Source organism: Corylus avellana, chromosome 1 (genome assembly GCF_965113065.1).
Source record: "Corylus avellana chromosome 1, dhCorAvel1.hap1.2, whole genome shotgun sequence".
NCBI lineage: Eukaryota > Viridiplantae > Streptophyta > Magnoliopsida > Fagales > Betulaceae > Corylus > Corylus avellana.
The window spans coordinates 9,527,784-9,599,216 of record NC_142490.1 but is presented as its reverse complement, the minus strand read 5'-3'; the positions used below and the strand labels follow the sequence as shown (position 1 = coordinate 9,599,216).

The 71,433-nt window shown below is 36.1% G+C and overlaps 6 protein-coding genes across 7 annotated transcripts in view; 3 read left to right on the top strand and 3 right to left on the bottom strand.

Moving 5' to 3' along the window:
• The window catches only part of HCF109 (high chlorophyll fluorescent 109), a 9,103-nt gene extending 5,842 nt beyond the window's left edge, over positions 1-3,261 (top strand). The window contains exons 5-7 of the mRNA XM_088512140.1: positions 977-1,192; positions 2,518-2,704; positions 2,882-3,261. Of these exons, the coding sequence (XP_088368266.1) occupies positions 977-1,192; positions 2,518-2,704; positions 2,882-3,183 (705 nt within the window). The 3' untranslated portion in view covers positions 3,184-3,261. The remainder of the gene's footprint in view (positions 1-976; positions 1,193-2,517; positions 2,705-2,881) is intronic.
• A 1,754-nt stretch (positions 3,262-5,015) lies between these two features.
• Positions 5,016-21,315, bottom strand: LOC132172660 (NAD(P)-binding Rossmann-fold superfamily protein). The gene is made up of 12 exons (XM_059584197.2): positions 21,153-21,315; positions 20,964-21,019; positions 20,819-20,852; positions 16,871-16,969; positions 16,609-16,757; positions 11,968-12,006; positions 11,654-11,746; positions 11,216-11,314; positions 9,032-9,133; positions 8,087-8,170; positions 6,109-6,174; positions 5,016-5,880 (listed from the first exon to the last, which is right to left on the bottom strand). Exons 1-12 carry the CDS (start codon positions 21,223-21,225, stop codon positions 5,794-5,796), a joined length of 981 nt encoding a protein of 326 aa, XP_059440180.2. The 5' UTR covers positions 21,226-21,315; the 3' UTR covers positions 5,016-5,793.
• Positions 21,316-37,602: 16,287 nt separating this feature from the next.
• MTACP2 (mitochondrial acyl carrier protein 2) lies at positions 37,603-43,361 on the top strand. Its single transcript, XM_059581166.2, has 2 exons — positions 37,603-37,896; positions 42,903-43,361. Exons 1-2 carry the CDS (start codon positions 37,687-37,689, stop codon positions 43,077-43,079), a joined length of 387 nt encoding a protein of 128 aa, XP_059437149.1. The 5' UTR covers positions 37,603-37,686; the 3' UTR covers positions 43,080-43,361.
• Positions 43,362-46,030: 2,669 nt separating this feature from the next.
• On the top strand, positions 46,031-53,744 carry LOC132170255 (calreticulin-3). Its single transcript, XM_059581165.2, has 14 exons — positions 46,031-46,169; positions 47,400-47,507; positions 49,240-49,432; positions 50,593-50,851; positions 51,081-51,137; positions 51,230-51,277; positions 51,461-51,547; positions 51,636-51,693; positions 51,803-51,870; positions 51,965-52,057; positions 52,154-52,210; positions 52,312-52,407; positions 52,960-52,992; positions 53,370-53,744. The coding sequence occupies exons 1-14, from the start codon at positions 46,031-46,033 to the stop codon at positions 53,379-53,381; spliced, it is 1,308 nt and encodes a 435-aa protein (XP_059437148.2). The 3' UTR covers positions 53,382-53,744.
• Positions 53,745-54,361: 617 nt separating this feature from the next.
• LOC132172697 (uncharacterized) lies at positions 54,362-58,581 on the bottom strand. The gene is made up of 2 exons (XM_059584249.2): positions 57,955-58,581; positions 54,362-54,952 (listed from the first exon to the last, which is right to left on the bottom strand). Exons 1-2 carry the CDS (start codon positions 58,465-58,467, stop codon positions 54,887-54,889), a joined length of 579 nt encoding a protein of 192 aa, XP_059440232.1. The 5' UTR covers positions 58,468-58,581; the 3' UTR covers positions 54,362-54,886.
• A 2,555-nt stretch (positions 58,582-61,136) lies between these two features.
• CAC1 (chloroplastic acetylcoenzyme A carboxylase 1) lies at positions 61,137-70,428 on the bottom strand. 2 transcript variants are annotated; one of them, XM_059581411.2, is made up of 7 exons: positions 70,103-70,425; positions 65,172-65,225; positions 64,912-65,078; positions 64,502-64,829; positions 64,295-64,366; positions 61,619-61,684; positions 61,137-61,511 (listed from the first exon to the last, which is right to left on the bottom strand). In XM_059581411.2, the coding sequence occupies exons 1-7, from the start codon at positions 70,247-70,249 to the stop codon at positions 61,488-61,490; spliced, it is 858 nt and encodes a 285-aa protein (XP_059437394.1). In that variant the 5' UTR covers positions 70,250-70,425; the 3' UTR covers positions 61,137-61,487. The 2 variants fall into 2 exon arrangements, with proteins under 2 accessions (XP_059437394.1, XP_059437393.1); XM_059581410.2 differs by having other exon boundaries at positions 64,912-65,225; positions 70,103-70,428.
• Between the last annotated feature and the right edge of the window lie 1,005 nt (positions 70,429-71,433).

Genomic DNA, 71,433 nt, shown 5'->3' with positions numbered 1-71,433 from the left:
TCCCGTCATAAAAAATAAATAAATAAAGATCTATATTTCTGGCCCTCACAATTCATTGATCTCTACAGGAACAAATATAATATTCTGGAATATGGATGCCATACCATAGGAGAACTCATAGGGACACTTCACCACCTTCTAGAATAGGGACACTTGTATATCCTTAGTGTCTGAAAGGACATTCAGGATTTAGATTTTTTAAAACCCATAGAAAGAAGAAACACCACAAAATTTTAATCTAAGTAAATTCAGGGTTCCCTTAGAAAGGATCACACTAACACCATTAATATTGAAATGTACTTAAAAGCCAAAATCATTTGACAATCTCACCATTTAATGTCTCATTTAAGTTTTAACCATCCAGTTTCTCTTATTGTAGTTCTTAATAGTTGACCTGATCTGAAATCACTGCTGCAACACTAAAAGCCGATCGCATACTTGATCGTAACCATATGCGCTGTAGAAGTGACATCTAGTCTACTTACCTTCATTGTTCTCCTTCTAAATTTCTAATGCCAATGTCTATAGCATCAAGAGGAAAATCTTATCGAAGTAGTCCATAGATTGGTTACGGTCCACAATATTATTGAAAGTAGGCAAGCCCTTTATGCCCATAGTCAGATGGCCAGAATAGCCAGGATTTTCAAATCTGTTAGTCCTCTAAAGTGATAAAGGCGTAGACTTCTAAAATAATGGGTTTGCCACTTGTATATTCCATGGAAGGTTGTTCCCATGAGAATGGGATCGAAGGTGAGCTCGTGGGTTCAAGATCCTCTTGGTGCGTCTTTAATTAATAGAAAAATGCTATTCATTCTAAATAATTTAGACAATGGATTTAATTATAAGGAAATTTCTTTCATGTAAAATATATTCTTTAGTTTGCATTTCTATCGCAATTACCTACGCATGCAATTTGAATCCTTGAAGCTGAACTGAAAAATTTTTGTGTAAAAGTTTTTGATCATTTTCAGTGCAGGATTGGGCTGACATGCTTCTTAGGATGTATGTGAGATGGGCAGAAAAACAGAAATACAAAACAAGAGTGGTTGAGAAATCCTTAGGAGAGGAAGCTGGGATTAAGTCAGCCACTATTGAAGTTGAAGGTCGTTATGCTTATGGTTATTTGTCTGGGGAGAAAGGAACACACCGCATTGTGCGACAATCTCCTTTTAATTCCAAAGGTCTTCGCCAGGTAATTATAATCCTTCTAGGTAAATGTAAGTATTGGAAATTATCGTTAAATGATTTGCATGGCTGTTGCCATGATTACTGTCAATGTTTTTGGACATATATTATTGGAAGATGTACATGACCACAATGTTTATAATTATATCTGTCTAATCTGTATTTTGTTCCAGTCTGTAATTAAGTATAAAAATTTATGCTTGTTCTTTTTTTTTTTTGTGTGTTTGGGGGGGTCACTCTCAAAAATGATTTCTTTGCTTATCAGAAAAAAACAATTGAATTGCAATTAGATACAGATACAATTATTGCTACTTTCAATTGGAGAAAAATTAAATAATTACACTGTTTTTTTTGGCCCACAAAAAAGTAAAGACGTGTACTTTATGTCCTACCCTGCCATGATTTGTCTTGGTAGATGTTACCTAGTCAGATCTATGGAGTGAATTATAATTGGTTAGTCCTGCTTTATGACCAAGATAAAGGGGGTGAGAAAAAGCTTAAAAAAGAAGAGGAAATTGCCCCTGAAAAGATCCCAGGGAAGCCTAATAACATTTTTGGAGACCCTTTCGGAAAGAATGATGCTATACACCACACCTTTATTCTACTATTCTGACATGGCAAGGTTTAGTTGGCATTGATTTTTTTATTGTACAAGGGCTACTACACCCTGCCACATCAACATATTGGGATAAAAGTGGGATAAAGGTGTTGTGTATAACACTTCTCTTTTATAAATGCTCTCCTAAAAGCCCGGGAAAGAAAATTTTCCGTCAGTGCTGTTAGTTTTGGTTCAGTCCAAGTCATTCTGCTGTGCATAATGTTCGGGAACTGGAATGCTTTTGTTGATACAAAGCTGATATTGAATACCTAGGTTGTTACTAGGGTTTAGACTGCTCCAGTCTTATTCAGAGTTGTGCAATGTAATTACCGAGCAACCTAATCTAACCTCCAATCTTGTCTATATATTTATTGTTACATATCTTTAGAACTTTCGTCTTTCTTTCTTTCTTTTTTTTGGGGGGTGGGGGGGTGGGGAAGTGTAGCAAATGATGTGGATTGTTGATATTAAAAAGCCTTATCAGTTTGGTCTGGAAATGTTATCTAAACTAAACTTGAATTAGTTTTAATATATAATTTGAATTCCTTGAAATTGGAAAAAGATCTGCGGAACATCTTATTATTAATAATGGGAATATGGTAATTTCCCTAAGATGAAATGTTGACAGACTAATAACCACAGATTCTGGGTGAAATGAGAATGTTATCTCTCTATCTTAAGGGAGATTACCATATATTTCCTACTGTATGGTTTTAATCCGAAATTATATGCAGACAAGCTTCTCTGGCATTGAAGTAATGCCTTTTCTTCGTGAAGACTCGATGAATGTTGAAATACCTGAGGAGGACCTGGAGATCAGTTTTTCTAGGGCAGGTGGAAAAGGAGGCCAGAATGTAAACAAGGTCGAAACTGCTGTCCGGATTACTCACATCCCCACCGGTGTCACCATTCGCTGCACAGGTTTTCTTGACAACCTTGATTTTATATTTCGTTTGTATGATTTCTTTGTTCTTTATTATGCTCCTAGTTAGGCTAGGTGTTTTCTCTTGTATTTTATCGTGCACTTAAGTAATGTGCTCGGGGCTGCCTCGAGTGTTTTTGTCAAATATTTGAATGGACTGTCAACTACAAATGCAGAAGAGAGGTCCCAACTAGCAAACAAGATAAAGGGTCTTAGCAGGTTGAAGGCCAAGTTGCTGGTCATAGCTGAGGAGCAAAGGGCATCTGAAATCAAGCAAATACGAGGAGATGCAGTGAAGGCTGAGTGGGGCCAGCAAATACGAAACTATGTATTTCATCCGTACAAACTTGTCAAAGATGTACGGACAGGATTTGAGACATCGGATATTGCTTCTGTAATGGACGGTGAATTGGAGCCCTTCATCAAGGCTTACCTCAAACACAAATACACCCTCTCACTCTCTGCAACTGTGGGATAATTAACATCTTACAAAATTATCCATTAAATTAACTCGTGTAATATATAATTTTATTTATGGATCCCCCAACTTCTTTTCCCTCCTGTGCTGCATATTACTGTACAAGCTAACAACCCACAAAGAAATTAAGGACCTCTGAGCTCAATCCTATGGCCACAATAGAGCTGCATAGAGTGAGAACTTCTCTAATCAATCAACAATGGCCAAACACCAGACTGTTACCATGGACCATGGGTGCACACTCGATAAAAGACCATTTCGGTGTTGGCCCATATGGTCAGTGTGAGCCTGAATAGTTTTTTTTTATTATTTTATTATTTATTTTTTTTATGATAACCGGGTATCCAGTGCTTTACCCCGACTAGATTCCAAAGACATCATGCAAAATGCTCCCTCCACACGTTAAGTAAAGTTCAAGCTTTTGCCCACGAGTGTGGCCCGAAGAAATTGTTTACACTTAAAGGGGGTCGAACATTATACCTAATGTTTCATAAGGAGGCATTAGAATCAAGTGACTACCACTCGAGTCAATCCATTGGACCGAGTTGCAAGTCCATTATCATTAGTTGTAATTGTAGGTCTATTTTCCTTGTTTTGTTTAGACCCAATTTACTTGTTTCGACAAAAGGAATTGTCGATTGTATATAAACCTACAAATTTGTTGTACGAGCCATTATGAGAACTATCACAAGTTTTTCTTCTTTCTTTGGAAATTGACTATCTCCAAATAAGTCATTTCTATCCTACCCATAATCATTCCATCATCAATTTCACTAGCCACTATATGGCCACAGTCTCTTACAATAGACGGGTGGCTGCATTCCCACAACAGGTGGGGGGTGACTGCTCAGCCACTCCTCACCCTTTTTTCTCTCTTTTTTTTTTTATCGAGGCATGTAATTGATGTGGTAAATCTAATTGTGCACTATATACATATGTGGACTATTGGGTATGATGTGGCATTCCATTAAAAAAGCAAATAGAAATGGGACAGAATGAGTGATTTGATAACAAATTAAACCTTAAGGATTGATTCGATCAATTTTAAACCCTAACGAGTGATTTGATAAAATGTTAAACCTCAATGTCTGATACTATATTGTTCCCGGCCCCAATCACTTGCAACTTGCATTTATATTTAGACCAATAATGATTTGATAACAAATTAAACTTTAATGATTGATTTGATTGATTTTGAACCCTAATGAGTGATTTGATAAAATGTTAAACCTCAAGGATTCAAGGATTGTTCCCAAATGCTCTTCCACATGGAAAATCTACCATAAATTACAAATTCATCATGATTAAACTAATGAGGCTTACGAGCCACTTGATTTCCTCTCGACAAAGCGATTTCTTTCCTACAGCCTACCAAGCCAACTCCACGTACTCCAGCACTGCCTCTCAAGCCTCATTCGTGTGGAAGTAGGAGAACATCTAGCCTCCCTCTCCTTACAAAGGGGTCGTCAGCCACCCCTCACAACTATTACACCTCTTTTTCTTTTCTTTTCTTTTTTAAATAAAAAAATAAAATAATTTTATGTTTTATGTTTTATTTTGCTTTAAAAAAAAAAAAAAATTACTTGAAGTTTTAATTTAGGGCAGATTTACCACGAAAACATAATGCTGGCACATGACATGTTCGAGCCAAGTGTAATCAACTTAGTAGTATGATGTGCCACATTGTTAATTAATTGAAAAAAGGTTGATGGAATAACCTAATTAAAACTGAGGTAAAAACCTAATGACCTAATTATCGAAATCGAAATTGCACAAAAATTTAGGAACTGAATTTGATTTTTCCAAAAAAATAAAAAATAAATATCTCTCAATATATCTTTTTCTTTTTGGGTATGTAAGAATTCATTGAAAGAGAAGAAAGAGTTCCACAAAGAATTAGGGTCAAGTCAACCTCGTGACCTCTATAGGTACAAAGAGCAAATTAACTAAAACCGGACTATCTATTTTACTCATCCTTGTGAAAACATGAATACTTTCAGCAACAAGTGGAAGGCAACCTTGAAGCAACATTAATTCACTACATGGGCTGTCCTTTCGATCATCGCGGTAGTTCTACTTCTCATACGTACTTCCATTCAAGCCATGTTTCCTGTTATTTCTCTTTAGGTTCCCTCGACCTTGAATCATTCTAATGATGATGATTTTAATGGTGCATTCTTTGTGTAGAATAAGAGAACTTGATGTTTTCAAATGCCCTTTTCATGTACAAGATACTAATGGGTCAGTTAGTGTTCACAAATGACATCCAAATCTGTTTCACTCAAAACCTGTAAACACAGGTTCACGACTCCTAAAAACTTGCAGAGATCCACTTGATTGCAATATTGAGTTATCCACTCATTTGAAAATTATAAAATGAAGTGGCCGCACCTACAAGTTGGCCTGGCCTAGACTACATTGTTGCACAATATCATGACACCATGGTCTCCACCAACATAACTATCACCTTCCAAACCATCTTTGACTCGTTTCTGGTATTTCGTCAGAATTCGACCTGTCTGTATAAAATTTTTTGTTGATTCATGAATTACACAGATTCTATAGAAGAAGTTGCATTTATTGGCTATCTAGTACATTGTAGACAGCTTTCTATGCTGCCTTCTTTTTCCCAAACAGTAAGCTCAATGAATAAGTGTTTCCCTTCTGTGCAGCAGCTTCTACTCGATTCCCACCGATCTACAAATTTTTATCAAGTATTTGATTAAATCAAGGTAAACAGTATAGGAAAATAACCCAGTAATTCAAAGACAGTTCATAGTAATTGTTAGCTGTATTGGATTTATAAGAATGAACTTTTCGTCCAACGTCTATTTGATCCACAACGCTGTAATAGGAGTATAAGATGGTTCCTTTTTATGTCATACATATCTTATGGACAGTATTGAATGAAGGTATAGAAAATACCTTGTCCATGAGCCAATAGCCAAAGGTTGGCATGTACTGCACCGCATACATAACAGCAAGCACAGGCTGCACGAGATAACCAAAACCGTTGGGTTTTTACATAAAAAAAATATGCCAGTGATAATGACAATGTACAATCATTTGGTTGAATATTCTAACAAAGAAGAAGAGTATGTTTCCTATACTTGTTATAAAAAGCACTAAAATAAGGAAATTTGGAGTACTGTGCACAGCCAGTCTTGTGGTTGCAATCAAAAGACTTTTCTTATATGTCTTGATTAATGATTTCATATTTTTGAAGTATACTTTATTTTTATCTAAATGCTCATATTCACCAAAGTAGAGGATATTGAAGCCTAAGAATATTTCATGTCTTCAGACCAGATGGCTAAAATATCTTCTGCCTTACATGATTATCATAATAAGAAAATGGTAGTCACCTCAAAAGGAAACGAGAACAAATTAACAAAATAATTAATGAAAAAAGAAGTCCTAAAGGAGGAGGGGAAAAGAGCCAAGAGAAGAAAGAAATTATCCAGGTGGAATCCTAACAGCACTCTTAGTTGCAGGCCATTCCGCGTAAAGGTGGGCCTTCGCCATTTAGGAGTCCAAGAGAAGGTCCAAGGGATAAAAGCATAGATGTCTGGAGATCACCAGTCTGTCAGTGGATCCTTTACCACCTCATATAACAATGATTTACATTATACTCGATGCCTGAACATGCGTCCCTCCTGAACCTATCAATCCCAAAGTAGTTCAGGTGCTTCTACTGGAATTTTGTTGGCAATACTTATTCAGACGTATTTTTAAGACCTCCCAGCCATGTCTACAATACTAAGAATATTTGTTCTTTTCAATTTAAAATAACTCTCCCCAAGATTTCTCAAAGAAATCTTTGACAATTTGTGGCCATCCAATAGAAGCATTTGCATAGGGCTGTCAATGAGCCTTTTCCGCTGTTATCAGCTCAGTCAAAACTTAGTCCACAGCTCGGCTCGGCTCGGCTCATGTTTATCAAGCAAAATGAGCTGAGCTCCAAGCCCACTTTAAGCTCATTTGAATTAATGTGTGAAGCTTGAGCACTAAGATACTCAGCTCGTAAGCTCACAAGCTGCTGTTATATTTTGAAGGACACAAATTTCCTCCAAATTGGTTTGGAGGAAATTTCCTTCAACCTATTCCAATAAGTGCCAAATGCCATCTCTCACATGTTTTCTTTAATATTTTTAACTGTCATTTATTGCCTCTCAACCTCAGAAAGCGGATGCCTCGAAAGCGTCAAGGTCCAAAACCAACAGGGATGTAGTCCCTGCTAATAATAGTGAACCTGATTGAATCCAAATTTGGAAATTCTATTATTTCTTTCAATCTAGATACTTATATATTATAGCCGCAAAGAAACCATCCATTTGGGCTTACTAAACCCAGTAAATCTATGTTGCAGCAAGTCTACACTATGTTAGGGACCACTCAACTACTCAAAGCTACAAATAAAGAAGTTGAGATCTAAAAAGCTAGATAACCAAAGAAATGATCTAACACCTACGACTAATTTGCACATGATAAGCACTGTATAGACATTAGCATTATGTGTGTTCATCATGATGCCAAAAATCATAATTCATAAATATCTCAAAAATTTAAGAAAACAGATAATTAGGCACAACATATTTTCACAGTTATTTAAGTCTTTGTTCTTATCTAGACCGACTGCAATCCAACTGTATGTCTTCTCTCAGGTAAAAAATGCATAAACATTTAAATAGCGCATATATAGTCTTGCAACAAGGTTTTCTCTGTTTTTTTTTCCTCTAGTATTGCTTTTGCTTTAAGTGTAACAAGCAGTTCCAGATCTTATAGCGGTCTTATAAACCTAAATCATCCGATTATCATAGTTAATAGAGTAGGGGCACGATGCAATATAAACTTATGTACACATGTTACAGAGGTGAATTATTGCTAATACCAATGCATATACCTGATATGCTATCCAAACTTCCTTTAAACCATGGGTGAAAGCAATAATAGTGAGCTCAGCACATCGTTCCGATGACACACGCTTCTGTGTAATGAAGAAAATAATATATAAATTAAGCTTTTGGAATAATTGGTGATCTAACAAAGTCTAACCATGAATAAGGATTAGATTAGGTGTGTTTTGGCATGTCTAAGTTTGGCAGAAGAAAGCTCTACATAAGGGCTCAAACTAGGTATATAATGAAGCTCATGAGTTCCTTTTCATGTTAAATAAATAAAATAAAAATGTAACTGAACTGTCTGCTATTTTTTTCATCCTCCTTCTAGAGAAACCATAGTTATGTCAAGTTACATCAGTTTTTACATCCATAGCCCTGAAATATTGCAAGCATCTACACGAAAACATATTACAGAGCACAAAAAGAAGGGAGTCCAACCCTCTTAATTAGGAAGCATATAAGTAAAACAAGGCAAAAGATTCTAGATGTATTATAAATGGGGCCCATCAGATGGTGGTCCCAAATCCCAATCCTTTCTTTTCTGGCAGGTATCAAAGCATAACAATGGGTACAACCAAAAGCATACAATGGATAAATTATGTATGGTCTTGTAAATCCTTTTCCTTTTCGACTTGAGTGATTTAGACTTTAGAGATTCAATTTTCTTCTACCCTAACATAACCAAACTTTGAGACTAATCTAGTGACGTCAAACTTTACATAAAACATATACAACCGAGCAAGAGTCTTCAATCTTCTCTATTATGATGTGTAAAGCCTAGCTTGCGTTCAATATTTAATTTATTCAATAAAGGATAGGATCCATCCTCTTACCAATTCCAATTTGGATGAAATTGTACAGTCGGTAGGGAGAGGGAGAGAACCAACAATAGCAAGAAAAAGTATTATACTATTAATATAATAAATAACATTATGACAATAACTGACCTCAGAAGAACCCTTCTTTTCTGAGGTTTTTATCCCGGAATCATTGGACGTTTCTATTGGCCCAGGACAGACAACAGTCACCTTAATTCCTTTCTGGAAGAGCTGCAATCATGAAAATTGTAACAAGCATGTGAGAAGCACAGAAAATGAAGAAATTTAACGACAACAGTAACATTAATAAGCTGACACTGTTGTTGTATAAATTTAATTCAAAAGACATAAAATACAATAACGAATAAATAACTTGGACAGTTTTTCATTTTTCATTTCCAATTTTCTTTCCTGCTAAGAAATATGAAACCTTAGGGTGCTGATACAGCACACAGTATAAATGCAGCCTACAAAAGTACAAATGCAGAAAAGAGCATATTCCTTACAGAGCAGTTTTTAACTTTATCATTATGAACTCTAATTTTGGGATAAATGCTGTCCATGTGTTTTGAGATTTTGACAAATAACTCCCTGAGTTTTAAAAAGTGATTAATCACTCCCTAGGTTAAGCGAAAAATAAAAATAAAAATAAAAATAAAAATGCGGTCCCTACTGTTAAAAAAGTTGACAAAATCTGTTAATGTGCCAGATCAGCACCAATTATAGTGTCACACATCACTTGCAATACAAAATAAAAAGAATTATTAAAAAACTATATATATATATATGAATAACAAAACATAGGGGGCGGTCATGTGTGTGTCAAAAAATTTTATGGTGACCCGTGTCACACTATGATTGGAATTTGGAATTGATGTGGCACATTAACGGATTCTGTCAACTTTTCTAACAGTAAGGACCCTTTTTTTTACCTTGCCCTAGGGAGTGATTAATCACATTTTAAAACTCATTAAGCTATTTGTCAAAACCCCAAACCACACGGACCAAAAATAAACATCAACATTTTAATATCAGGGAAAACCACCCAACCCTAAGCATGATGCACTGTGTGATTGCTATTAGGCCTGGATATCCACTATTATCACCTACAAGGTAAAGATTATTTTCTGTCTAGCATTACCCTAGATAAGTCTGGAGGAAAGACTGGCCCAAAACCTCAATAATTGATCTTTACAGTTCTTAAGATAATACTATAGCATTTCTTAGCAGAAGTTTTCAAACAAAATCCCAAACGGTAAGGGGAATGAAGTCCCAAACAATAACGCTTTCTAAAAATACTTCATCACATACAGCACTAACTAGCTCAACTAGACCTTGTACAAAATTTATGGCTGATCAAAATAGTGGAAAATCATTCTAGTCCACTTACATTGAAGTATGAAATAAATGGTAAATCATTAGATTTATGGTAAAGGGCTAAGATCATCTCCAATAGGTCCAGTGGGAAAATGTATTGACATCAAAGTCAACCTGTACACTAGTGGAATAATATAGTCTACATACAAACATTTTTTATGGGAGAATACAGTTCACACACTTTATACACAATTGAACCCCATGAATCGGATACTACTATGTTATTTCCTATGCTTGTTATTAGGCATATTTACTTTGTTCATTGGGGCACAGGAATTCCTTTCAATCAACAAGAAATGGATTTGGACATATTATCTTCTTCTTTTTTTACATCGGAAAACCTCTACAAGGCAGGGCCCTTCGGACCCACCCCTGCAAAGTAAACCTTGGTCCCGTGCACCGCACCCTATGAAGTTTCCATACATGGAACTAGGTAAATCGCTGGCTTTTCACCAGGGGGTGTGGCCCCAAGGGATTGTTTGCACCCAAGAGGGGTTGAACCTTGGACCTTGATTTGGACATATTATCTAAATTGTTAACTCCAGTTATAATACATCAAAATTCAAATAATTCTGTTGATTGGTATGAATTTGTGACAAATGCAAGTTTTTCATCAAGTATAGCTTATCTCGGAATATTTATAGCGATGAGCCTTTTTATTCATCTGTACCCATGATCTCACCCTCCACCCCTTGTTTTATAGGGGAAGGAGATGCTATTTGGTCCAAAGACCATTGACATAGTCCCATTTGGCTCACAGTTAAGACATTCCAACTGGTACAGGTATCTCACAATCTCAAGCCTTGGCTATTTATCCAATCATTGACAACTGCTTCAATTCAACGAGTTACCTTGTAAAACAAAGATCGCAAATATATAGTTGAAGAACTGTGTAATTTGCATTCTTATCCCTCAAGAAAGAAGTTACAAGCATACCTCAGAGCGCAAGGTGTGAAAGTATCCATTTAGAGCATATTTAGAAGCTGAGTATACTGCCTGACCTGGTGCAGGTGTCTTTCCTGCAGCACTGCTCATCTGCATGTATAAGTGCATATCAAGAAAATAAATTGGATTCAGCTCTGTGTAGTCAGGCAACTTGCCTATCAACCAGCACAACTCGACAGAAAAATCCTGGGTCACGCTTAGTAAACATAAACGACCAATTACTAACTAATCTTAGATGAGTAACATGTCTGCAATAGTTTTCTTTCTTCAGAGGATGTCAATCCATAAGGTGTCCTGGTTAATTGATAAATTCAGCTAATCAAAGCCATGGGGCAAGTCTCACAACATTAAGTAAATATCATCCAATATATTCTTATATAGAAATTGGTGCCAAAAATAGACATTGATAGAACATTAATTTCCACATACCACAACAAAATGACCCCTCCCCTGCTTTAGCATGAAAGGCACCAGGAGCCGTGTCAGCGACATTGTCCCCAGAACATTTACATTGAATGTTTGCTACTTTCACGAGAGAGTAATATGATACTTCAGAAAGGTAGTATAAACAAAAAAGGACCAAACATAATTTAGAAACCCTGGGTAAATTTGTCCTGATGGTTAGACTCAATTTCTGTCTTCTATATAGGGAACAGATGGCCCAATAATTAGTAGCAACAGCAATGTCCAAAGACCAGACCAGGTCTAACCATCAGTACTGCCCAAGGACACCCTTGTGATACCTTAAGGCTTTCCTCGGTAACATCCAAAGCTGAAGTTTTCTGGGAAAACATAAAATGTGTAAATGTATTACAAATATATAGCGAAAAAGGTAATAAATCACATCTACAACATAGAAGTAAATATATTAAGAAATTTAGTGAATTAAGAAATATATATGCATGCTTTAAAGACATAGAATGTTCTCAGAAGCATTTTGCCTTTTTAAAATACCGCATCTTCAACTTACATCTTATTATTCTTTTTTTTTTTTTTTTTTAAAGTAACAGAGATATCATTAAAAGCGTAAGGCGGCCCCAGATACACAGGAAGTATATATAAGAAAGCACCTAATTAGAGGAAAAAAAGAAAACAAGAAAATCATGAGAACTAATCACTGAAGAAAAAAATAAAAGTTATTGTCCAAAGATACAAAGTATAGGGAAAAAAAAAAAAGAGTTAAGCTACTCCAAAGTCCTCTCACGGTCCTCAAAACTTCTATCATCCATTTCCCTCCATAGACACCACAAGAGGCATGAAGGTAGGTACCATCTTCCACATATCAACACTCCAAACGCTCCCAACAATCCACCAACACGCATATAAGTTGACTATTCATCTAGAAGGCAACCCAAATCGACTGAAGAAAGCATCCCATAAGGCACCGGCAACCTCACAATGGAGGAGAAAATGGTCCACGAACTCCCCATTCCTTCTACACATACAATACTTATCAACCATGATGACACGCCGTCTTCTTAGATTATCCATAGTATAAATCTTTCCTAGAGCTGCCGACCAAGCAAAAAAGGCTGCCCTCGAAGGAACCTTAGTCCGCCAAACACTCTTCCAATAGAAACGTAAGCTATCAGTGTGAGCAAATTCATTGTAGAAGGATCTAACAATGAACACACCTCTTTTGGAAGGGATCCACAAAAGTTTGTCTTCACTTTTCCATCTCACTATAGCTGAATGCCACACATTGAACAAAGAGGCAATGACATCCACATCACAATCATGAGCCGATCTAACAAGGCTTACACTCCATTGAGTGGAGGCACTCGAAAACTTCAAGTGAGCCGCAACAAAAACATCCTTCGCACACACAATGCCAAATAAATCTGGAAAAGCGCCCCTTAGAGCCATATTCCCACAACAAAGATCATGCCAGAAACTGGCCTTGAAGCCATCTCCCATCTCAAATTTGGTATGGCTAGAGAACTTCTCCCAACCCCTCCTAATATACTTCCATAAACCCACTCCATACGTCATAAGAGGCTCATTAAAACACCACTCACCCCCACAAACTGCCGAATTTAGAGTCTACCACCAATCTCCACCAAGCCTCTCTCTCATGCACATAGCACCATAGTCATTTCCCTAAGAGAGCTCGATTGAATATCAACAAGTTTTGAACCCCCAACCCTCCTTCAGAGATCGGAAAACAAACCTTGGACCAACTTACTAGGTGATACTTGAACTCGCCCCCTAGCCCACCCCAAAGGAAATCACATTAAAGCTTCTTAATAGGGTTTGCAACACCCGCAAGAAGAGGAAAGAGGAACATGAAGAACATAGGAAAATTGAAAAGTGTACTCTTTATAAAGGTAACCCTACCATCATTAGACAAATACAACATTTTCCAACTACTCAAGCAACTCTATCTTTTCAATAATGCCGTTCCAAATAGACTTGGTTTTATAGGAGGCCCCCAATGGAAGACCAAGATACTTCATAGGCATTGGGGAAACCCCATAACCCATAATAATACCTACCAACCCATCCACATCAACAACATCATCCACAGGAACCAAAACTAACTTATCCAAGTTAACCTTCAAGCCCGAGACAGCTTTAAAACATAAAAACAAGCACGGTAGATGTCTTAGAGGATTTAGGTCAGCCCTATTGAAAATCAAAGTATCATTCGCAAATAGAAGATGAGAAATATCAATCCCTGTCCCCACAGAGAAGCTAGATAGTAGTCCCTCAAAAAATGCTGCAGAAAATCATCCTACCCAACGCATCCATCACAATGATGAACAACCTAGGGGACAAAAGGTCCCCTTGTCTCAAACCGCAGGAACTACCAAAAAAACCAATGGGAGTGCCATCCACTAAAACCGAGTCCCCCCAAAACCACACCTCCTCAGCATGTACATTAGAAAATCCCAGTTAAAATGATCATAGGCTTTTTCTAAGTCCAACTTGTAGAGGATACCTGGCTCCCCACATCTTATTCTACTATCAAGGCATTCATTGGCAATAAGAATAGGATCTAAGATCTGCCTACCCCATATGAAGGCATTTTGGGACTTACAAATAGCAATAAGAACAGGATCTAGGGTCTTCTTCAACACCTCTTAGCAATAATTTTGTAAATGCGACTCACAAGGCTAATCGGGCGAAAGTATTTGGGATCAACAGCCTCTGGAATCTTCTGAATAAGAGAAATGAATGTAGCATTAGGGCTCCTTTCGAACTTACCACTAGCATGTTAGTCACGAAAGACCTTCATAATGTCTTCATTTAACACATCCCAGCAAGCTTGGAAGAACACCATAGAGAAACCATCATGGCCATACGCATTGTCACCATTCATTACTTTCACTACCTCCCAACACCTTCCTTTCCTCAAATCTTCTCTCCAACCAAATAGACTCAACCTCCCCAATAGAATCAAATAAAAGACCATCCAACAAAGGCCGCTAGCTGAATTGCTCAGCATACAACTATTTATAAAACTGGACAATGTGCTCGCTTATCTCCCACCCGGCTAGAAGAAAGTGTGCCATCAATCAACAAGGAATCAATGGAGTTCTTCCTCCTATTGGAGTTGGCCACTTGGTGAAAAAAAAAATTGTGCTTATCACCCTCCCTTAACCACAACACCCTCGATTTCTCCCTCCAACTCACCTCCTCGATTTGTCCCACTATTGTTTCACCCTATCCACAAAACCCTCGGACGTCAGCCACATGTTTTCAAATTTGAAGCACCTACTTCCCCTATGAAAGTCACCACAATCAAGGAGAATTGGGAAATGATCCGAGCATAGCCTAGGAAGCCTTCTCTAGGACAAACCCATAAATTGTGCTTCCAAAGTCGGGAAAACAAGAAATCTGTCAATTCTAGACAAAGAGGGAGACTCCCGATTATTCAACCAAGTAAAAGTACCACCAACAAAAGAGGGGTCCATCAGGCCCTGATAAAAAATGAAATGAGAGAATTCCATCATAGTTGGGCACAAGCGTGCTACACCAGATCTCTCACTACGAAACTGGGTGACATTAAAATCACCTTCAATACACCAAGGTAAGTTCCACCAACTAAACAAGCCGACCAACTCATCCCAGATTAGCCTTCTATCCCTATCAGCATTAGGGCCAAAGATACCTGCAAAAGCCCAAGTACTATGATCTTCAACATTTCTAAAGGTAACACCCAGCGTGAACTCCCTCACACACTTGTCGATCTCTTCCACTATCCTCCTATTCCACATAAAGAAAACACCACCCGAAGCCCCTCTGGAATCCAAACAACATCAATCCACATGATGGAAACCCCACAAACTACACACTACACTATGAGACGTAACCTCCAACTTGGTTTCTTGAAAGCAAACAACGTCAACTTTCCAATCTCTAAGTAAATCTCTCACCCTTAGGCATTTATCCCCCTCATTCAGCCCTTTCACAATCCAAGATAAGATCTTAGGCTTCATTAAAAATTGAATAACCCCTCTCCTTTCCACTTGCACAGCTAGAAGTCTCAAATTTAGAATCATAATTTATAGAGCATTCCAATCTTTTTCACTCCCTATTGCCTTTAGAAGTGGAACCCAACACCGTATGAGAACGATTGGCTTCAATAACTATCAAAATCACCATAAATTGCTCCTCATAGCCCACACACGGACCCCACTACACGATGAATTTCTTTGCTGTTTGCAAAACCCAATTCGAATGCTTCGACCTGAGACGACCATATTTCCCCACTGCAGTCAAGGAATAGGAGCTTAGGGGAGTACACATCAAGGCTCCCTTCCTATTGAAAAGATCCAAAACCCAGCAAGGATCTGGGTCAATCTCAAATTGACTCCACGCAAACAAAAAAAGGCAGAGGAGGATCTACCCCCTTTATACCAGTGTGACTTATCTCCCACAACAAACCTGAAGAAGAGCAAGCAGCTGGACCATCAACTGGGCCAACGGGGGACAGCCAGCAGCTGGGTTTGTTTAGGTAACACCAGAAACTGACCCACAGGGAAAGGGGAACATCAGATTGGGATCAATCAGGGTTGTACCCATAGCTGGCAAGCAGGGAGGAGAAATCTGGACAGGACTACCACTAAGAATAATTCAATTACCACTACCAAATCTCCAAGAGCACTAACATACCAATAAGAAAGCTTCACTCCTTCTGTATGATACATGCTACATTCACCATTCACAAATCAAATTACTTTGACTGCTCCCTTTGCTAGTTGATAAATTTCGATTTAAGGAGATAATCTAGACATTTCATGTCATCATGTTTGCAGCATAGGAAGATTGTTGAGTGATACTTCAGTGTAAATATTCCAAATCTTTTAACATGAAAAAGCAGCTTCCAATTAGCTTCAGAATGCAACTTTGAATGAAAATAGAAGCAATATCTCACATACAGGACGCTCAAAAGCTGCATTATGGATCATATAATCAACACCAGCACCCGGAAAAAACGATTCTGCTTTCTCCACAGCCTCTTTGAGAGAATCTTCACCAGATGTCAAATCCAACGGTAAAATCTTCACTTCATCAGGTGCATGTTTACCTACAGGCATGCCACCCACATAATAAGAAGAGTACAATATTTGAAAATATTTGAAAGCTCTTATCAAAACAAATATTTGAAAGCTTATGTCAAGATTCAGTGAAAGGGTATACCAACGAGCTGCTTCTTGACTCGCTCCAATTCAGCTTCATTCCGTGCAGAAAGAATAAGCTTGGCACCTAATCTTGCAAGTTGTTTAGCAAGAATCTCCCCTTCACACCCAACAATAGAACAGGAAAATGAGATGATACATTGATTGTTAAATTATCAATTGCCCCAAAAACTTAAGTTGATAGGAATGCATGAAATTATATAATTAAAATTTAGCATTCCTCCTTACACGTGGATCAACTCCTCAGTAAATAGAATCTCATACATGCAATATTTATCTTAAATGGAAAGTACAATATGGAGCTAGAGTTCGAACTCAAGACCTCTACTCTAATACCATGTTAAATCATCAGTTGTCTTAAGAGCTTAAGCTAATAAGAAATTGTGAATTTAATTATTTAACCAATATTCTAACACTTATTATGTAAAAACAATAGTTGGCAAGAAGAAAAAATAAATATGGGGATTATTAAAAAAAATAACAAGGATTCCACAACAAAGTCCTCAACATGTTGACTGCACAAAAAGAAACAGAAGATGAGGCTTGAATAAACTCTTAGTACTGATTTATTCTCGATTTTTAGTTTTTACTATTTTGATAAGTAATTTAGATTTTATTAAAGAAAACAGAAATGTCGAGAAACAATATGTATGCAGACTTCTCCTTCTACAATCCATCATTTACAAGAATAAAAGAAGAAACTCAATGAGAACAACTCAAGGAAAAGAAAAAGATGCGAGAAAGAAATGAGGAAACAAGAACTCCCCTAAAAAGTAAAATCCAATGGAACAAATATAGGACCTTGCTTTCTGTAATCTGGCCAGTATTCACCAGGTTAGATAAATCACCACCAGTGGTCATGGATACCATCAAGCCTTTAGTGCTATGAACACCAAAGCCACAACCATTATAGTTAGAACAATTTAAAATGCTGTGTGTACAGAAAATTTTCCACCAGAAGGCAAAGTCTGTTTCTGCACAGATACCATTTATTAGGTGATGGTTCACCGAAAGAGAAAAGAAAAATGAAATTTTCATATAGGTTCTTTTCTACCAAGAAACCATACATGTAAATAGCACTCAGATTCAACCACTTTCTGGGAGTTTCATAACCCCCAGTAAGGCTATCATGGTTCAGATCTAATTGTGCTAATCCGCCTACCTAGATAGGCGAACCCACTCTACATCCTCAGATTAATGGTTTCAAAAATTAAATAACACGTAAGGTTCAAACCTGGGAACAAAAGATGGTAACAACCCTGGTAACCACCAAGCTATTACTTAACCCTTTTTAGCATAATGGTTAGAACCTAAATATCATCCTTCCCCTGGATGCTAAACATTTCAAAAAATATAACTATCAAGATAGATGCAATAGATGAGTATGTAAGTAGGCATGTATATATGCATTTATTATGCCGCTTTGAAGCTGCTCGTCTTCTATTGATTTAGCATGGTATCAAAGCTTGCTTTGTTGGTTCTTGAACTTCATGTGCTAGACCCCTGTTTGTTTTGTTTTGATTTCAGTTGATTCATTCAACCCGTTGTGGAAATAAGCTTCATCTCAGATCTCAAATTCTTGTTCATGGTTATCTAAAGGGTCTTAAAATAGCTATTGTTAAGGAATTCCACAACAGTTGGTACTTTATATGGGCATATGAACAGGTTGGTTTCACCATCAACTAACTTAAGTTTAGCTCATACTTTCAGCTGGTTGATTTAGCATGGTATCAAAGCTTGCTTTGTTGGATCTTGGACTTCATGTGCTAGGCCCCTGTTTGTTTTGTTTTAATTTAAGTTGATTCATTCAACCCGTTGTGTCTCAAATAAGGCAGTAAAACAAGCCGAGTATTGGTTGCTCAAGCTCTGCTCATCTAAATAAAACTCGAGCTCAAGTTTGCGCTTTCAAAGTTTCAAACCTTGGCTTGGCTCCAGTAATTTTTTCTGATTTTGAGAAGCAAGAATACTAAAATAAAATTTAAATAAACAAAAATATCTTGCTTGTAGAAGTGTAGAGACCTCGTAGAAGTGTTCGTTGAAGAGGAAGAGGAGGACCCAACAGCTAAATTGTTGGGACTAATCAAATCATCTGCATTTTTGAAGCTCAAACAAAGCTGAACTAGCAGAAGAAAAATGGTTTGGGTCCTTGGGATGCTTACCCAGCCCTTGTGGATATTACTAGCCCTCGTCTCCGCCGTGCGAAGATCCACCTCCACTGCAACAATCCCCAACAACTTCCCACTGCTCAATCCACACAGCGTCCCTCTCTACCCCGTGTAGACCACAATCTGCAAGACTGGGTTCTTGCGATTCTCAACAAGTTTGTCAACGTGGGTCTTGTTCAAAGTGAAGCAAGTGGCCAGGGAGCGACCTCGGGAGGAGTGGGTTTGGCTTTCTTGAACAATCAAAGGGACCGTAGTGTACTGGTAGGGAAGTTCTAGAGTTTTGATCTTGCAAAAGCATGGGGACGTGGAGGGGTGTATGCCAGAAAAGGAGGCCTTGGAGGCTATGGGATACTTCAGGGCAAGGTTTCCAACAAGGATTTGCAGAAAAGGGCACGGATCTGTAACGGATAATAACTGACGAATAAAAGAAAAAATGGGTGTGTGTGTTGTAGATGGTGAAGTGTAGAGACATGATGCTGAAGAGATGAGGCAGCTACAGGCTTAAGTTAAGCTTTTGTGTTCAGGTTGGATACTTTAACAGCCATCACTTAACTCAACTCACCATCTTTAGGCATGAAAGCAGATGTGAATAGATATAAGCAGAAACCAGCAACAATCCCAAATTTTTCTGTTTTTGTCAACTCCCAATCTGAACACGTCACATCTTAACCATAAATAGACCACCAATTAAAAAGCCCTAATAAAACTGTAATCATAGAATGGCTATAAGCTCTACCAACAGTAAATGTGGATAGCAGCAGTCTTATGTCCTCAGTCAATGGTTATAGTCTGCCACTCTGCCACAAGAAAACTTCAACTCATTGGCTCAAAGAAGAGTTTTCTAAAGCTACCTCAAGGTAAATGATTAAGGGGACCAATAGTGGTATTTTCCAGACATAAAGGACACATGGCACACCAATTGTATCACTTTTACATCTTAACTTAAAACTTGGGATGTGTTTCATTGGCTCACAGGCGAAATTATCCATCAAATATTGAACACTCTGCCCGTATTTTGCATTTGCGTAAAAACAAAAAGCCACAAAACAGTACCCTTACTTTCAACAAAACTTTATTTTGCATTTTCAGGAGTGGAAACTACATCATCAATTGGGCCAGAAGGCAGTTAACAATAATTTTCTCCCACCGTAGCAAGCCAAATTAGTAATTTCCTAACACATCAAAGTTCAAAATCAGACAAAATACTGTTTCTTCATTAAAATCAATGAAACCGCTTTAGCAAAACTTGTGAATTTTGACAGCAACAAATATCATCATAATCACCAATATTAGTAACGAATTCACACAACCAAAGTAATTGTCATCACCATGATAGTAGCGATAAAAACAATGGTTATAGTAACAATGACAACAAATGCCGCTGATGAACATTTCAAAGCAACCATGAATGAATATCCATAAACCGACTTCACTTATCATAAAAAATATATCCATAAACCGACTTCAGATTAGTTCAAAAAAACATCAGCTTCTGAAAAGCAAACGCAGATAGAAATTCAATAAAGTTGTACATAACTTATACATTGACAAGTTACAAGTTCGACCCAATATAACTTATCAAAAAAAAAAAAAAACAAGTTCGACCCAATATATATATATAACTTGAACTGAACATAAAAATAAAAAATAAATAAATTAAAACCATCAACATGAACATCCAATCATCACCATAAAACATCTATTGCTCTCTGTATAAGCATAAATTCAAAAGGACCAACCGTATTCGACATTGATACAAAATATATAACATAAAAATTGCATACCGATTCCTCGGCTAGCTCCAGTAATCCAAACAACCTGGAAGAACATTATAATAGAATGCCTAAAAGTATTAATTAAGGTCTAAAACAATAATACAGTGTAAGAAATGAAAATTTTAATTACCTATATCAAAATTATATTTATTACCTTGTCTTCAATTTCTTCACGCTTTACATGCCTTTTCGACGTCAAAGTGAAATCCCCTACAGAAGAAAAGAAAAAGAAAAAAAAAAAAAACCGAATTAAACCACGCGAGCTAGGAAATTCCATCTTCACCAGCCAAATTAAACTACAGAGAGAGACAGAGAGAGAGAGAGAGGTCCTGTGTGTAATTACCATCAGCGGTGATGAATTTGAATGAGAGGAAGAGAAAGAGAGAAATGAAGAAAAGGGAAAGCAATATGGCCATGTTTCTTCAGAGTTTCGGCTGAGAACTCGGAAAGTTGGAAACACTGGTGCAGGGATAAAGCCGGCCTTGTTCGGAAATGCCATTTTTTTGGTTTTGAACTCAATTCATTTTTGAGTATTTTTTTAGTGTGAATATCGAGGAGAAAAAAAGAGTTGAAGTTATGTTTAGAGGGTAATCGATAAAATTAAGTAAGAATTATAAAAATACATATAATTAAAAAAATTATTAAAATATAAAAAAAATAAAAAACAAAAAACAAAATTAAATTTTTTTAAAAAAAAATTAGGGACAATTTTGAACCACCTTTAGGAGTAAACTACCAAAAAGGGGTGGATCAACCACCGTCAAGTGTCTAAAGGTGGCTGAGTCACCACCAGGGGTGGATCAGCCACCCCCAAAACTAATGGGGGTGGTCGAGCCACCCCTAACAGCGATTTTGGGATGGCTCGGCCACCCCAAAAATTGCTTGAGTCACCCCCAACCAGTGGCGGAGAGAAGTGGGGGCGACCTGGGGGCAATTACCCCTAGTAAAAAAAAAAAAAAAAAATTTTTAAATATTTTTCTGGCTGAATTGTTTACTGCCCCAAGTAACAAATTTTTTTTAAAAAAAAAAAAAAAGTAAAAAACTCCTCCAGCTGTTTCGGTTTCACATTAAAAAAAAAAAAAAAAGAGTCAAGGAATTTAAAGTTTATTTATCAATATTTGGCATTTTCTTGTCATAATCCAAGTACTCAACCGAGTAAGTTGAGAGTAAATTTTATAATTAAAGCCATTAACGCCTTAATTTGTCTTGGTTATGACAGTGCCCTTAATTTGTCTTTGTCATAATTTAAGCTTTTTAATTGAGATATATCTCTCATTTTCATCATTTTGTTTATCTTATTCTAAAACAATATTGTTATTTTTTATTTTTTGGTGTGTTTTATATAGTACTTTGCGATTTTGTCAAGCATGAACAAGTTTCAGAAGATTATTGTCAATCTTAGATTTGTTCTTTTTATTAATTCATTTTAGGTTAATAGCTATTGGAATATGCTAATAATTTTATTATAATATCATTAGAGTATGAGAAGTAAACAATTATTAAAACAACACTTCGTAACAAAATGGAAGATGAATTTCTTAAAAATAATTTACTTGTCTACATTGAAAGGAGAATTGCTGAAAGCTTCGATTCAGATTTAATACTTGATGATTTTGTTTTTCTAAGACCGCATAAAATGCAATTTTAGGCACTTTGTATTTTTTATTTTTTCCTTTACTTTTGTACTAGTGCCTACATGGTAACTAATATATCAATTTAGCATATAAATATGCTTTTTGTGATACATATATTGTGGTATAATTTTTTTATTTTATTGTATTTACCATATTATAATAAAAATATAATATATAAAGAGAAAAAAAAAATTATTTATCATTATATTTTATTATTTTATTGACGCCCCTGATAGAATGAACTCCTGGATCCGCCACTGCCCCCAACGACTACTTGGGCATGGTCGATTCACTCATAGTGCGAGGATTGACCACCCCCAAAGCTAATGAGGGTGGTTCGGCCACCCCTAGCCGTTACTTAGGGGTGGTTTGCCACCCCCAAATTAGACGGGGTGGGGGTGGCCGAGCTTCGGCTTTCGAGGGAAGCCGATCCTCCCATGGGGGGTGGATCGGTCACCCTCAGATTCTTAAGAATAGTTTAGCCACCACCTATGGTGTTTCGGTCATCCTAAATTTATTTATTTATTTCAATCTTTATTTATATTTTTTATTAATTGGGTTGAAAATTTATGAGTTGAGTTTAAAAAATTGCTAAACATAATTTAGAAAAAATTTGAGTTTGAGTTGGAAAATCTTGCTTCCCAAACAAGTATCCTAGAGGCTACCATTGGCTTTGGATTTTGGATCCATTTCCAAGGTTACATTCCAGTTCGTATGACAATGAAGCACAGTTGCGTTAAACTCCACACCAAAGTGATACTTGCAAGTAATTCATTCATTATTCCTATTTTTTTTTATTTCTAAAATTTTCAAAATTTATGTGTGGTAGTCCTTTGATTAAAAAATAAATAAATTAATCTCTATAAACCAAAATTTAGGAGTAAAAATGCAGGCAATATACGCTATCTATACTTATCCGCCATTTACTGTCTACCATCTGTATATGCGAATGCGGATAGTAAAAATCACTATCTACATATGTGAATGCAGATAATAAATGTATTCGTATTATATATATATATATATACTAAAACAACCTCGTTTTAGATTTGATAAGTTTATGACCTTTAAATTATGTTAGGTTTTTTTCTACTATCATCTCAAACTCGTACCTCAAGCTTCACAATCACGGCCTTTTTTATCTTTTGCCAGATTTATAATTTTTGTTTTTTTTTTTTTTTTTTTTTTTATATTTGCTCAATTTGTAATGTTGTTGGATTTCACTGCGAGAAAACTTTTTTAATTTGTTCTGAGTTAATTGCCTTATATGTTCTTTGTTACGGAAGTAACATTGTAATAAAGTAGACATTTAGAGATATGCTATAGTGCAATAAAAAGTCCATTTTTAGCCCATAAAAGTCTTAGGTCGCAAGAGGCCATAGGTCCATCAGTGGGTGGGGCCACAGCAACTAAAGGTAGAGCCTATAACCTCTTGCCACCTAAAACTTTTATGAGCCAAAAATGGTATTTTTATTGCACTCAAGCATTTTTCTTATATTATAGTAGACTTATGTTTAATATGAATTAGATTTCATTTAAGATTCATTTAGATTAGTTTTGTCAATATTTTTATATTAGAGATAAACATGCGTCTTTTTGTATTTCAATTATCTAGTTATTTATTTTAGAGTCAATATTGCATTAATTATCTTTCTACGAGTTTATCTCCAAGTCCAAGCCATTGTAATATTCCTATTTAAAGGATGATATTTTAATAAAAATTAATCAGAAAATTAATCACAAACATTGAAAAAGGTTTTAGCTTTCCTAAAAATTTGAAAGATCTAGGTTCCCTCAAAATCTAAAGTCTAGGTTCCCTCGGAACCTAAATTCTATTCTCGTTACGTATTCACATAGCATTTGATATTAAAGCAGTCAGGTTGGTTGTTTTCTACAGCAATCAACGATACATGGAGGATTCACGTCTTGATCGACTTAAGCAACAATTTTCTAGTCTTAGACTATGTTTGAAGGCTTTATCAATAAATCAATTGAGCAAATGGATGAGCGGATGGAAATAATGGAAATGATGGAGAAAAATATCGACAACCTTCTCTTAAAGAAAGAGTTTGATGTACAAAAAATATGAAGTCGTTGTTTAGCCATTTCATCACATTGAAGCCCCAATTCCACAACTTAATCTCACTGCCACCCAATTCTGCCACAATCCAATCACACATACGGTCGTCATACTGTCCAGCACTGTTTAGCCACCCCCCAGCCTTTGCCTCCAAAGGGTGCCATCACTTTGACCCAAAAACCACAATGGCGGCAATCCATCAACCACCACGCCTTATACCAACGAGCCATCGCTCATACAAACCAAAGGAAAATATAAAAGATCTGAAATTTCAGCCAAAGATTGGAGATGTCATGCGTGTAGATGTGGAAAAAATTGGTGCTATTGTGGCTTACAGTACGGCAATTGATATAAATCCACGCTCGGAGCGACCGCCTAGGAAGCGTATGAGAAGCCCGGCAACCTTTTTGTAGTTGAGGAACACGTAGCCAAAGAACGAAGAGCAAAGAAGGTAGTAGACTTCTTGATGCAACCAACCATGTGGGCCAACCCACTTGAAGAAGGAAAAGTATGTCTTTCAATAGCTTGCCTTATTATTGAGCTATTTTGGTGGAACACACGTTAAAGAAGATGTACGGCTGAATTATCTGTATGACTGAATTATCCCAAGGTGCAACCTGTGACATGATCAAGACTTTAAAGTTTTCAAGTTCAAATCTACTTTAAGATGTTTTCAAATTTGTAGGACCTTGAGGACAAGATCCAATTTAAGGGGAATTGAGTGTTAGCGGTCTAATAATAGGATAATATGTTATCTTTAAAGATAACATTAGAATTATGGATTAGAATTTAAATATTAGAGATAGGTATTATCATTAGAGTAGTTTATTCAACTTAGTCTTTTATTTTTACTATGCATTGTAATTGCCTATTTAAAAGTGTAGTGACTCAAATAATTAACTAAGCTTAGGTAGCTTAGTTAGAAGGTTAATTTGGGCTTTGGGTCACTAGGATCAGTTAGGAGAGCATTTTGGAAATTTCAGACTTTCGGACCTGACGTACGCAAGGGGAACCATGCAGACATACGCATGCAAATAGTACACGGACGTACGTATGGGGGACCACACAGACGTACGCTGACTTTTGGCTTGACCACTGGTTAATGTACATATATACGATGCAGCCTTTGGTCCTCTAGGTAAATAGTAGACGTACACCCCTATAGTACCATATGTACGCTGCTTTTCAGAATAGTCTTGCAGTGCTCACAACTTTTTTCACCTATAAATACCCCACCCCTACACGCCCATTTACTCTCCATTTTCGCCCCTAGCCTTCTGGAACCCCTATGTGAGTGTTTTGTGAGTGTGGTGAGTTCCTGGAGAAGAAGAGGTGATTCTTAAAGGTTTTGTTTCAAGGAGGTAACCTTCTACACTTAAGCTTTCTCTTTAGTTGTTATATTGCTTTTCTAGACTAGTTTAGTTGTTGATTTGAGCTTCTAGCTAAGTTATGCCTTTAATCTTTGTTTAAGCTGGTTTAGCCTTTCATATTTGTGGAACGTATTTTCTCATGCATGGAGACATTGTGTTGAGATAGGAACATCCTAGAAATCCTTTGGATAGCTTTAGAACCAATTTAGGAGGATAGGAAGACATTTTGAACAAATGATGTTCTACTTGAACCTTCTGGGCCGACATACAGCCTTGAGCCCGGACGCACGACCTGAAGCGTTCCAGGGAACACCACTTTGACTAGTTGTTCGATAGCTTCTGTTTTCATGTTCTAGGTTCATTTTAGTTGGACTTAAAACTAATGATAGATCTTTTCTCAGTATTCGAGGTTATGGAGCCTCAAGGGGATTTTATGGAGGAGCCTTATGACCCGAGTGAGTACAAACTCATATGGATACTTGTTACTTTTCCCGCGCATTGCACGACTATATATATATATATATATATATATATATATATATATATATAGTCGTGCAATGCGCGGGAAAAGTAACAAGTATCCATATGAGTTTGTACTCACTCGGGTCATAAGGCTCCTCCATAAAATCCCCTTGAGGCTCCATAACCTCGAATACTGAGAAAAGATCTATCATTAGTTTATTTTATGGAGGAGCCTTATGACCCGAGTGAGTACAAACTCATATGGATACTTGTTACTTTTCCCGCGCATTGCACGACTATATATATATATATATATATATATATATATATATATATATATATATATATCAAACATGCATATTTTACAACTCTCATTAAATATATTTTGGACTGTTGTGAACTCTTTTTTGGGAAAACGTATGTTGATTAACATTATAATGATGAGACTTGTAAAGCTATGCATGTAAAAGATAGCTAAGATTAATTGCATCGTATAATATAGTACACCGGTACATGTGAGATAATGGTCATGGGCTTACTATACATGTTAACTTTATAATCAAGTGTGTGTGTGTGCCTTGGATCTAGTAGTTTTCATGACCAGTGCGGCGATTGCCAAATGGTTGGTCATTACAGGACGTACATCACAAGTAGTGTGGGCCACCCGAAGTCGAACTCGGTCGGGCTGCTAGTGGTGGACGGTAACGTACAATGGTCGGGGCACTGGCATTGTATTACAGGTCCCTCGAGGCAACGCCAACCCTGCTAAGAAAGAGTAATATCTCGGGTAGACCATACTATTGAACTATGACATGATTCTCATATTACAACATATATTATATTTGCATTCTTGATAAACTGTCACCTCATAATGTTGCATGTGCTTTATAAACAACTGAGTTTACCATTTAATGACAGGTATGTCATGTGCATTTATACTCACTAAGTCGTCGAAGTTACCATTGTATTCTTTCCATTTTTTTCTTTATATGTACATATATGCCGTTATAGACAGTTTAGCAGACGATGGATACCGCAAACCATCTAGTTATCGTGGAGGATTCGATCTGGGGGATGCTTGTGGACTTATTGGGAGATTAAGAGAGTGCTCATGGTAACTAGTGCTTTTGAATTATATTGTAGACTTAAGAGCTTTGATGCATGCTTGCATATTAAGATATAGAATGAATCCCTTGTATAGTTAATTTCAGTTACTTTGATGATCCTTGGTAGATGCTATGGTTGTAATGGTTAATGTTTATAGAATCTTGATGTTTCCTCTACTTAGTATCCTCTCTTTTCGTGGAGTAGAGATCCCTGAGTCTTGTTCCACGCAGAATAAGGCTGGAAGATGAACCGTGGAGTTAATTACCAGTTAATTAATTTTCGGAGCGTTACAAGAAATCATGCTTTTACAAATCTCACAAGGTTCATTATCTTGTTTAAGCAATACATGTTTTCACAAAATAGAGTTCATAGTAGATCAAAAATGAATTTCATGAGATTTATAAAGATGCATGTTTGGTACACATAAAATAGTTGTGCAATACAGGAAAAATAACGACAAGTATTCATGTGAGTTTGTACTCACCCAGGTCGTAAAGTTCCTCCACATTTTCCTCCAAATGTTCCACACCCTCAAACTCTATGAAAAATGAAAATACCTAACATTAATCCTAAATTCAAGCTAAAACGAGTCATAGTCCTAAAATACCCAAAACAGACATTCTGTCTAGCCAACTGTAGTGACCAAAATAATTAACTAGGCTTAGATAGCTTAATTAGAAAGTTAATTTGGACTTTGGGTCACTAAGAATAGCTGAAAGGGCTTTTTGAGAACTTTTGTCTTTCTGGCTGAATGTTCGCATGGGGGACCACACGAACGTTAGCTTACAAACAGTACACAAATGTTCGTGTTGCGACCGGCCAAACGTTTGTTGACTTTTTGATGACCAGTGGATAATGCCTGAATGTACGATGCAACCTTAAAACCGCTGGGTAAGCAGTACGCGAACGTTCGCCCCTATAGTACCGAACATTCGCTGCTTTTGAGAACTAGCCCTGCAGAGTTCACAGTTTTTGCCACCTATACAATACCCCTCTCGACCCATAAGCCCCATTTTCGCCCTTGTTCCCTCTGGAACCCATGTGTGAGTGTCTTTGTGAGTTGTGAGAGTTCTTGGAGGAGGAGAGGTGATTTTTTGGAGGCCTTGCTTCAAGAAGGTAACCTTCTACACTTAAGCTTTCTCTTTGCATAGTTGTTTTATTACTTTTCTAGTTAGCTTAGTTGTTGGTTTGAACTTCTAATTAGGTACATTGTTTTGGGTTAAAAAGTGCTAGAAATCCTTTTAATAGCCTTAGGACCAGTTTGAGAGGTTTAGGAGGACATTTGGACCAAATGCGATTCTACGTGAACCTTCTGGTCAAACGTTTGGCGTGGAGCCCGAACGCTCACCTAGGAGCACTTTAGGGGAACGACACTTTGCCCAATCATTCAATAACCCATGTTTTCATGTCTTAGGTTCGTTCTAGTTTGAACTTAGGACTAATGTTAGGTTTTCCACATATTTGGAGAACCCGGACCCCTTGGAGGACTTTTCGAAGGACTTGTATGACCAGAGTGAGTACTAACTCATATAATGCTCGCTATTTCTTTTCCCGCATTGCGCGACTATTTTGTGTATCAAACATGCATATTTGCAACTCCCATGAAATACATTTTGCTGCATCATGAACCCTATCATTTGTGAAAATGTGATACTTAACAAGATAATGACGATGAAACTTGTAAAAGCATGCATGTAAAATAAAATGTTGCATACTTTACCAAACAGAGTTTATCACTAAATGACATAGGTATTATGTGCATTATTACTCACTAAGAGTCTGTTTGAGATTGCTGTGAAAAATAGAGCTTTTCAATATAGAGTTTTTGTCTATGAGCTTTTGTCAAAAGTGCTTCTACTGAAAAGTTGTTACATGATTGGTAACTGCATGTCTTAAGTGCTGTTTTTTATGTTAGTGATGTTTGGAAACAAAAATAAAAAAATGCTTTTAGTTGCAAAAATGACAATAAAAGACATATAATGTTTTTTTCTTTCTATTTTATAGCAACCTTTTTATATAAAAATAATTAATGTTAACTTTTTTAAAAAAACTATTTTGTAAAAAAAAAAAAAATGATACCAATACAAAAAATTTGCAAGCCAAAAAAAAAAAAAATGGATACCAATACTAAGAGAAGAAAGCTAAGCAAAAAAATTTGCTTAGCTTTGCAAATTTTTCCCATTCATCATTGTCTTGGTGGCTGTTTGATTGTAAATTTTGTACAAAAAAGAAGAAATCTTCGAGGTGCTGCAACAAGTTACAAGAGGAGCATTAAAAGAATCAAATTTAAATATTTTATTCCAATCACCATAAATTTTAATCTCTCTCTCTCTCTCTCTCTCTCTCTATATATATATATATATATATATATATTTCCCTGCATTTCAAAAGCTGAGGCACAACACCCTAGTGAAGCCTAGAGGAAATCATTCCTAACTTCTAATTATACAGTGAGAAAAAAATTCAATTCCAACGAGATTGAAGAAGGATAATTTAATTTACCAAAAACAAATAATAAATAAAAGAAGAAGAATTTAGATAAGGTGAAAACGAACACTAGCCGTTTGAGATATGCAGAGAAGTTTGCTATGCTCGAGAAAAACCAATTATTACAGCTCACTCATTCTCTCTGCCCAAGACGCCCAAGCTATCACTCTTTCTTTCTCTTTGCCCAAGACGCACAAGACTAGCAGCAAACTAGCTATCACTCGTTCTCTCTGTTAAAATATATATATAAAATATAAAATACTAAAATATAAGAGAAAGAATAGAGAGCAAAAGCGGATAGAGACGTATGGACTACATCTTGTATATTCACTATATCAATCAATATTACATAACTCTCTATTTATAGAGAGATAATGAGTAGTGACCAAGAAACTCAAATTAAATCCTAAAATACATAAGGAAATAAATAAACCCTACATTACAAATTAAATAACGGAAATATAAAATATTCTAACAAAGGAAATAATATATTCTAACATCCCTCCTTAAACTCAAGGTGTAAGCTTGAGTTTGGAAAAAAGAATAAATTGAAGGCATCTGAAGTCGATGGTTGGATCAAGACAATGCTGGTGAGAAAGGCTGAAAGTGACGGCCGGAGAAATACCGGAGAATAGAGACAAGTTGCTAAAAGAATCCGGTTAAGGGCCAAGTCGCAACTGACAATGACGGTCAAAGAACGAAAACTAGTCATTAAATCCCTTGAAGGGCCAAACCACATTGTGCCAGGGTTCGCCAATAACGAAGACAAGAAAGGCTGAAAGTGACGGCCGGATACCGGAGAACGTAGACAAGCCACTAAAAGAATCCGGTGAAGGGCCAAGCCGCAACTGACAATGAGGCCGGAGAACAAAAACTAGCCGTTAAAATTCCCGTGAAGGGCCAAAACCGCATTGTGCCAAGATTCGCCAATGAATAAAGCCGTGGATCACAACAAAATTAAGAGGTCATCAGAAGATAATGCTAGAAAACACCATAGAAACGTCATAAGACTTTTATTGAAAGCCACAGAAACAGAAACGTGGCTTTGATACCATGTTAAAATATATATATATAAAATATAAAATACTAAAATATAAGAGAAAGAATAGAGAGCAAAAGCGGATAGAGACGTATGGGCTACATCTTGTATATTCACTATATCAATCAATATTACATAACTCTCTATTTATAAAGAGACAATGAGTAGTGACCAAGAAACTCAAATTAAATCCTAAAATACATAAGGAAAGAAATAAACCCTACATTACAAATCAAATAACGGAAATATAAAATATTCTAACAAAGGAAATAATATATTCTAACACTCTCTACCCAAAGACCATCTCTTTGCCCAAGACGAGCTACACATGATTCCCTTGAATTCAAACTATGTACAAGTGCATTTCACCTCACATTCATTGTCATTAAAGTAAACACAATACTTCTTTTGTGAAAACATCATTAACTCTTACACGATCAACAACTTCATACGTAGAAATTGCACCTTCACATTTTAGTAGGAATGCAAAACACATCATGAATCCCCTAAACTCCTCTTGAACTTCTTTGAACTTTTCATTTGTGTAAATACCTTGAAGATGATGCTCAATAGAATGAAGAGTTATAAGTAGAAACATCAACGGGGTACTTGGCCCTACATAACCATCAAAAAAGGAAAAAAATACTCTCACTTTGTTGTGTAGTTGACATTCCAGCCCAAAATGTGTCTTTCACATATGCCGATACCCATTGATGCCGCTCACCATATAGTTGACACAACCATGCATTCTCCTGAAGATTATATCTCTCAACTACTTGCTGCCATTTTTTTTTTCAAATTCAGCACAAGCTAAAGAGTCATATACACAATTTAATAGAAGGCCCTTGAAGTTTTCATATTCAAATTATGCTCCAAGCTTTTGGGGAAGTTTACTCATTATATGCCACAAACAAAATCTATGCTTGGCTCTTGGAAATACTCTCCCAATTGCAGCTTGTATAGCTCTATCTTGATAAGTTATAATTGTATTAGGAGCTCGACTTGACATGCATTTCAACCATGTTTCGAACAACCACACAAAGGTATCAGTATTCTCATTTAACAGTAATCCACACCCAAAAAGTATGGACAAACCATGGTGATTCACTCCAACAAAAGGCGCAAATGGTATCTTGTATTTATTATTCAAGTATGTAGTGTCAAATGTTATGACATCTCCAAAAGATTCATATGCTGCCTTGCTTCGTGCATCTGCCTAAAACACTTTTTTTTTACGACTTTCTTCATCTATGTCTATGACATAGAAGAAGTGGTCATTTTTTTCTTGCATTCTCATTAAATTGTTACGCAATGCTTCAACATCTCCTTCTCCAAGCAACTCATTTCTCACCTTGTTAATGTAATTTCGACAATCTTTCTCTCCAAATGAAAGATTCTCATACCCACCTACTTCAATAGCAAGAACTTTGTAGTTTTTACTCGGACAGACTCCAGCTTTATCCATTACTTCAAGCTTTCATTTCAGACGAGCATTTAACTTCTTATGACATGGAAAATATCTTGCCTTACTTGGGCTCACAGCATGATTGTGTTCAAGCATGACAATAGACAATGTAAACCTTCCATCTCCACATAATTTTGCATTGATCTTCGCCTTGCACCCCATTTTCTCCATTGAATTTACTTAACAATATTAGATGATTTGCTTTTTGACTTGCCTTCATGAACACATGCAATAATGAAGTATCTTAAATTTCCATCATCTCCAATTTTACGTGTTCTTTTTGTCACACCAAAACCTTCTTGTTTGGCATATTGCCTATAATATAATAAAACATCTTCCTCCGAATCAAACATCATACCGACTTCCGGTTTTTCAATCATTTGATTTCCAATAATAATTTTATCCAACCCATCAACGTCCTCATTATCATCCACATCTAACTCACATTCAATTTGATTTCCATCTATATTATAAAGAAGAAAACGAAGTTAAGGAAACAATTAAGATAGTTTAACAAATCAAATCTTATTTTATTCAACTAACCAATTGGAGATCCAAAATGAGGGTAAGGAGTTTCATCATTGCCCCCGGTTCACAAATTACAAGAGATCCTGACAGATTATACCCAAACAATTAATCAAGAAAAAATATCAAGATTGATAATTTTTTTTTTTTTTTAAAAAAAAAGTATTAACCAATCCAAAAAAAAAAAACTACATCCCAATCTACATAGATAATACAAACAATAAGAGTATCAAACACCATCTTACCACCCACTTTTTCCGAAGCTCAACCCAACAAAAAAAATAAAAAACCACAAAAAATCTCACCAAGAAAGACACCTAATCGTCCATTGTAAGAACAAGACTAACAACTCAAAAATAAAGACACCCAATCCGCCATTGCAATCAAAACTAACAACTAAAAAATCAAGAAATTTCGCTAAAATTAAACACTTACCCAAATGATTCCTGTATGGTTTGGTTTTCTGTGGCTTTCGGTTACTGGAGCTTGGAGCTTTCCGGTGGAAGGTGGAGGTTGTGGCTTTTGGGAATTTTCTGTGAGAGGGAGAAAGGGAGCGCGAGAGAGGGTGGAGAAGTGGGGAACGTGAGCAGACAGGGGAAGGAGAGAAGCTTACTTTTCATTTTGAAAATTTTGGGCTAGGTGCAACGTGGCTGAGCTACGTTTGCTTCCACGTCAGTTTGGAACCAAGATTCCGGAAATTTTTCTGGCTCTCTAGCACTCCTCGTGGTTGTGGATAGGTTTACAAAATATAACCATTTTCTATCTCTCTCATCCTATACTTTTTCTAGGGTGGCCCAAATTTTTCTGGCTAATGTCTTCAAGCTACACAGAATGCCTAAGACAATAGTGTCTGCCAGGGACCCTACATTTACTAGATCATTTTGGAGAGAGCTCTTCCATCTCCAGGGTATATCCCTTGCCTTCAATTCTACATATCACCCTCAGTTTGATGGACAAACAGAATCATTAAATAAATGATTAGACACATATCTTCGGTGCTATGCAGGATCAAAACCTAAGGAATGGAATACTTGGCTACCTATGGTGGTATCGTGGTACAATACCAATCACCATTCCTCCACAAGGTTCACTCCATTTGAGGCCATTTATGGATATTCTCCACCCTCCTTATTATCATATGTTTTTGGTACTTTGGCAAACATGGCAGTGGACGCCCAGCTCAAGGACCACAACACTATCATTACTCTTCTAAAGGAAAATCCACTGCAACCCAAAATCGTATGCAAACACAAGCTTATATCAACACAACTCAACGGCTTTTGAATCACCAACACTGGATCCGAAACCCCATGTTTAGAATAGCCTCGAGGATTGAAGAACGGTAGGCCATGTTTTCTCTCAACGTGCTGAGAAAATTTATATACGAGGTAATTCTTTTCTGCAATGTTTAAATGGTTTCTTACCATATATATACGTTTATTAAGTCGGTGTTGCATTATACTTTCCTAATCCTATAAGGAATTGAAAATACTAAAATTCGGATTATATTGTTTTGTAGAAATATAAATCCAAAAAGAATATACAAAAGACAACAGAAATTGGTCCTAAAATATACGGTAACTCTCTTTTTATTTTTTATTATATATATATATATATATATATGATTTATCATTTTCCCTCTTGGATTTGAAAACTACGAGTACTCTCTCAACCTCAAATATTGGTCTATTTACTTATTTATTTGTTTGCATGCTTTTGGCCTTATCCTCCTAGTTCATTGTCGTCTAGCCATAAAAAAGTTGCAATCTTCTAGAAATCAATTGCTATGCGAAAGAATCTGAAATTGTTTACTAGATTTTTTGGCCCATTTCAAATTCTACAGAGGATTGGCTCCGTCACATACAAGCTGGATTTACTCACTAATGCACGCTGCCACCTGATCTTCCATGTCTCATACCTCAAGTAGAAATTAGGCCCGCACTCCACACCCCTATCGACACTGCCTCATGTTGATATACATGGATAAATTAAGCTGGAACCGGAGCAACTCCTAGATCGGCGCTTGACAAAAAAGAAGGGCCGGGCTATTACAAAAGCTTTGGTTCATTGGAAGGGACCTCCGTCTGAGGATGACACTTAGGAGGACTTGTGGAACATATAGAGCCAATATCCTCACCTTGTGGGCAAGGTGCTTTGAAGGGGAGAAACTTGTTATGGGTGCAGTTTGTAGGATTGGGTTATGGCTATGAGTGACTCAGTAGCAGTGACACGGTGTGAAGATGAAGTGGGAAGACTTTAGAAGATTTCTCTACACAACTGACATCTATTATCATTTAAAGGCTAATTTCATTTACTTTGTTGTTTTGCCTTTGTCGTTTTGCTTTCAGATTGTATTTGCATTTTATGTTTAAACTTGCTATGTTTTGTAACATTCCCTCAAGCCTTCGTTTTGTTGGCTTGTGAGAATGGCTGGGAATTCTGTTAGAAAGGATTCTAATAGAATGCGTGATATAAGGGGTAGGCTAATGGGTAGAAGGTAGATTTTGGAAGACATTGCATTTGCCTAAATCTCTAGAGAGTGAACTCTCTCGAACCAGCTCTATCTTTTAATACCATTTCTTAGTATTTCCTCCATTGTCATCTTCAACCTTCATATGTTCATTTTCATTCACAATCTCACTGAAACACTACACTACCAATAAACACATATTACAATAGCATTGTGAGATATGAGATATTTCAATACTCTTGTATTTTGTTGTTAAAATTTATTGGTTTTATTTTATTTCAGTAAGAATTGCTATAATGTCCAATGTGCCCGGCTCTAATGTGATACCTTTTGTCCTTTTTTTTCTTTTCTTTTTTTGTCCATTTGTTGCTGTTTTGTTTCTTTAGAGCTCGTTTGGTTTGCAGAATGTGTATTCCATTAGGAAAGAGAATAATTACTAGTAGGAATAGAGGAGAGTGGAATGTAAAAGTTATTCATATTCCTTAGTTTGCTAACAACACGCATACTATAACTGAAATTGAATTAAAATTACTAAAAATCACATTTTTTTTTTCAACTCATATTAAAAACAAAAAATTAATAAAAAAACAAAAAAAAAAACATAAAGTAATGGGTGGTCGGCCACACATAGAAGCGGTCGAGGGTGGCCATGGCCACCCTTGAAGCAAATCTAGGGTGGCTGCAGAATTGGCCACAACCACCTCTAACGCCCTCGGGAGTGGCTGCGACCATCCTTGAAGCAAATCTGGGGTGGCTGTGGCCTCTCCAAAATGCAACGGGGATGGTCACACCACCCCTAGACGCCTCTAGGGTGGTCCCCCGAGGTGTCCGGAGGTGGTGCGGCTAGCCCTGGCCTCTTTTGTCAATGGTCGACCACCCCAATTGTATCTTTTTTATTAATTTTTTTAATTTAAAATAAAATAAAATGGATATTTATGAAAAATGTATTCCATTCCTTAAGAAATAGTTATAATTCATAATTATTCCTTTGTGTAAGGGATTAGTTATTCCCACGTGAATGACTATTCATCGAAATAGACATTTACCAAACAAAAGAATGAGTATTCTATAAGAATAACAATTTTATTCCATGGGTCTATTCCACAAATCAAACGGGGCTTAGAGCCTGTTTGAGATTGCGTTTGAGAAATAGAGCTTTTAATCCAAAAAGAGCTTTTGGGCAAAAACTTCATTTTTAAGCTTTTGCCGAAAGTGTTTTTTGACAATTTTTAGGTTTTTTTGAACATTTAAAAGCGCTTTTAATTTTTTTACCAAATGAGTATGTTTTTCTTCAAACAGGCTTTTTGAGTGTTAAAAGCATTTTTAGGCTCCTTAAACGCAATCCCGAACAAGCTCTTACTCTTTTTCTTTAGGCAGAAAACATGACTTGGGTCCAATCTTTGCGGGCTGAGCAGAGAGGATCATCTTGGAGCGGACCCGTTTCTCAAACCCAATTACCCGTCCAAGTCGGATTCTTACCACGTATTGTAATTAGGGGTGTTAACCGGGTCCAGTTTCCCGGTTTTTGACCAAAACCGGGAATCGAAACCGGGACCCCAGTTAACCGGGGTCCCAGTTACCGGCCGGTTCCGGTTTTACCCAGTCCGGTAACTGGTCTTTTAAAAAAATTAGTTTTTTTGGCTTATTTTAGGTATTGGGATTAAAATAAGCCAATTGTTTTTTTCATAAGTTGGCCAATTTTTTTTAAAAATCTATTAGTCTCTTTGTCTAAATTAAATGGGTTTTGTTGTGATTGTTCAAAATAATTGAAAAATAACCCTAAAAAAGTCCAAAAATCCTTAAAAAATCAATGTTTAGCCTATTTGGGCCTTAGAAATAAAAATTTAATTTTTTAAAATACCCTAAACCTAAACCTAAGTGTAAAAAATATTAATATATATAATATATATATTAATATATAAATATAATAATATATAAATATTATTAAATAAAATGGAAACCTGGTTCCAGTATTCCCGATAAAAACCGGTACCGGAACTGGGGTACCCGGTTTTTGGATTTTTCAAACCGAAACTAGAACGGGGACCCCGGTTTCTCGGTTGTCCGGTTCAGGTTCCGGTTTCCCGGTAATTTTTGACACCCCTAATTATAATCCATAAAACCACGTCGTATTGGAACCACAAAAACACTTCTCATTTCTCACTCTTTTTCTTCGGTGCTTAAGATACAGAGAGAGAGAGAGAGAGCAGCAGCAGAAGTTTGTGGAAAGAGCTTCTTATGGCAGCGGCGGCGAGGAGCGCTTTGCTAAATCACCTGAGGGTGCACGTTCAGGCCGTGCCTCGAAACCCTAGTTACACGCTCTCCTTCAACGCGATACGGCGCCGTTTCCTCTCCGAGGAGGTCCGGGGCTCCTTCCTTGACAAATCCGAGGTCACCGATCGGGTCATCTCCGTCGTCAAGAACTTCCAGAAGGTTGATCCTTCCAAGGTAAAATCTGCTACTTCCAAGAGAAACACATTCAACAATTTGTTAGTTTCAGTGTTTTGATTTGTTACTTCCAAGTTAACAATTGCTACTTACAAGATAAACCCTAATTTAGTTGCTTTTTAATGATTAAGAAAACCCGATGTGTAGTAGGCTGTTTGGTTAGTGGGAAAAAAGTAAAACAAAAAAATTTATACGTCCAAGATAAACCCTCACTTTTATATGAAGCGTAGGCTATTTGGTCAGTAGTCGAATGAAGAAATGAGCGAAGATCAAATTGTTAATGTGTCATTTTGTCACTTCCAAGGTAAACCCTAAATTTTGTGATTTAATACTGAACGTTTTTGATTAATTATAAAAAAATGTTTATGTGTTTGATTACTGGGAATGTCAAGTTTTGGAAATGTTTTATTTTGTTTACTCCCAAGATAAACCCTAAGTGTGTGATGAATGTTAGGTTGTTGTTCACACCTACATATATAAATTTTTATATGTTCTCTGTTGATTACTGAAAATGTGAATAAGAAAATGAAAGATTTGTAAGTGCCTCTATAAGTTTGACATTTCCATGGTAAATTTGTCGCTTCCAATATATTTTTTGGATTCCAAAATCCTAGAATGTTTGAACTATGTTTGGTTGTTGAGAATAATCAAGAAAATAAAAGTCAATGAGTAGATTAGTTAACAAAAAAAGTAGATTAATTTTAATATAGGTGGTGATTTTTAAGGGGCATTATATTCTTCATAGGTGATTTGAGTTATGTGTTTGATTAGAAAAAGAAGGAAATTGGTTAAAAAAGAAAAATAGATGTTTTCTTATATAAACTTTCAACGAGTTGACTTTTCCAAGCTAGATCTTTCTCTTATAATTCAAATATAAATTAAATTTTTCATAAATGCATATAGAAATTTATATGATGTGTGGTCTATGAGAAAGGTGACTTCAAAGAAAATGGTTTTATTAATCTTAATTTTGTTTTTGGTCTGAGAGAGCTAAACCAAATGGTTGGCCTGATGTGTGGAGAGCTATTTTTTTCTATAGCCAAATAATGAAGGAATATCTTTACAATTAATAGAATAAAAAACCGTATCAACTCTAATGATTTTGAGGTTGTTTTGAGAAATTGGGGTTTTTGTTTGGTAGATGTTGCGTAGTGCTGTCATGTGCAGAACAGGATCACTGTGGAATCAGACCCTTCTGATTCAGTGATTTTATGACTTTGAATTGCATAACATGGCACTTCAACACTATAAATGCTCTTAAAAAGGGTGGGATGTTGTTCTTTATGCCTTAACGATATTGCGGTATAAAAACCGGATGGTTTTCTACTCTTGTAAGTTTCATTATAGCACTTTGATCATGTTTATTTTGTTTGCGATTAGTGTAAGGGAGCTTTTTACATATTGCAATAATGTCTCATGTTTAAGGATACAATCTGAGTGTGGACTTACATTGTTTTATTGAATATTGCAATGATTGGTAGTTTAATTTGCAAATAACTAAACATGTGAATTCTATTTTTTGCAAATATCAAAAATATTTTGATAAAATTTTTTTTTTACTTATCAATTTTTTTTTTTGACTGGGAGAGATGGTGAATCATGTGCATATTGTGAGGCTTTATGATGATTGTATGTTCCTTGCTATAGCTCTCTAGATTGTGAACCACCATGTCGTTGTTTATTATCCACTTTGTTTTGCTCTTTGTTTTGTCTTGCTTTTTTTTGGGTAGGAGACCTTCCTCTTGTATTTTTATGCCTCATTTTCCAAATAAAAAATATTATGTGCATTGGAGTATTTAGGCTTTATTAAATTGACTTGAGTTGCAAGAAGTTGTCAAATAGCATTTCTAGTGATATTTGGACTTAACCAATAGGTCAGTTATTATAACAATCATCCAGGCTGGAACCTATTCATTGCTAACTCCATTTAGTTGTTATGTGCTTATGAAGATAAGGCACTAGTGCTTTGAAAAAAATATTCTAATTAGCTCTGTATTTGGTTGTTAGTCCATAAAGACTTCATCTTGTTAGTTTTCTCACAATTTACTACATTTGATTTCTTAAAATATGTGTATTCTCTGGGATGCGATACTGTTGGTTGTTCATTTGTCAAAAGATAAATTTCATATTCATTCGACCTGTCCAGAGGTGCACGACTGGTTTGTATTAGTATCTAGCTTCCTAGTGATCGGAAGCTTGTTATGTCCGAGGAAACCTTTTATTAACTGACCCGTTTGTAACAAGGTTTTTCACTGCCAATTAAGTGAATCATCTGACATGTACCTGTCTTCACATCTTTTTTTTTTTTTTTTTAATAAGTAATCGAAATATCAATAAAGGCGCAAGAGGCGTAACCAAGGTATACAAAAAGTATACAAAAGCAACACTTAGCTAGAAATTCAAAAAAAAAAAAAGGCCAACCAAACAAATTACGATAGTCTAAAGCAGCTCTTAGTGGTAAAGAGTATTGAAGAAGAAATATTTAGTTTCACCACCTTCCTCTTGCGATCTTTAGAACTTTTATTATTTCTTTCCTTCTAAAGACACCACAAAAGGCAGGACACCACTATCTTCCATATTGCTACACTTTGAGGACTACCATTTAACCCTCTCCAACAAGCGAAAATGTCTATTACTCGTCTAGGCATAACCCAAAATAGCTCAATACAATTGAAAATAGCACTCCATAAGGCATTAGCAACCTCAAAGTGAAGAAGAAGAAGAAGATTCAGAGGCTCCCCACTCTTACACATACAACACTAATCAACTACAATGACATGCCTCTTCCTTAGGTTATCCATGGTGATGATCTTCTCTAGGACAACCAACCAATCAAAAAATGCTGATCTTAAGGGAACCTTAATCTGCCAAATATTCTTCCCAGGGAAGGGATTACCATAATGAGGGACAAGGACGTTATAAAATGATCCAACTTCGAACAACCCTCTCTTGGAAGGGGCCTAACAAAGCTTGTCTTCACCTCTTGTCAGAATTTAAAACGACAATTAAAAAATGAAGCAAAGTTATCTATCTCCCAATCACGAGCTATTCTGATAAAGCTTATGTTCTACTGAGGGGAGCCGCTAGAAACCTCTAGATGATCAAGCCCCTTAATGCTAGCAATATTATACAAATTCGAAAAGGCTTCCTTGAGGACTTGATTCCCATACCATAAGTCATGCTAGAATTTAATCTTGGAGCTGTCTCTCACCTCAAATCTGGCGTGACTAGAAAATTCCCTTCAACCCCGCCTAATATTTTTCCATAACCCACCCCATACGATCCATGAGCCTCAATAGAACAGAACCTACCCCACAAGCTACCATATATAGAATCCATTACTACCTCTTCTAGTCTATCAACTTATCTTTTCAGTTAATATCTATGTAAACCTCCAAAGAACGAAGTTGATTCCACATCATCTCCCTGATTTCCTCTTGGTTTAAAATATTAAGCATTCAAGGCATTACATGTTAATATAATGTTTAATAAAATTTGTAAAGTTTATCAGTCCACTCATTGTGTGGTAGGTGAAGCTTTAGATGAAGAAGCGAAGAAACTATTGGCTCTACTTTTTATTGTCAAAGATGCTAGGGAGAATGGGTTGCATGGAGACATACTTTTAGACATCAGAAGAGATATAGAGAAGAGAGAGAGATTTGAAGGAGAGAGGGAAGAGAGAGAATTTGAAGAGAGAGGGTGGGTTTTCTGAATAAAAATGGGTGCAAGCTTGCTATGTTCTGTTTGTTTTGATGCAAAACTTTTTCTGGTGGAAAATGTTTTCTGTTGAACTATTTCTTAGGAAAATTAATAATTATTAATTTTCCAATGTTTGGCTGTCATTCTGAAAATGATACTAAAAATATTTTTCGCTTTTTAGTTCACACTAAAACGAAGGAATCCCAAGTGACCACATTTTACAAGGCATTTCATCAAACATGTGCTTACTGCTTAGCATTTGAAATTTTGAACAATAATTTATCCTTCCACATTAATTTCAAATTTAATATCCTTTCATCTACAAACAAAGTCCTCTTATCGTCAAGGATTTTTTTGTTAATCTTTTTTGAAAAAGTGAAATTTCAAATGATAAACAATCGAAGAATCATTCGTTCAAATGAATAGGGGAACATAGAAACAAAAACACCTTCCCAAGACTTGCTTTGCATCTTCCTGCAAGACCCTTCTCTCTCATTCCTTCTTGTTGACCTACAGAGCCTGACCTGGATCCCACTCCTTCCCCATTAACTGCCCCTCTGTTTTGACTTAACCACCTGTTTGTGGGAGCCCCTATTGCTGATGGTCTATGTGCTGGGTAGCTTCAGGTGCTCGTCAGTCCCGAGATCCGAGGAGATTCAGATGGCTGGAGGTAGGTCCCAGCGTGCAGTTTTTGGCGTGGTCTGAAGTAGGATGAGCTTGGTGGAAATGTAAGATATCCGGAGGGACAAGTGGGTAGAGTTGGATTAGGTTCAAGGTCCATGAGCAGGGTGCATGTAATTCTTTTGTAGAGAGGGGGGGAGAGAGAATGGTGTTTTTGGATGATGGGAGTGGGATAGGTAGGGTGTTGTCGGTGGATGAGTATTGCAGGGATGGTGGTGATTTTGTAGATTGGGAGCTGGAGAGAGAGGGAGAGAGAGAGAGAGGGAGAGAGGAGCCGATGAAAGAAGGGTTGAGGGAAGAGAGGAGCTGCTGAAAGTCGGTGGGAGCGCTCAGGTTGTGTGACAAGAAGAGATGTCTAAACCATTTTATAGAGAAAAAAGGCTCTGTTTTATTGTAGATCAAATGATTTTTTTGGTTAATCAAGTTCATCTGCTCTAACCAATCACTCAAAAATGCTGAAAATGTTTACAATACTGTTTTACTTTGAAACAAATATAGCCTTACAAATATTTGTTTTGTCTGTTCCTTTTTTTTTTTTTTTTTTTTTTTTTTTTTTTTTTAAAGTTCTGATTTTATCATTGAAGTCCGTTCTACTGCTCAATTTTTATGTTTTTCCTTTTTGACAGGTCTCAGCAAATGCCCACTTTCAAAATGATCTTGGGTTAGATAGTTTAGATGCTGTGGAGATCGTGATGGCACTTGAAGAAGAGTTTGGGTTTGAGATCCCTGATAATGAAGCAGACAAGATCAACTCCATCAGCCTTGCTGTTGACTTTATTGCTTCTCACCCTCAGGCAAAGTAGAGGGAAACTGTTGAGGCCTTCTCAAATTTTCCTAATGTTTATTGTGAGGCTTTAGCTATGAGTAGAAATCTTGAACGCTTGAACCTTTTATTTCCTTATTCTCTTTCTCGAAATGCTATTTGGTTTTCCTGCCCTTTTGAATCCTCTCTTTAAAGAGTTTTGGGCATGTAATGCTGTTTCTCCAGGTATGGAATGGAAGCTGATTGTAGTGACTCGAACTACTCGTCAAAAATTTATTTGCTGATGTTTCATTTCAATAAAAATAATTTGGTTAATGTTTAATTTGAAATCTCAGGGGGCTTGAAAGTCTGGAGTCTTGTTGACAGCATTTTGTTGGCAGGAGGTTAGGTTTTTGAGTCGCGAGTCATATGGAAATCTTTTTTCATGGGAGACTCTATTTTCTATTGTATTTCGTTATTTAAATACTGCGTTACTATGTAATAAAAGAAAGGAGTCAAGAAATTATTTAAACCCTACGTTTCTAAAAGTTGAGAGCATCTCTATTTACTTACAAAATCTATTATTTTTGTAAGTTCTTATAACCCGTTACGTATGCACGTAACAGTGGGGTCAGCAACCTCAATAAGGGGAGGTCTCTTCCTCGATTTTTTTTTATTATTTAATTTGGTTTTATCTGAGTTTGTAATTTTACAAAGTTTCATTAAATTAAAAAAGAAAAAAGAAAAAAAAAAGAAGACAATTTGTACAAAAACAAATAAAGCAAGTGGGAGTTTCTATTGTGTGTGTGTGTTTTTTTTTTTTTTTAAAAAAAATGACTGGCTTATAAAATTATTACTGAGTTTACGATTGATCATTATTGAATTTTGATCAAAAAGTAATTTTAAAAGTCATCTAATTTTCCCCTCCCCCACCCCAAAAAAAAAAAAAAAAAGTCACCTAATTTTTGGAGGGACAAACTTTTAGAATAATTCCATAAAGCTTACAGCAATGGCACTTTTAAATAATAGGTAAAGTCTTTTTAACCTTCTCAAACTACCACCTCAATAACAACCTCCTCCTTAAACTATCAATTTTGTTATATATTTTAATTATATAAAATATATAATTGTTATTACTTAAGATCGATTATGAAGAATAACAATAATTCCATTGAACTTCAATCAAATTTTAAATGAGCTCATCTAGAGTGAGATTTAGCAAATTAGTTAGTAGATTATTACTTAAGAAAAAAAAGATATATGATTGCCATTGTATTGATTGAGACCAAATCCGAAAAAGCCTATCTACAAAAAAAGATCTTGTCAACCATGATTTTTCACAAACGCGCTTTGGAAAAAAATGACGTCGTTTTAATCCAAGCATAACAAAAAAAAAAAAAATTAAAAAAATTGTAAATTATATATTTTAAACAATAATTAAATCTTGTTGAATTGTTTATTTATTTTGTTCGTTATTCTGTAATGTTTTTAATTAATTTTTGTTCAATTTTAGTTTTTTCTTTTCATTAAAATTTTTTTTTTGACCCCATAAACCAAAATTTTGGCTCCGTCACTGCTAGTCACATATTAATCTATTAAATGATAAATGTTTAATTTACATCTTTTGTTTATCTCTGTACAAGAAATAAAATAAATTTACCGTTAAATTTGTAAAACTCAGTATGAATTTCACATAATTGAAGTATTCAATTATGAATTTTAAAAAAACATGAACACAAAATGTATAACACCAAACATGGCGTTTTTACCAACCAAAAAAAAAAAAAAAAAATTATTATTATTATTAACGAAACTCATCGGCCTGCATTTTGGTGTACCTACCTAATAAAGGATGTCATTTAAAAAAAATAGAGGATGTCGTTGTCATTTATCCTCTTTCCACTCGGCTTCGCCGTGGACTTGGGGGAAGACTTTGAAAATTAGTCAACACGGGAAGGACAAAGACCCAGGTCTTCTGCGCCAATGCCCCTTCCTTTCAACAAATTTTCAGCTCTACCCTTTTGTCACTCCGAATTTTGAGGGTTGCCGGCTTCGTTGGGATGAAGAAAACATTCATTTCTTTAAAATTAATTCATGGGTTTGTTTGGTAAACTATTTCGTTTTAGTTTCAGCTTCGGTTTGATATTGTAGCAAAAATTGATTGATGTAAAAAATGTAAGAATTTTTTTTTGAAAAAGTGAAAAAATAAGAATGTTTTATATGAAAAAATAAAAAAAATTTGTTTTGTAGTAATTTTTTAATTTAAATAATAATAAAAAGTGATTGATGTGATATTAAAAGTAAAATAACGTTAAAAAAACGAAAAAGTAGGTTGTCTTTGTTTTGCCTAAACCCTTTACCAAATGACTTATTTTTATACTTTTTATGAGAAGAACGGTACACAATTACAAATATTTTCAAGTGCTCTATACTTCGTATATTTACTTTTTGACAAGATAATGAAAATTATTATCGAATAAAAATCTATCGATAATTTTCACATGAGCACCGAAAACTATGTGGAGTAATTTTTTTTTTTTTTTTTTAATTCCAATTTAACTCAAATTTTGTTTTAATTCAACAATTTCATATTGAGTGTCTTGGGAATCTAATACTATTTTTTTTTTTTTTAATTCACAACCCATATTATCTACTATAAATGTATCAAATACTATATAATTGTCATACAATTAAAATAACGTGACAGTAATAATCAATTTCTAAATTTTTCTTTTTATAAATTTTTATTAAAAAATTAATTTTTATTATCACGTCATCCCTTTTATATAAGAGTCATATAACCTTGTATAATGAGAATATTAGTGGCCTACATATTTGTCAGCAAATGCTTGGGGTTGGCTAGTGCAACGTTACACTCAAATCTGATTGGCCAGGGGACACCATCACAGAAAGTCATAGAGAAGTGTAATTAAAGAGAAAAGCAAGGGCAAACAGGTACCAAAGCTTTCTATATAATGAGCAGGCAAGCTCTGAGACAATGGAGTAGCAACAATGGAGGAAGATGCTTTAGCTTTTGCCCTAAAGCTTAATACTAATAAGCTTAGGCTTATGCTGTTGTTGGTGTCCTTGTGTTTTTCCTTTCTCACACATTTTTCACTTTCAGAAGTCATTTTTGAAGAGCGCTTCCATGGTAAAATTTTCACTACTCTCTACTTGATAATCTTCATCTTCTTTCATTCTTTTTAGGTGCCATGTTTGGTTGCTGAAAAAGGCAAAAAAAATCAGTTTTATTATTTTGCCACGTGGTTTATAACTAACTAACTAACTAACTTACTTTCATAACTGCTGTTGCTTTGGTAATTGGGTTGTTTCTACTTTTTTATTGTTTTTTGTTTTTGACTGAGAAAAGAAAATGTTTTGGGTTTTAGCCTCTTATTGTTAATTGTTTATTGTTTTATGCTGTCTTTTCTCTTTTTGGGTGTTGAGAAAATATGGAAAAGATATTTTAATAATATTCATTTCCTCATAACCCTAGCATTTTGAATTCAATTATTTAAATTAATGAGTTCAACTTACTATTTTTGTCTACCTATATTATTAAGGTAAGCTTGATGCAGTATTTGTTTTTTAATAGAAAAATGACTTATTTAGTCTCTGGAGGTGTTACCAAACTGATGTTTAGTTATCAAAAGTATTTTAAAAATTCTTAGGTAAGCTGTATGTTCAAAATAGTCTTTATGTTAACCGAAATCGTTAGATGCATACGTGGATTTATTGTTTTACTGATTGATGATACGTGACGTAGTTGATGACTCAACATATTATATAATTTTATATATATAAAGTAGGGGCTGAGTGATGTCACCCCTTATCTGTCGGAGGTAGCTTCCTCTCACCATACGAGGGGCGGTCGGCCGCCTCTTACCAAGTGAGTGGTGATCAGCTGCCCCCTCAGAGGGAAACTTTTAAAACTAGAAATTTTGGAGAAATGCTAGGAGTCAATATTTTTCTTATATTTGGCCCATTTCATCTTACAACTATTAGATTTGTGGACTTATATGGGCTCCACATAAATTAATGATGGACCTTACAAATTTAATAGTTGATCTATTGAATTTGTAAGAGAATATGAATCAAATATGAAGAGCTTATTGATCCCTAGAATTTCTCAGATTTTTGCAACATGGTTATTTTAGTTATCCATCCTCTTTGACACTAGATCCTTTTAATGAACAAACTTAGAGTTTTTGTTGGATGCTCTGAACCTGTTCTAAATTTAAAAAATTTTCAACCAGGAAAAAAAAAAAAAAAAAAAAAAAACAAAACAAAAATTCATTTCTTTTAACCAGTTATTTTTGGGGTTTGCACTTGGATTCCTAACTCTGTTTTTCTTTCTTTTGCCTGTTGTTGCTGAACAAAGATGACTGGCAAAGCCGTTGGGTCAAGTCAGATTGGAAAAAGAATGAAGGAAAAGCAGGTTCTTTTAAACATACAGCTGGAAAGTGGTCAGGAGATCCAGATGATAAAGGTATAACCTCACTTTTGGTTGTTGATTGAAACTCCAAAATGAAGAATATTGTTGTTTGCTTTATTTCTTGAAATGGAAAAATGATTAATTGCAGAAATCCCTTAACTATTATGTAAAGTAGCTATGTTTCTCATTAATATTACAATCCATTTGCAGCAATAATATTCCTTGTTTTTTGAAAAGCATTTAGCCAATTTGTTTGTTTTTAGCAGTGGCTATCTTGCTTGCAAACTTTATCAATTCCCCATTCTTTTGGAATTTTCTGTTTAAAATAGGCAAATCTAATACGTAGTTTTGGAAATTTTGGTCATAAGATTGTCAAACATTTGTAGTTGGTTAAAATATGAAGGCTGCTTGGATATATCTGTCAGTGAGCTAATTCATATCTAATGGACTAATTATGAGATGTTCATATTATATCATTGCCACTACCTCAAGTATTGGTCACTAAATCCTGCAAATGGATTCAAATCCCAGTACACTTATGTGATGTAAAATACTACTAAAATGGTAGATTTCTTAAATTTATTCAAATTAAAGTTGCTTTTATACATGGACCATGCTTTTTGTCAAGCCATTTTAAATTCTGCAAGTTGTACAAGTTATTATTCAGCACAGATTCTGGGGTAAATTGAGGGTAAATTCCAGCTGAATTTAGTTTAAGCAGTTTACTTGAATAAGTATAGGATTGATGTATAATGCTTTGACAAGTAGTTGATTTAAGATCTCTTATCAAAAAAAAAATAAAAAAAAAGTAGTTGATTTAAGATCTAGGAAAAATTTCAACAAGTAGTATTGGGAGAAAACTTGGAAAACTGGATTTAGTGAATAAAACAAATAAATTCAATGGTGATATCAGTAGAACAGCAGTAAAGAGGATATTTCATGCTGATCAGAGCTAAATTATTGGTGGTTAAATGGTGGTAAAAATGTTAGGGTTTAGGTTTCAGAAAGATGCAACAGAAGGGTTAGGATTTGGAGAGAGAATAAAGGGGTGGAAGGCTTTGGGGACTGTTCTGAGGTGGTGAAGTATTTTGGTGGCTGGTTGTCCTCTTTGTAGGATAGGTTTTGATGGGTTGAAAGGGGAAAAGGGTAGGGTTTAGTCCAGGGTCTTTAAGGATATAAAAGAAGATTATTTTCAGATATGCTTCTGGCCTTCTGGGAGTTTAGAGCTTAGATAAGTGTTGACAAAAAAAAAAAGAGGATAAATAGAGTTAGAAGTTGATAGTAAGTACTTCAAAGTGCATGTAGCATTTGTCAAACTTGATTGAAACTGAAGAAAATACCAAATAACACGAATCCAGAAGCTCCTAGGATTTAAAAATTAAACAATAAGACTCATAATAACATAAGTAGCTTAGAAAGGGTGACAATTAGGTCTCTCATTGAAAGTAGACAATACTTTTGAATTACTTGGATTTTGTTTTTGTGAGAGCTTTTGACTGGGTGCATGAGAAGGACTCTTGGCCACTTTTGCTAAGATATTAATGACTTGAATTGATGATGAATTGTGGTAGAAAACAAAATCTGGATGTTTTAGAAACCATTTCATTAAAAAAGTAGGGGCTGTTCATGAGACTAATGCTTTCATCCTTATGGTTTACATTTTACCAGACCAATTGCATTTTTTTTTCTTCTGTTTAATGAATATGGTAGGCTTGGTGGCATTAATAATTTAAATTTGGTGACCTAGGTAATTAATGTAGCTTTCTGATGATACAAAATTCTGTAGGTATTCAAACATCTTCTGATGCGAAACATTCTGCCATATCTGCAAAGATACCAGAGTTCAGCAACAAGAACAGAACATTGGTAGTTCAATATTCTATAAGACTTGAGCAGGATATTGAATGTGGTGGTGGTTACATAAAGCTTCTCTCTGGATTTGTGAATCAAAAGAAATTTGGCGGGGACACTCCATACAGGTTTGTTTCTCAATGCTTTTAGCATGTTTAGGGGCTTTTAAACATGTTAGAGAAAGCTTTAAAACATCTTGTTCTTTTAGCTTGTATTTTCTCGATTTATTTTATGAAAAGACAGTATATCTGTTAAATTTAAATGTTGAATGAACAACCTGACAAAATACAGTTACAGTGCATAAGGATAGAGCGATCACAAAGAAGCATATCGATCCCTACGTCTTTTAGTAAACACCCCATCTTTAAAATTGAATGTGAAGGCTGTGAATGCTCTTCCTGCTAAGCAAATTCATGAAAAGTGACTGTGTCTTCACCCAAAGGTCTGGTAAAGACTTCTGTAAGTTAAGTGAGTGATACTGCTAATGTAGGCACTGTGAAGTAGATAATTCTGAAGCTTTCACAAACAAAATGACACTCATGCATGATTTGCTTGTATTACTTCATGAAAGTAATGGGCTGGTCCTACAATTTTTGAAAAGGGTTTGGTTATCACAAGATAGAGGGTAAAGAATGTGCTGAGGCTATACTTTTTTTTGATAAGTAAAAATCAAATTGTTTGGTATGTGCTGAGACTATACTTACATTGAGGGAGAATGAGAAACGCTAAGATCGGCAAGAAAGTAATCTAACCACCCAGTTCAGAAGTAATCATATGCAAGGCACAATATTCATTTTTTGCTGAAGATCTAGAGATAGTTCCAAGATATTATTGGAGTGTCACCCAAAAGAGTACATTTATGTATATAATATTGCATGCATTTGCATATAAGGAATATGGACTTATGAAAGTTGGGGTTAGTAATTTGCATATAGCAAGTTGGAAGTTAGTATCTTTGACAAATTAACCGAAAGAGAATGTTCTGGGATATTTGGCTGAGGCCATTGAAAATAATTTTATATAAATATTCTCCTTCCACATTTTTGAAACTTTCAGTTACTTTTTGTGCTTCTCTCATGTTCTAAGCTGTTTCTGCTTTCTTTCTTTTTAATTAAATAAGTTTATCCCTAATGTCACACCACATTCTAAACTATTAGCAGTTATGCTCTTCAGCCATTGGTCTCTCCCGTTTCGGATTCGGAGACTACTAGTGTAATGATTTGTTGTTTTCCTTTTCTCTTGTTCCCTTCTTACTGTACTAATTGACGTTCCTGTTTTGTTTGTGTAGTTTAATGTTTGGACCAGATATATGTGGCACGCAGACAAAGAAGCTCCATGTTATACTCTCCTACCAGGGCCAAAATTACCCCATGAAGAAGGATTTAGAATGTGAAACAGACAAGCTTACTCATTTTTATACATTTATTCTTAGGCCTGATGCAACATATAGCATCTTGATTGACAATCGGGAGAGGGATTCTGGAAGCATGTATACAGATTGGGATATTCTTCCCCCACGGAAAATTAAGGAAGTCAATGCGAAAAAGGTATCTCCTTGAGCTCAGATACTCAAATAGTCACTTAATAACTTAACTCCGATAATCCTTTGGTGATTACCATCAGTCTTCAATTTTCAGAATTATATGAGATTCAACTTTTCACATTACAATATCCTTCTAGGATAGTTTGAGGTTTACCTTACTTGTTATGACATATCTTATCTAGCAATTTTCATTGATCTTCTGAAAATTTAGTGTCATTTTCCATATCTCACAGCCTGCAGACTGGGATGATAGGGAATATATTGATGATCCTAATGGAATCAAACCTGAGGTATCTAGACTTTGTATTTTTCTTCCTAGTTAATGGCTATGCAGTTTGTATATGCACTGCATAAACCATTAATGTTTATTTTGGTATTGCAGGGATATGATTCAATTCCAGCAGAAGTGCCCGACCCAAAAGCTAAAGAGGTTTGTTTATTGTCTAAGAGTCACAGCATAAGCAAAGCCATGTGTATGCTTTGTTTTTTATTTTTCTTCCTCATTTCCCTTTGTAGTTTGATGTTGAATGCTGCTATTTTATGACATGATGCCTTTGAATGGCATTAAAAAAGAATGAAATAAGACATCTCACATTTTCTTTTCCGTGATTAGCCTGATAATTGGGATGAAGAAGAGGATGGTATATGGAAGCCCTCAAAGGTACCTAATCCAGCATTTAAAGGACCATGGAAGCGCAAGGTATGTCAATTAAGCTCAAGAACTACAGATATAGTTTGAGGCTTGATTGGTGCAGTTTCTCATAAACTTGCCCTTTTTGACTTGACAGAAGATTAAAAACCCCAACTATAAAGGGAAATGGAAGATTCCTTGGATTGATAATCCAGGTATTGCAAAACATATCTATATATTTTTGTTCAAGTCAGGATGTAAAATAATTAGGACCGCAGGTCTGAAAAGATTGCAACTGAAGTAGTTTCCTCTTTACATATCCAGAGTTTGAAGATGATCCTGATCTTTATGTGCTTAAGCCAATCAAGTATGTGGGAATTGAAGTTTGGCAGGTAAGGCATAAGTCTCGATTTTCTCTGTTAGAAGGCCTGATCATTGTGTTGCAAGCATTAACAGTTTATATGATGAATGGACTTCGAAATGTAGGTTAAGGCTGGGGCAGTTTTCGACAACATTCTGATTAGTGATGATCCAGATTATGCCAAACAAGTTGTTGAGGAAGTATTTGCCAATAGGGAGGTGTGGCCCTTCTCCTTTCCCTTCAGTGTCATATTTCAGCTAAATAGCAGTTCCTTATTTGAATATCTTTTCTTTTCTTTTTTCCTGGGAGTTCAGGCTGAAAAAGAGGCATTTGAGAAAGCAGAACAAGTGCGAAAAGCACGAGAGGAAGAGGTTCTTAGCATTACAAACTGTTGACGCAATTTCAATGAGTTTTTCAATCTTGGGTGAATTTCTTTTTAAGTGACCGAGCCTTTTAAATATTTATTGTGCAGGAAGCTCAAAGAGCAAGAGAAGAAGGCGAAAGGAGGAGAAAAGAGAGGGGCTATGATCACCGCTATCGAGATAGATATAAAGACAGATACAGAAAGGTATGAATGATGTGCTTGCTCTCTTTTAATTTTGCCATCATGTTTTTTATCTATTTTCCATTGTTTGATGACCACCTTCATGATACAACAAGTCATAAAACCTATCATGGGCTTGGGGTGAGGCCTTCCTTTTTAAGTTTTGAGGGAAGTTTGGTTTTCTGTGCTTGATTCATTAAGTTGGCATTTTTCTCCCAACTGTAAATGGCTATTCCCTGTCAAAAGCTTCTTCTGGAGAAATTAGACCATCCTTAATTTAGACAATAATCAAATAATGAGCTACTTTTAGCATTAAATCTTTATTTTTGCCAAGATAAGACGAAGTTATAATGAATTTCCCACGTAGCCGAGTCCGAAAAGAGATTTCTTTAAAGAGTTTTGGCCTCTTTTCTGAACAAAGTTATAGAGGACTCTTAATTGGGAAAACTTCTTGTGATGTTTCCTAATGGTGGGCAGTTGATGGGGATTGGTTTCTTCCTTGTTTCATGTGCTTTTCCTTTTTGTTTTGTCTTACTTTTGGAACTAATAAGACTTGCATGATTGTTTCATATGCAGAATCACCGTCGTGATCACTTTGATTATGATCATGTAAGCATCATTCTCTTCTCTACTTATTCTTAATGTCAAATAGAGGTAGCATCCATTGTAACGAAGCAAAACTTTTTTTCTTAAAGTAAATTACTTGAGGTAATGCTGGATGCTTGCATTACAAGCAAATGGTGTTTAAAAATAAAGGGATTGAAGAATGAGAATTAGGTAAAGATTTTGATAGGATGTGAGATGTAATTGCTTGTTGATAGATAAATTAAGATGTTTTAAAATCAGATATTTTTAAAGACGAAAACGGCATCGTTTAGGGTGGGGGAATGGATTTGGGTTGGTGGTGATGTTCTTTATAAGAAGTATTGCTTTATTCTTTTATTTCTTTCTTTATTGATTTTCATTTACTTTTATTTGATTTGCAGGATGAGCTTTAAATGGCAGTGTGGGTCTTTTCTCTCTTCCTACTCTTAGGAGTTTATGATGTGGCTCGTCAAGAAAAAAATGGAATCATTTATAGCCCATATGGAAGCCAAGTTGGGAAGGGAAAAAAATGGAATAAGAAAAGGAATGTTTACCAACAAATTACTTTCTATGCAAATCCCTTTTTCACTTGCTAATTTTGGTGCTTTCACTGTTTCTAAAGTAAGCTAGGATCTCCTTGAGTTGCTGTAACAATTGAATAAAGGAAATGTAATTCGCTTTTGATGTCATTAATTTCCAATGTTTGTATAAAGACACAAGTCATGTAATGTCTTTATATGTTTCAAAAGTACATGTGCTACCAACATTATTGTCAACATTACGGCTTCACAACAACACTATTATTGTTCCCCAAGACACAAGTCATGGAGGAACATTATTGCCAACATTACGGCTTCACAACTAACACTATTATTGTTCCCAAAGACACAAGTCATGGAATGTCTTTATACCTTTCCAAAACACGTACTACCAACATTATTGTCAACATTACGGCTTCACAACAACATTATTATTATTATTTCCAAGGGATAACTCAATTGGTTGAGAAGCATGCCTCATGAAACGAAAATCACTAGTTCGAATCCTCTCTTCTCCCATTGATTGAACTTTGAATAAATTGTAATCTTTTATCTTACATTACATTTTGTGTGCATTCGTATAGACTGCTCTGCTTGACCTTATACTCCTTTGTGCCTCTAAGGGACTAAGCAAACAACCTAAAACTTCACATTGGGAGGTTGTGGTTCCTATTCTATGATACCTAAAGAAATTCCTATGACGATATTCTTTTTATTTTATTTTTAATAATTATTTATAAGAAAGAAAAATAATAAAAATAAAAAGGAACAAAAAGAAAAGGTTGTCTTATCATCTCATCAATTAACACAAAAGTAAGAAAACAACAAAACCCGGACAGTTGGCTCCGTTTACATAATAAACTCAACACAACACTCATCTGTATATAGTAATATGATAAAAACAAACATAGATTTTACTTTTCCAGTATACTTATTCATCAAAACCATCATGGCGCAATGCCATTTCCTAAATTTACAGGAACTGAATACAACAGCTACAAATGAGACTTATATGAAAACAACAAACAACATTTACAGCATACCATTTGTGGAGACCAACCTGACCCGATGCCCCTGTCGGTCAAACATGACCCTCTTCTCTTCTCTTCTCTTCTCCCTCTTTTTTTTTTTTTTTTTTTTAACAAAGGTTGTATCTTTCTCATAAAGACAGAAGTATCAGGCCAAAAAGTCTGTACAACACAGCCCAGAAGCACACATTCCTCAAGCATAAGACCAGTGGAACCAGATCTGAAATTCTCGCAAGGCAAAAGAAAAGAAAAAAAACCACAGATGCTAACTTTCTCTTTCTTTAATTTGTTTATTTATTTATAGGTTGAGTGAGCTAACTCGAATATTGAACCATATCTGCCTCCACAAATCTATGACACTGCCCTCAGTACATCACGCTCATGACCAAGTTCATACTCGAGCTTTCCAGATTCGCCCTGAAATTGAAGGGTAGCCAAATTTAGGACCATCAGAAATGAAAATACAAATTCATCAAGAGAAGTTATGGGTAACTATCACCCAATATTATAAGAAAACAAAAGGTCAGATCAAGAAAGTCGAATTTCAAAAGAAAATCTACTTAAGAAGGAATTAGACATTACAAAGTCAGAACTATCACATCCTAACAGATTCTGTGCAGCAAAAGCTAATATGTTATTAAGATTCTTTAAATGATTATACATTATAGAATAGAGATGAACAATCCCAAGCTTCAATTGGCTGCCGGCCAGATCTGAAAATTTTGGTGTCTATTCCAAGACATGCTTTTTTCTTGTGGTTGGCAGCCCAAGATAGCTCTCTACGGGAGACAGATTGCTGAAATGGTTCAGGGTAAGTGAAGCGCTTGTTTTGTAGGAGCATTATTGAGTGTAGAGATCATTTGTATTGCGAGTGTGGTTTCAGCAAGAGGATTTGGAGGGAAGTGATACAAAAGTGCTCCCTAATTTCTTTTCCTACTGCTTGGGATGAGGTCTTAGGTAAAGGGATGAGTGATTGGAGGGGTAAGAGTCTTAAAGCAGCTGTTTGCAAGCTTGCTTGGGGTTCTACTGACTATAACATTTAGAGGTACAGAAACAGTGTGAAATTCGGGAGCCGGTTTTATACTGAGGAACAGATTTTGCAAAATATCTGTTGGGAAGTTAGTACTAGGATTGTGGGGAGAGGTAGAGGAAAGTTTAAGGCTCATGAAGATAATGTGCTTCTCTGTAATAACTGGGGCATTCCCTCAAGTATTCTGGTTTAGCTAGTTATCCGAATGCTTTTGGCAAGTTTTGATGGTAGTGAGTTAGCATGTTTCAGTTTTGTTAGTGCTGGGCTACCTTTTTTGGCTGGGTTGTTGCTGGTTGTGGAAAATGCCCTTGGCTTGTTTGCCTGAGTTTGGCTGGTCTTGTTTTTGGAGGGTTATATTTCCTTCAGAGTGCTGCTGCTTTGGTCCTGAAGGTTTCTGGTGCTGAGTCCTGCAGGTTTGATTTTCTGGTGGAAGAATTCTGAGATCTGAGCTTTCTGTTGCTGCTCTGGTGGCTGGTGCATAGCTTTCTTTTGCTTTTCTTTGTGGTTGTATAGATGGTGTTCTTTGTGAGGCATTTGTATGGATTCTTTGTTGTTTTGGAGGTGGCTTTAGGCTCTGAGAAGATTGAGAGTTGTCTGTATAACTTTGTTTTGTTGTTGTTGGATTAAGTCGCTTAGCAACTTGTGATACAGTGGGTCTTCTGCTGGAGAGTTCTGTAATCTTTGTGTTGCTATAAAAAATTTCATTCATCCAATAAAAAAATCCCAAGCTTCAATACGTCCTTCCCTCAACTTGCTCTCTAGTATTCAGAGTTTGCCTCGATTTGGTACTAACTCAATAAAGAAAAAACCCCAACTGCCAAGGTCAGCTGCATGACTCCTAAGTATCACAGATTATTTGAAATCCTAAAAGATATTGCAATTTACACATGAATTTTGCTTTGCAAAGTCCAACACATTAGTGGTTTTTCCATGAAGATAGCTATATGTAAAGACAGCTATGTCTATGGATATAATTGTTTCAACCTAAAACATTGATTGAAAATTAAAACGCCATCTAGGACACAATGAAGCCAAAATACGCTATACATTATGACTAGTACCATCATTATTTGTAACTTAACAAATATTACATCACTAAAGCCAGAAGTAAAATCCTAGGCGAAGATACTCATCAAATTCTTAAATACCAGTCCCCAATTAATTTTCTTAACAGGGCAAAAGCTAAAAGGAATGAACTGCAAAGGACCCCCTATGCAAAAGAAGAATCATCATAAGTAACTTCGATTCTTTATATCACCATAAGTTCTATTATACCTTTGCAAAAAAGAGTACAATTACATGATTGACTGGTGTAAATCAACCTCAAAAACAGATATCATGAAATTAGAACTTCTCGTATTTACTAGGAATCATCACAGCCTCGGGTGGAAAAAAAGTGTAGAGCAAAGGAGTCAACATATTTTACCTTGAATAATCACATATTCATAATCCCTCAAAATTTCGACATCACAAATTTTGCGTATCAACCATACTCCTTCAGAAAAAGCTACATCGTGGAAATTAATGGCATGGAAGCAACAAAAAATTTGAAAATTGATGAGTCTAAGGTTCAACTTACAGAAGAAGGGAAGGGGACAGAATCTAGAAGCTAAAAGTAGAAAATTTATTAGTTGTCATATCCAAAAACAAGAATCAGAAGCCCAACATAGTAAATGATTTACAGTTCTCCATAAATCTAAACCTATATGGAAGGGCATGGCATGACCACCACATCAATTATAGTTCTTCAGAAAGAGCTACATTATGGAAATGAATGGCATGGAAGCAACAAAAAAATTGAAGATTGATGAGTCTTAGAGGAAGAGCATGACATCAACATAATCACGCCCAGATCTTATTCAATTTTTTTTCTCAGACAAATTCATCATAAGTCTCAATATAAACAACACTCCGAGCCAACAAAAATAACCACAAAATTCACCATTTCCATTTATAATCATCACATCCTCACAAATACCCAAAATGGAAAGCCTAAGACATCAATCGGAAGTTCACTGAAAAAAAAGCTCTAAAAAAAAAAAAAAAAATCTCACCACCCTATCAAAGCAAAATCCCATATTACAAAACTCCCACAACTTAAAACTTCAAAAAGCAATTGAAATTCATCAAAAGCAACCTGAAACTAAACGCAACTTAACCACCCATCAAAGCAAAACCCTGTATCGTACTTGAAACTTCAAAAGCGATTAAATCAACAAAAACATTCATAAGTAAACATACAAAACCACATATTCTTACATCCCCACAGATTCCCACAGTGCGAAACCTCAAAGAGTAATCCAAATTCATCCCCCCAACAAACAAAAAGTCGCACATATTACAAACAACACAATTTATTGAGTAGAAGACAAGTGACACAGATACTGACCTTCAGAGACTCCGAATCCAGGAGACTGCCATCGACTAAATCACTGGGGCCCAAAGGCTCGGCAACGGTGCAATCAGGAGGGGACTCAAAAAGGGACAAAGAGTACTGCTTGTCGACCACGCCCACATCGAAGTGAATAACCCCAGAACTGGGAACATCCACGCGTATCCCTTTCACAGGGAACCAGAGGAAGAGCTCCTGCGCCGAGACACCAGAAAGGTTGCCGATGTGGGCGTGGGTGAGGTAAAAGGAGATGTTGGGGTCGTAGAGGAGCTGGTTCTCGAACTTGGCGATGCAAGGGTTTGGCAGGGAGATTTGGAAGAGCGACGTTGTGGGTGAGACCGAAAAGTTGGTTATGCCCTTCGGGAGGAGGCCTGTGGGGAGGCCATGGAGGCGGAGGTGGTCGTAGATGGTGGTGGTGGCAGAGGTCGTGATGAGTAGGAGAGAGAGGAGAAGAAAGTGCGAGAAAGTGAGGGAAAGGGTGGGAAAGTGTGGGAAAATCTGGGGACCCATCTGGGATTTTTGGTTATTTAGAGAAGGGTTTGATTGATCGTTCGATCGGTTTAATTTTTTTGATTTGAGGAAGAAGTTAGTTTTGTGTGTTTCGGGAAGCGAAAAACAAAAATATACCAATTGTTTGATGTTTCTGGTTAAACTCTGTTGCAGGAAGATTTCTAATCCACGCGCTATTGGTGGGCGTAGTTAAGACGCGCGGGAAAGTGTGTGGGAAAGGGTGGGAAAACAAGAGAAAATTTGATGAGGACCCATTTGTGAAAGGAAAAGAGTTACTATTGTGTAAAGTATAATTAGCAGTTGGCAAAAGAAAATAAAATGTTTGTTGGCTTTGCCTTGTGAGTTGTGAACCCATTCAACTTGAATATGATTCATGAGGTTAGCATTCATTTTTATGTTTTTTTTTTAAAAAAAAAAAGAAAAAAAATTGACGTGGCTTTTATATTTATATTATTACTGAATTTTGATTCATAGTAATTTTAAAAGTTCCATCAATTTTGGGAGGACACAATAAAGATTCAATAGTAATTTTAAAAGATACATCAATTTTAAGAAGACATAACGATGTCATTTAGCATTACTCGACCAATACATGCACATATTCTTTGAATAATCCTCGAACAGGCTTCCGTTTAGCTTGGAAAATGCATGACAAAATTATCTTTTCAGAAATGCTATACATAATTCCACTCTCACACTTTTAAATGCGTACTTGAGAGTGAGAGTGTGTATAGCATTTTTCCACATACCTAGCATGATATTAATGGAAATAATAAAACACGTGGGAAGCAGAATAAATGAAACTTAATCTTCCATTTTGCATGAGCCCTCATAGTTCAAAGACTCTAAATTTAGTGTATTTAACTTCTAATTTATTGTAATGTCACTCAACTGTTAGGTTTTTCCATTAAATCATATCAAGATTCTCAAAATATCCCTATTTTTTACTATTAAAAAAAAAAAAAAAAAAAAAAAAAAAAAAGAAAATTGTAAAGATTCAAGTGTTGGCATTTTTGTAAATTCTATTAAATCCTTACCAACGTTTGAATCTTTGAAATTTTTTTCCTTTTTTCAAAAATTAAAAAATAAAATAAAATTGGGGGGTATTTTGGGTAATTTTAATACCCCTCGGTTAGGATTTAACAGAAAAACCTAACAAGTAGGTGATATTGCAAAAAATTAAAAGTTCGATATACTAAATTGACCGTTTTTAAACTTTGAAATGTAATTATAAAAATGATAGAAGTTCAAGTACGTTTAGTGAAGTTAAGAAGATTTTAGCTTTTTTATTAAGAAGATTTTCTTCTCAATCATTTTGCAACAAACCAAAATGGGTATGAACTTCATTTCATAAATCTCCGAGTAGTAGGTATGTAGTCTTTTCTCTCGGTGATCTTGTTCAGCATGTCAAAAGATATAGCACGATCGACATACTGTAGTCTTATCAGATAAAATGCCAAATTTTATCACCGAATATGAATAATTATTTTATAATTATAGATGACTTATGATTCAATTCATATGTGCATTAATCTCATTGTATGCACTTAAATCGCATTAAATACAATCATGAATTATATTTAGGTTATTTGTAAAATAAATTCATAAGTCTACGGGCCAAAAAAAATCACACCTTAATTTTTTTTTTTTTTTACCACCCTAAGTTTATCGAATAAAGCTCTCTGGAATTTGTATGGGAGCTTTCAAGACTTAGACAAATTTCTGCGGTACTTTCTCTGTACAGACGACCTGCGAGCGGAGATCTTTGGTTTTAGTACTAGAGATGTTCATCCTGCAGCACGTCTGGACGGCCTTTGTCCCCGTGCAGACGGGCCTCCCTTAAAACTACTGCTAAGTGCTCCGAAAGAAGCCATTTTACATGTGGGATGTAATTACAAGGTTTTGATCACCGAAATACGCCAATTACATATTTAACAAAAATATCTAACAATATGAATGATAGTTATACAACGATTTTAATTGATATGCAATCATGAGGGTTTGATAGGTCATACCTAGGAAAAATGAATCGTACTACATCCTAGTTTAGCATAATTTAGGTAAATGATTCGTGCCAACCAAAGATGGATTATACTTATTCTCTAATCGTGTATAACCAAATCAAAAGATTTGATAACCCATGCTTATAGAAGACAGATCATACTGCATCTTAGAGGTTTGGTGGACAATCCGTGTCAACCGAAGATGAATTGTACTTATTTATTGATAATGATGTTTTCTTGACAGCTCAATGTGTGGCACGAGTAATATTATTCATAGAATGATATTTTCTTGTTAAATATGATTAACCATTGTTATGCGGATAGTAGTGAAGCCAATATTCTATTCTTTACTCTATTCTATTTAAATTCTAATTTACGTTTAGATTTAAGCATTTAGTTTCATATAAAATAGCCATAACCATCAGCGAAACTTAGTCCTCGCCAAATTAGAATGAGAAATACTACATGTAATCCCAAGTCCACGCTCCTAAGCGTATTCTTTGACGCGACAGTAAAAATTATCATTAGATCCAAAATTCAATATTAATTTCGGCTTCTACGTCAGAATGCGCACTTGAAATTGTAAACTTGAGAGTGCATGTAACATTTATCGATTAGAATTATGTCCATCCCCACTTTGGGGATGAAATGTTTTCACAATTGAAAAATGAAAAAAGAATTTTTCATCTAGTGCAGAATCAAAAATAATAATAATGAACCCAAAGCATTTGGCTTTGAAGGCTTCTTGAATACAGCACTCAAATAACTAGTTTATTAAAGCAACATCGTCCAAAGCCTGGACAGGGAAATCTCTGCTCTCTCTAGTGAAAGAAGTTTGAAATAAATAAATATTTGATTAAACAATCAAAGTCAACTCTCAACTCTAGCCACATCTCATCTCAAACAAAAACAATCTACCAAAATGAAATAATGCCGCATCTCACAAATGTTACCAACTGCACCTCTTTCTAATCACACCATTTACTCCATCTATTTGCATGCTTTGACTGTCGAGCTCTAAGGTTTGATTACAAACATAGGCTGAAAAGAGAAATAAAAAATAAAAGTCAACACAACCTGAAACAAATGTAAATTACCATACTAGGCTACTTGCAAATATAAAGTTGACTTGCCCAAAAAGAACTTACCAAGTCAACGCTGACAGGCTTGCCATCTTCTACAAGGATCTCAACTATGGTTCCCGATTGATCAGCCTGAACACAACAAGAGAGAAAATATATAAATTATAGTTGTTAGAAGAGTTAGGGTTTGAGTCATTAGGGTTTTGGGGGTATTTTAGTCTCTATGGTATTTCCCTAATCCTATATAATAGGATGCTTGTATTAGGTTAACATAAGTTGAATAATATAATAGCCTCCGCCTTTTGTGTCTAAAACGTTCATACAAACTATAACATGGTATCAGAGCTTGTTTCGATTCTTGGGTAGTTTAGTTTTCTTCTTGGTGGCAGCACTGCCCGTGTGGGCTAACCCACACGGGCAGTACCTTCAAAGAGCTCCAAAGAGTTCCGTAGAGCTGTTTTGTTCTTGTTTTATGGTGACCGGAACTCCTTCCGGTGAGAAAAAAAAAAAAAAATATATATATATATATATATATATATATATATATATATATATATATATATATATATATATATATATATTTTGTTTGTTTTTGATGTTCTGTGATGCTGGCCGGATGGTTCTGCGGTGGTTTTCTGTCTTGTCTGAAGTGGCCGGAGTGTTCTGTGGTGGCCGGAAAAGTTGCAGCGGCCATCGGGAAAAAAAAAAAAATATTCCGACGATTTGATGCTTTTGGTGTTGAAACGTTACTGTGTGGCCCTCTTTTGATTCTGTAGTTGCTGTTTTTGAAGTGGCCGGAGTGTTCTGTCTTCTCCGGCAAGTTCCGGCGATACTCTGGCAATGGTCCGGCGAGCCTCCAGTGACTGTTTCTGTTCTGTTTTTCAGTGTTTTTCTTCTGTTTTTAGGTATTGCCAGCCTGTTCTGTGTGTTTCCGGCCAGTTTTGAAGCCCCGACGAAGTTCCGGCGTATGTCCAGCGAAGCTCTGGCAAAGTTTTTTGTTTGTCCGGTATCTGTTTTCCGGCTAATCTTGTTGGTTAATCATGTGAAAATTTGTTGTTTGTTTGTTGTTTGTGATTGATGTATCCGACCGGCCTTGGATTCTCCGGCGAGAACCGATCAAGTGATCGTTGCATCCGACCGGCCTTGGTGTTTTTCGGCGAGAACCAATCCCAAGATCGATGTATCCGACCAGCCTTGGATTCTCCGGCGAGAACCGATCAAGTGATCGTTGCATCCGACCGGCCTTGGTGTTTTTCGGCGAGAACCGATCAAATGGTTGTTCAAGTTACCAACGAGTTTTCGACCGGCATTGAAGTTTTATTTAATTAACTTGTGTGGTCCAAGCTGTTCCAGCTTGAGGGGGAGTGTTAGAATATGTTTTCTAGTTGTTTTTCGTTTGCTTATATCTTCCAAGCTGGATTCATATGATGTATATGCTCCAGCTTGAGGGGGAGTGTTAGAAGAGTTAGGGTTTGAGTCATTAGGGTTTTGGGGGTATTTTAGTCTCTATGGTATTTCCCTAATCCTATATAATAGGATGCTTGTATTAGGTTAACATAAGTTGAATAATATAATAGCCTCCGCCTTTTGTGTCTAAAACGTTCATACAAACTATAACAATAGTCAATGAAAGACACTTTTTGGACTCCATTTGCTGATCTAGACAGCACAATAACGGCAGATTCTAGAAGATTAATATGTACACAAAATGATCATGGTTAGCGAAAAACGCTACAACCCGAAGAACTTTATTTTAAAAATATTTAGAAAAAATAAATAAAAAAAGGTAGGGGGAAGGGAAAGAGAATTTTATTTTGTTTTTGATACCTTGCTAGGTAAGATTTTTTTTAAAAAAAACCTTAGACCTAACTTGATTGTAGAAATACTCCATTTCCAGGACTGTCCAACACTGCATTTTCTCTCCTCCTTGTCCAAGCAAATCCACCAATATGTTAAATATTGAAATATTGAGTACAAGGTAACACCTAAGATATTTTGGCTTGTGAAGGAATACTAACTCCTTTGTACAATAGACCGGAAAAACTGTGTCCAGCATTTTTATACTCATCCAAAATCTACCATCTAATACAGCATCTATATTAAGTCCTCATTTAGCAATCAATCATATATCTCACGATTTATTGACAGGATCACTAAGTTTCAAGCTACATATCTTGAAAGGTTTATTATTTATTGAAATGCAAACATTGGACACCAACACCCATTGTCGACTAGTCAATAAAAACATAAATTCCATTTTTTTCCCTCTGATTCTTAATCATGAAGCAGGTTTTTGCAACTAAATTTACTAAGATCAAAGGAACTTCTGGGCGCAACTACGTTTTGGCATGCACCAAGAATGTGCTTGTACGCCTGTCCTCCCTCTATTCTCTTTAGATATCCATTAGTTACCAGGCAGCTGCCACAGAAACTGATAGAGATTGTTGTTGTGGCTGGTGTTGAGAATGTTAAACTGTCTGAGGTCAGAATTTCTAGATGGGATATTTAATGGAAAGTTGAACAAGTTCACAAAAAAAAAGAAGAAGAAGAATTTACATGCCTCGATAATTAAAGTTTAGATCAAGGGGCAGTATATCCCAATTTTATCTCCATCCTCATACAAAATAAGTTTATAAACTACAAAGATAAGAGAAAACGATAACAAGCACTAATTGAACAATTCACAAGTCATCTTATGTAGAAGAGAAACATATTTCTCAGAGTTTGGATGCAGAAACTTACTTCTATCTCATTCATCAATTTCATGGCCTCAATGATGCATAAGACCTGCCCCTTCTGTACCTTGTCTCCAACCTAAAAGAAACTCCTCATTTAAGACAAATAACCCAATAAAAAAATAAAAAATAAAGATAGTACAGCAGCTATGTTCTGCTGATCACTTAGCGTCATATTCAAATCCAGGTAAATCACTAAGAAGAAAAGATTCACCTTCACAAATGGTGGTTCACCAGGAGCTGAACTTCTGTAGAATGTCCCTGCCATGGGGCATTTAAGAGGTGGAAGTGATGACTTGGCTGACTTGACAGCAGAAGAAGAAGTTGATGGTGATGGTGTAGGAGCCGCAGGAGCTAGGGCAGGTGCAGGTGCAGGTGCAGGCACAGGTTGGGCTGGTGGTGCCCCCGATTGAACATGCGAATGCATCCAAGTAACTGGAGCAGGAGGTGGTGGTTGAGGTAAGGCCTCCTTTTTACGGATTAGAACTTCACAGTCAAGCTGTTTCAACTGCAACTCCACTATATCTCTTGAATCAACAAGCCTGCAAGGAAGATAAACATGATTTCTTATGCTTAAGAATAGATGATAAAAGTACAGAGCAATAAAAGATCCAGCTTGCTCACTTAACAAGACTTGAAACTTGAGCAATGAACTCAGGGATCGATTCATCTGTAGCCAAAGCTCCAGAAGAAGGGTCATTTGATGGTTTAGCAGCCTTTGCTTCTGGTGCCACTGCCTCCGACTTGGTTGGGGGAGTAGCAGCAGCATTTGAGGAGCCATCAACACCAACCTTGAAGCCAAAAGATGATGCCAAAAGCATGTCCAGGAAGGAATGAATATTTGAAAACAGATCCTTCATCGAAAACATTTGAAAGAACCTTACCTCATTCATTTGGGCTTTTACTATGATGGAATGGTTCTGACTAGGTTGTAGACCCTACAATGTAGGCGTCAGTTTCAGACTTTTCATTTAGAGACAGATAGAAGAGTTGAAGAGACTTGTTTTAAAAAAAAAAAGTAGTTTCAACATAAAGACCCCTTTCACTGTAATCTTACAGTGCATATTACCTTCTGAAAGTAAAAAGAAACTAGAAACAGCAACTTCTGAATTACAATTGGAACATTAAGCTTGAGACAAAGACAGACAGGGTCCAGCACTCTTACAGATTATTAAATTTCAAACTCGGTAACTATCCAGTCCATTTTCTGCCCCACGTGCCACTAACAGAATCTATGAAATCTAAGAATGAGGTTCCTTTGATTTTCCTCTGGTCCCACCCATTCTACATTCAGTACATACAGCCTTAGGAAATAATTTTTTTTTTTTTTTTTTTTAAATGATAGAAACAAGGGGGGCAGCCGATGATTCTGTTTCAGCAGTTGATTCTTTTGCTTCTGCAGATCATCACTTTAGCTTATCTTGAAGAACAGCCTAACTCATAGCAGAGGGGGACCAGTACCTATCAGCCAAATGGGATCCTTCTCCCTGGTACTAAGCCAATACCTGAAGGTTGAAATCGATGACGAATCTGGTCAGGCTTGAGAAGCAGCCCACAAAAGGGAAAGCCTCGTTAGCCTGGGGGAAGATGGGGATAAGGAAAAGCCCAAACCAGGTTTCCAAGATATCATTAAAAGCGTAAGGCAGCTCCAGGCACTCAGGAAGTACACAAGAAAAGCTAAAATCATGGTAACTAATCATCAAATAGAAACAAAAGCAATTGTCCAAAGATACATGGTGTTGAAAAATAAAGACTTAATCTCCTCCAAAAGCCTCTCAAGGTCCTCAAAACTTCTACCATTCATTTCCCTCCACAAACACCACAAGAGGCACAAAGGCACCATTTTCCACATAGCAACACTTTTGAGTGCTGTCAACGGTCCACCAACAAGCATACAAGTCGGCTACTTATCTAGGTATAACTCAAGAAAACCAAAATCAATTGAAGAAAACATTCCAAATGGCACAAGCAACCTCACAATGAAGAAGAAGATAGTGCATGGACTCCCCATTCCTCTTACACATATAACACCTATCAACTACAATAATGCCGCTTCCGAAGATTGTCCATGGTAAGGATCTTTACTAGGGTCATCAACCAAACAAAGAAGGCCACCCTCAACAGGACCTTGGTCCGTCAAACACTCTTCCAAGGAAAACAAAAACCATCATTACAACTCATGACACTTTAGGATTTAACATCAAACGACCATCTTTTGGATGGGACAGCTATTGTAGAATTCTTTGCATCACTATTGTATTGGTAGTTTGGATGGGACGCTTATCCTCCCCTTCCCATCTTGTTCTCACTAAATACAACATCCCAAAGAATGAGGTAAAAGCATCAACCTCCGAATCATGAGCCGTTCTAGCAAAGCTCACGTTCCACTGAATGACACCTCCAGAAAATTCCTTGTGAGCTGCAACCAAAGCACCTTTTGCGCAAGCAATACCAAATAAAATAGGAAAGTCTTCCTTAAGGGCCATATCTCACACTAAAGATCATGCCAAAATCTAACCTTTGAGCCATCTCCCACCACAAATATGGTATGGCTACAAAACTTCCCCATATCCCACCTAATATTCTTCCATAAACCCACCTCATACGCCCCAACAGGCTCACTAGAACACCACCCTACCCATTAACTTCCATATTTAGAGTCCACCACCACTCTCCACCAAGTCTCTCTCTAAAGCCCATAGCACCATAACCATTTACCTAAGAGAACATGATTGAACCTCAACAAGTTCCTAACCCCCAACCCATCAGCATTGAAACCTTGGACCAACTCACCAATGATACTTGAACTCTTCGCCTAGCCGGCCCATAAGAAATCACATTGAAGCTTCTTAATACAGTTTGCAACACTCATAGGAAGAGGAAAGAAAGACATAAAGTACATAATAAGTTGGATATGGTGCTCTTGATAAGGTTAGTGTTACCACCCTTAAACAAATACAATATTTTCCAACTAGACAACCGATGTCCTATCTTCTCAATAATATCGTACCATATATGCTTGGCCTTATAGGAGGCCCCCAACGGAAGACCAAGATACTTCATGGGAAGAGACACAACCCCACAACCCATACTCCTAGCCAACTGAGCCACATTATCAACTTTTCCCACAAGAACCAATTTCAACTTGGCTAAGTTCGTCTTCAAAACCATAAACTCCGTAAATTGCATAGATGATTTGGGGTCGGCCCCACAGAAAAGCAAAGTATCATCAACAAACAGAAGAAGGGATATATTAGTCTCCATCCTCACAAAGAAGCCAGACAACACACCTCTACTCCCTACAGCTGAAATCATCCTATCCAACGCCTCCATCACCATGACAAACAGCAAAGGAGACAGAAGGTCCCCTTAATTTTAAAAATTACCTTTCCTGCAACACAATCTTGGCAAGTTTCCTTCCTTGTTAGTGAGAAACCATTTGCTAAGCATTAACATTTTATGAAGCTGAAGTTATGCATGTCTTTCTATAATATAATTTATCTCTATCATAGTCAATGCATGCATTATGCAGCTTCTGCAAACAGCATGGTAACTTTCTTCGTCTTCTCTTTCCAATGAATAGTTGCTTCCACAAATACATTACATTTTATATTTTCAATAAGATCAATAATCCACACTTCCGCTGGTAAAATGGAGAAGTTGTAATTTAACATTATGAGTTAAGGTTGTTTTGTTGTGAAGTAAAAAAAGTACAATGTAACACCCCGGTCTCATATGGGGAATACGAAGAGTAGCCCACATAAAGTAGGTAGTTTATAAATATAGTCATTAGTGTTAAGCACATTGCCTAGTTACTAGTTGAAACTGGGCTTTATAAATAATTCTAGGGAAGCTCTAAATCTACTAGTCTTTTTTGGGTGATAGCACAGATATGGCTAGCACTTTCCCTGGGCAAATGATATCAAAGTCACCTAGTACGCCAGGCCATGTGGTACTGGAGCACTGCATGACGTGACCCTAACGAAGACATCAGGAGTTTAAGAGGGAGATTTTGTAATACACTAGTCCCATGATGAGGAGTAGCCCACATAGAGTGTGGTTTATAAAGATAGTCATGACTGCTAAGTCCCACATTGCCTAATTACTAGGTGAAACTGGGCTTTATAGGAAATTCAATGGAAGTTTTAAATTGACTAGTCATTTTGAGGTGATATCGCAGATATTGCTAGCACTTTTTCCTAGGTCGTTACATATTGTTTTTTTTTTATAAGTAATAATGATATAAATCAAAAGCACAGAGTGGCGCAACCCATATACACGGGAAATATAAATAAAGTGCGCCTAAGAGGGAGAGAAGTGAAAGAGGAAGTCAGAAAAAACTAATTACTAAAAGAGCTAGCCAAGCGGCCGTCCAAGAGTAAAGAGTAAAGAAGAAAAGATGAGTCAGTTCCTCTATAGTCCTAGTAGAGTCCTCAAAATATCTAGCATTTCTTTCAATCCATATACACCACATAAGACATAGGTCGTTACATATTGTTGTGCACGTAACTTGAAGAAGAATTCCTCTTGGCTGAAACGTGAACTCCAACACCAATTTGTAAAAAAACAAAGACATATGGCCCCACACAAAAGTGACATGACTTGAAGAATTCAAGTCATACTCAACACATACAAGTCTAGAACAACTGGATCTCAGAGTAACCTTCTAATACTCCAATGAACTGAAGAGTGATGAATATCTTTAGACAGCCTAGTCCATGTATCATCCCAGATTGTTCCTCTCAAGATTTATAAAGTTAATTACTCAGGTCATGATTTTATAACATTTTGATTAAAATTAAAGAAAGAAATAACCTTTACCAACTTAAAAGAACTACAACCTATCGCACAAGTGTCACGTACTTCACATATTCCCAATTAGAGGTGTCTCAAAACTTATACTTCTTATATAAAAGAAAGAAAAGTAAAGATCATTAGTAAATTTGAGCCCACTACATCAAGGTCATAGGAAGGGAGGCTAGATATAGTGCTAACTTTAAAGATTGAGTGGCCATTCTCAAGACATTTGGTCACAACCCATACCCTTGCACTTGGAAGCCCAAAAATTTTGCCATTGGTTCTTACATTTATCTTTACTCTATGCATTGGAATTACAATATGTTTATAGCAATAAGTCATCAAGAAAGAAAGCCTTTTTGGAATTACAATAAGGAGCTTAAAAAGTAAAGTTGTGTCAAACAAAACTTGACCCGTTTGGTAAAAAAGCTTTAAAAAACACTTTTTTTTAAAAAAAAAAATTTGTTCTAAGAAAACCCAAAACACAAAGCTTGAAAATGAAGCTTTTATTAAAAAGCTCTTTCAAACTCTATTTCCAACGCAATCTATACAGGCTATTATTTCTTGGCCAAAGGGGGATTATTTCTTAAATATCTTTAGATGACACATCGTTTTGCTCTTTGCATTATAGAATTTTCTGTTCTTTTCCTTCTTTTGTTTGAAGGACGCCTAATCCTTGAGCTTGTACACTGTTCCACTTTATGCTATATGAAATCTTGTGTGTTTCTCATAAAAACTAACACATAAGTCACAATGCATTTCAAATATCCCAGGACAAGTTCAATCCTAAAATCCATAAACAGCATAGCATAAAATTTTTATTAGAAAATTATATATATATAACTCCAATCCACAATGGTTATAAAAAATAAAAATTTTAAAAAAAAATTAACATCTCAGTTACCCAAAAAATTCAAACCGAAAACATAAAATCAAAATTTCATTCATTTCCCACGTTCTCTCAGAACACAAACAGAGCATAACTCAGAGAGAGAGAGAGAGAGAGAAGGTTCGTTACCTTGGTTAAAAGGCGGAGCCTGGGCTTAGGAGTAAGAGGAAAAGAAAGATTAGAGAGAGTGTAATTGTTGTTGAAACGAGGCGAAGTGGCTGAGGCTTTGCTCACAGCTGAAGCCGAAGCTGAAGCTGAAGCCAGAGACGAAGCCATTGCTGAGAGAGCAAGTTCCAGAGAGAGAGGGAGTGAGTGATTCACTCTGAGAGATGTCAACGGCCGAGGCAGACTGGAACTGACCTCACTTCCTGCTCGATGAAACCAAAGGGAGCGAGAGAGGTAGAGAGATTGAGGAGAAGGTGCAGATGAGAGTGTGTATTTGGGCCGTACGCGCTGTCCCCATTTGCCACGTTTTCAGATTAGGTTTATTACAATTTAACCCTGGGAAAATGCTTTTCTCGTGACTCTTCTTACTTGAATGAAATTTTGCATCATTTCAAACATCCATATATATATATATATATACTAAAGGTGTAAAAAGAAAGGGGAAAATCGGACCAAAACCGGAACCGGAAAATCGGTTGGGAAAAGAGGTAATGGGGTGCCCGGTTTCAGTTATTGGTTTTGGAGGTTTTAAATACCCCGCTATAACTGAGTATATATATTAAATTATTAGTTATTTTTATTTTAGCCCCTTAATGTTCAAAAAGTGATAAAGTAGCCCCAAAACTACCAACTAGTTGCAATTTGGCCACTCCGTTAGTCATTACCGTAAAATAGGATAAAAAATTCAATACTACATCTTTTTTACAAGATAAAGTTACTAAAATACCCTTTTGAAAAAAAAAATCAATTTAAAAAAGTACTCCCAAAACGACATTGTTCTAAGGAAAAAATAAAAATAAAAAACGGTGATTTAGGGTAGGCTATAGGGGTGGTCGGCGAGCCACTCCTAGGCCATGGGGTTGGCCGCCCAACCACCCCCACAGGCTTGGTGTGGTTGGGTGGCCACCCTACAGGCTAAAACACTTTTTTTTTTTTTTTTTTGGGTCAAAACGACACTATTTTTGGGAGGCATTTTTTAAATTGATTTTTTTTTTCAAAAGGGCATTTTAATAACTTAACCTAAAAAAAACGACGTCATTTTGCATTTTTCATCCTATTTGACGATGTTGACTAATGGAGTAACCAAATTACAACTTTTTGGTAGTTTGGGGTTACTTTATCACTTTTTGAGCATTAGAAGACTAAAATGAAAATGACTGATAGTTTTGGGGGCTAAATTATATTTTTCCCTTTTTAAAATCATCATTGAATTTATAATAAATCACTTATGAATTTTGATCCAATTGTAATTTTGAAAGTCATGTCCTTTTTTTAGGGGCGGCGGGCAAAGGAGG

Excerpts from the sequence above, each read along its gene's own strand:
- LOC132172660 (XM_059584197.2), bottom strand. The coding sequence starts at position 21,225 with ATGGCCATATTGCTTTCCCTTTTCTTCATTTCTCTCTTTCTCTTCCTC. Across the intron at positions 16,970-20,818 it reads TGGAGCTAGCCGAGGAATCG|GGGAGATTCTTGCTAAACAA; the intron begins GTATGCAATTTT and ends TTGGGTGTGAAG. Across the intron at positions 8,171-9,031 it reads AAAAGAAGGGTTCTTCTGAG|AAGCGTGTGTCATCGGAACG; the intron begins GTCAGTTATTGT and ends TTCATTACACAG.
- MTACP2 (XM_059581166.2), top strand. The coding sequence starts at position 37,687 with ATGGCAGCGGCGGCGAGGAGCGCTTTGCTAAATCACCTGAGGGTGCAC. Across the intron at positions 37,897-42,902 it reads AGAAGGTTGATCCTTCCAAG|GTCTCAGCAAATGCCCACTT; the intron begins GTAAAATCTGCT and ends CCTTTTTGACAG.
- LOC132170255 (XM_059581165.2), top strand. The coding sequence starts at position 46,031 with ATGGAGGAAGATGCTTTAGCTTTTGCCCTAAAGCTTAATACTAATAAG. Across the intron at positions 46,170-47,399 it reads TTTTGAAGAGCGCTTCCATG|ATGACTGGCAAAGCCGTTGG; the intron begins GTAAAATTTTCA and ends TGCTGAACAAAG. Across the intron at positions 51,278-51,460 it reads CCGACCCAAAAGCTAAAGAG|CCTGATAATTGGGATGAAGA; the intron begins GTTTGTTTATTG and ends TTCCGTGATTAG.
- LOC132172697 (XM_059584249.2), bottom strand. The coding sequence starts at position 58,467 with ATGGGTCCCCAGATTTTCCCACACTTTCCCACCCTTTCCCTCACTTTC. Across the intron at positions 54,953-57,954 it reads TGGATTCGGAGTCTCTGAAG|GGCGAATCTGGAAAGCTCGA; the intron begins GTCAGTATCTGT and ends CTTCAATTTCAG.
- CAC1 (XM_059581410.2), bottom strand. The coding sequence starts at position 70,249 with ATGGCTTCGTCTCTGGCTTCAGCTTCAGCTTCGGCTTCAGCTGTGAGC. Across the intron at positions 65,226-70,102 it reads GGCTCCGCCTTTTAACCAAG|GGTCTACAACCTAGTCAGAA; the intron begins GTAACGAACCTT and ends CCTACATTGTAG. Across the intron at positions 61,512-61,618 it reads AGCCTGTCAGCGTTGACTTG|CCTATGTTTGTAATCAAACC; the intron begins GTAAGTTCTTTT and ends TTCTCTTTTCAG.